The sequence below is a fragment of the Aphis gossypii genome, chromosome X, assembly GCF_020184175.1.
Source record: "Aphis gossypii isolate Hap1 chromosome X, ASM2018417v2, whole genome shotgun sequence".
Lineage (NCBI taxonomy): Eukaryota > Metazoa > Arthropoda > Insecta > Hemiptera > Aphididae > Aphis > Aphis gossypii.
In genome coordinates, this window is record NC_065533.1 from 29,316,795 (window position 1) to 29,388,883 (window position 72,089).

Genomic DNA, 72,089 nt, shown 5'->3' on the forward strand with positions numbered 1-72,089 from the left:
TAAATTTTTTTAAAACAATTTTAATAGGTACAGTAATGATCATTTTTATTTTTTAAATAGTATATTAATACATCAAGTCTTTAACATTAATATTTTACGTAGGTGAAAGGTATAATACCTACTTATTCAAGATTAAAAAAAAACCAAAGATCCTTTATATATTTAATAAAGATAAGAAAACATAAAAAATAAGTCTTAAAAATCAACCAAATACTGATAAAATATAATTCATTCTTTTATTTATTATGTACAATTTATACATATTATCATAGGTAATAAATACCGAATACCATTAAGATATGTACGTATTACTCATTTGATCCATAAAAAATGCATCATTAACTTTCAAAAATGATCAAATATTATATTATAATTATTAATTATGTATTGTTTTATTTAGGTGCCTCATTGTATAATATATTTAAATTAAAATCTATTATCTATTATCTATATTAGTACAATAATACCCATCGAAACGCTGAATTTCAACTTCAATTTAAATTATGGTAATAGTAAGTCAAAGATTGTAATAGGATACCCTAAAATGAGTCTGTGCAACACGATATCCTATAAATTAAATAAAATAAAGGTGGAAATAATGTTTCTATGCCAGGTAGTGTAGCTGAGAAGTAGCTGAGGAAAGGTGAAGGGAGAATCATTCGGGCTGCCAGGAGTTCCATATGTGAGCTTCCGGCGGCTAAGCCGGAGATCGCAGAAGTGGGAATTTTAAAAGGGGAGATGAGTAAGTACTACATATATTTGTACTTTGTTTTATAGTATAAAATATACTAGGCGCTCCGCAGTTTGTTATAGGTAGGTACTATTAACTTTCAAGAAAATCGTTTCTAATTGGAAAATATAAATTTTTGTTTGAAATATTATTTTGAGTTCCATATAAAACGACTGTTTAATGATGTTTTTATAATATGAAAGTATATATTGATTTGTTAAATCCTGAAAAGTCATCAATACTTTCTAATACAACATAATATTATATAGCTTTATATAAAAGCCCTTAAATGTTAGATTAGGTATTCAAATGCCGAAATAATAGACGTTCTTACAAAAATTATACAAATATTCCAATGAATAAGTAGACATTTACATTTATATGACTAACATTGAAACATATTTCTATAGATGCATCTATCTATTATATAGTCACTTAAATGTATTATACTTTTACAAAAAAAAAATATATATATTTGAATACTTAATTATATCTATTTAATATTTTTTTCACGAGTACCTATCTATATTCTATTCTTAAAAAATACCTACTCAGTACTCAAATAACATATAGGTATGAGTTTATAATGTATATAAGTAGGACGTTAAGCTAACGTCGTTAACTAATAACTAATGTATAGGTATTTTTTCTTTAGCTTTTCCTAAAATTTAATATTTTGCACCATAAAAAGTACCTACACCTATAAATGACCACTTAATAAATTTTAAATTGACAAAATATGGATCCTTTACATATCATTTAGAGTCTAAATAGTAAATGATCTAAATTTTAGACCTTGAGGACGTGCACACCCCTTAATTTTATTTAGTTTTAATTTTAACCCCCTGTTTATATTAAGCGCGCAATTAAGTATTTTATCATACAGGTACATATTTAGTTGCCATGTAAAATTTTGGAGCCTTCAATGTTTTGTTATATGGTATAATATATAGTAATACAACAAATAATATAATATGTTTAAATCATTTTAAAGACCATGCAAATAATAGTTTGTGACTAAAACGCTTTTTTTTTATCCCTTATCGAATGGAAACAATATCAAATATCAACATTTTCAATTTTCAATTTTTATTATTATACGAATAATTTTTTTTTTATCATTATTAATCTATCAATTGAAAATTAATGTTAAAATGTAACAATTACAAAAAAAACAAATATCCGGAAATATTAAAATATTTAAAATATAAAAATTTTATTGGATTAATCGTATAAACGTATTCTATAGGTTATAAATTATTATAGCTGTCCATCAAGCAAGTTCTGTATTTCCGTCATCACTACCTATATACGTAACTGTGACTCAATACGGTATCTAATCGGTGTTATCAATTTTAACAAATATTTATCATAAGATATGCAAAATACAAATATTTAACCCGATTATCTATAATCTATATTGTAAATTAATTTTTTTTTGTGTTCTAATAATGAAAAAACTTTTAAAATGAAATTGTGACGATTAATGTTCAGAATATTTTACTATAGATTTTTTAGGTTAATAATTTAGATTACTTAGGTATTTACATAGGTACCTACGTAAATATATATATTCCGTAGACCATAAGGAAAATTAGTTATTTTGCAATGAGCCTGAAAAGCAGCGGGCTGTTTAGAAAAATAATAAGTAGTTCGCAAACGGGCTACCCCATCGCAAAGAGCCTTTCGCAAAAAACTAATTTTACGATATGTATATAATATACATAGGTACATAAATTTTATTTTTCGGTTATCACCTTATTGACTCATTCGGTTATGGAGCCATATTCAAATTCAAAATTAATGTAATAAATGAATTTTTTTTTTTTACAATTTTATGATTTTTGTAATAGGTACCTATATCTTTATATTCAATATTCAATAAAAGTGGTAAGAAATAAGAATTAATAATTATAAAATTGTATCTACGCTACTGTACAATATACAGCATCTTATTATTGATCTGTAAACTGGCTGTGATCCATAAGAAGTTTCCGTTGCTCCGTTTAGAACCTAAAGTTTAAATTGTTTAAAACATATAGGTAATATGATATCCTAAAATTTCTATTTAGTAATAAAAATTATTAATGAGTACGAAACAATTTTGATGCCGGTTTTGTTTCCATTTTGTTGTTAACATGACTCTTGTTGGTACCCACTTATAAATAAAACACGGTGTGTGTGTGTATTTATATTTTGATATTCATCCTATATAACAAAAAGTAAAAAAATCATAACCATACCTTTTTTATTATGACAATAATTGAATAATTACATAATATGTATAAAAAATACCTAGTTGACATAAACTAAACATTTAAGTATGTTAATAATGATTAATGTATGCGTAATGTGTAAGTAAGTAATAATAACAACTATTATTAATATTAAATCGTTTGTATTATTCAAATATTAGTAATATTTATAGATTAATATATTTATACTATAGAATCTACCCTTAGCTTTTTTTCGGGAATAATTATTATTAATGTATCATTCGTATATATTTAGTTGTCAGACCTGCGTGTTTTAAATGAAAATAATCGATAAACCACGGTACTTTAACCGTTCTCCTTTCATTGTGTTTCTTAAAAACAGTTTTAGATTCTAAGAAAATATATAGCAAATAATGTATATTGTACATAATGGTTTTATAATGTTGTTTTTATTTTTATTTTTACTGTGGTGTAGTGGTGTAGATTGTGGAGAGTACTTCAAATACAAAACTGTCTGATAGATCTATAACCTAAAAACACCATTGGCATATTTTAATAAAAACAAATCCAGCTTTGTTTGTCAACCATTTTACTAACTTAAAATTAATAAGTACCTAGGGCTAGGATTTTAATGACCTAAAAATCTAAAAAAAAAATGACATAAAAAACCTAGAAATAATGATAAAAAAAAGACTCAATAGGAAAAAATGACATTATAAAATGTTTGTAAACAAATAATTATATTAACAAATTTAAATAATAAATAAATATAATTATAAATTGATGAAAATAACACGTAAGGTCGTAATCGAACATTATTATCGGCTGGTTTAATCCAACGAGTATATTTTATATTATACAAACGATTGGTATTTTGAAATATTAACTAATTTAGAAAATATATTTACAATTTTATTTTAATGTTGTATCATTAGATATTATTTATTAGATTGTATGATTTTATGTGTTGTATCTTTATATGATTTAACAATAATTTATAACGACCATTTAAAAATTTATAAAATTACTACCCAGATTTCAATGAAGTTAAGTTATCTTAAAAAAAGAAAAAGTTCGAAAATTTCAAATGTCTATAAATTATAGCTTAAAATGAGTAAATATTTTTAAATTTTTATTGTGTATAAATCATAATTTATGTAATAATGGAATAATCAAAGTTTCTAAGATTAACAATCGTTTATAATATTAAAAAAACTTAATTAGTGTTATAATAAATAATGATTTTATACGTGAATATCTAAGTTTGTTAAAATCTTAACTTTATACGCTCATAAATAATTGTCGGTATAATTATACTTAACTTATTTTTCATTATTCTAGTAAGGGAAAATTTTAAGAAACTGTTTATTCATTTCTAAACCTTAACAATTAATAATCAAATTTTTATGAATTTTTAACTAAAAAATAATTTACAAAGTTTTGTGATCTTAATTTTCGTAATTAAATCGTAATTTTAAATGCATATATATTATACAACACTAAAAGAATTAAAATATTTTGAAAATTATTTTAAGTTTATAAAATGCTATTACAAATGTTTAGTAAAAAGTTTAAGTTGAAAAAATACACATCATTGTAAAACAAATATATTTAGAACCTAACAGCACACATTATATTTAGCACATTATACTTTTATATATCTTATATATAATATATATTATATACTATGTACATAATGTATCTTTTAAATATAAAACTCAACAAATAATAATAATACAACTAAAATAGGTTAGGTTAGGTTCACCTATTATATTATTTTATTATATTTTTTCAACCAAAGTAAAAAAAAAATATTCCAAATTAATTTTTATACATCATAAAAATATAAAATTGCGCATCACTCAGTATATTCATATTGTATGCTGTAATACTTAGGTACGCAATATAGATTCGATCACATCGACGCCATCGTTGAGTTAAATATAATTAAGAGAACAGCCGAGCAGCATAGAAGTTAAATAATAATTAGAGTAATAAAGTACGAAACGCCATCTTATTCGTTGCAGCCAGCTATTCTCCGGTCCCATCTACATATAATAATAAAAAAAAACGTAAGCACAATAATAATATTATCATGTAAATGCGAACGTTGTTTCCTATTTCCATATCCCAATATACACTGCTGCAGGAATATATATATAAGGATTAATTATGTGCGCAGGTACTGTATAATATATGCAAGTTAATATGTCATACTATATAGATATATAATAGGTACGCTTACTATAGTAGCATATGTTTAATATGTAGGTATAAAAATAAATGAACGACGTCAGAGATAAGTCAATTTATAATTTTGTTCGGCAAAATGTCTTTTCCATTTAAAACACGAATTTAATCTGAAATAGACATTTTTACGTGGGTAGCAGAGCGTAAGTGTCTGTATATAATATATTAACATTATTAGTATACTATATATGTCTGTATGTATAATATGTAGGTACTAGGTATGTATTATACTAAACGACGTGAACAAATATTTTTTTTTTTTCGTTGAAGTGCGTATATTTATATGAGATGGAGGAAACATGTAAGCATATACAAACTAACTCGTTTTATAGATTGACTCGTTTGAGTAAAAATTGCTACATATTAGGTATTAAATATAAAATGAACAATATAGGAATCTTTAATATAAAAATAAGTAAAGTATATAAGTAATTTATAAAAATGTATAACAAGTTTATTAAAAGTTATTATAGAAGGTTTATATCGTTATTTTAATCTCACAATCATTAGATAATGGACAAACTAGTTTAAAAATTAACCAAAATATAAATATTAATGTACTTACTACTTAATTACATTTTTTTTTTTTTACTGAAATAATCAGAAAAAAATACTTAATAGCTTACAAGACATTATTGTTGATAAGGTTATATAATGTTAGTCTTATATGTCTTATTGTCTTATATATTTAATATTCTAATAGGATTAATAGGAGTTATACGTTATAATTAATATTATAGAATGGTTATTATTTTCTATTAAATCTTATATATCTTCTCACAAATATGTTTTTTAAATAGTAATACAAATTTTTCATTCAATTAAGATTTACTACCTAGAATATAGTTTTCGTTTGAAAATAGACTCATGTAAAAATTTTTTTTTTTTGTTTCAAAACCTTTATAATTAATATTAATAATAAACATACCTACTTATATAAATAGGCAATACAATACAATTAAAATATTACGTTATTCAAAAATGACTATTTCACATTACATTTCTAAATTAATTAATATAATATTATTTACGTAGAACCGTATTATTACATATCGTTGGCTTTTTAATTAAAATCCGGAAATAGTTGATGATTGCTTAACGAAGACACTGCTCTAAATGGTCATCAAAAAGTGATGTAGCGACTAGCGGTAACTTGGTATTCAAATTGTATAACTCTCACGAAATAAAATGCCATTTAATACAAACAGGTAAATTTGAATTATATACGCAACTACCTATATTATCTATTAAATGTATCTAACAAGGGAAATCGGTTGTTTTATCGCTCCTGATACACAATAATAATAATAATATACTCGTTAAAAAATCGGTAAATTTGTATTGAATATTTTTTCTTCCTGTCTTTTGAATTGTAGTTTCAAAACGCACACAAGTAAATGTACATTGAAGGAGAGGTCAAAACCGAATAGATATTCCAGAGAACCTTCAAATTTTAGCTTAAGGGCCTATAAATAGAACAAAATCGTATCTCGATGTATGATAACATAATAACAATAATAACATATTATATATTATATATTACATGTAAGAAAAGTAGCCCAACATTCTGTACACGTATGAAAGGTAAATTTCTTTTTCTAAATAAACTACTAAAATATATAAAGTATTAAAACATAAAACATTTTTTCGAGCATCTATATTCTATATAGATTATATTATAGACTACTGTTCTAAAAAGAAATTATGACCTACCTATCTATTTTCAAAAATTTCATTTTTGGAAAGATAACTATTTCAATAAAATTTCTTTGTTGTTTTTCTCCTGGAAAATTTTTTTTTTCTTTCTTGTTGAAAGAATCAAGTGACATTAATGTGGAAGAAATACAGTTATAAAAAATCATGCAGTGTGTTTGAGTCTTTTTTAGAGGAATAAAAGTCCTTAAGCTTATTTATTATCTACTCATTATTAATATTTTAAAAATATAATAAAATTTGCATTTATCCTTTTATATTTTTGAATGTATTTTTTATGAATTTTATTAATTATTCTTACCTTTTTTTTAGTAAATAAAAAAAACCTGTAGATTTCTGTAATATGATCCTACAGTATTAAACGAGATAACAATGTTAATTTATATTTTATTTACTAGTGTTGTAAACTAAATTATTGATTGATAAATAAATTAATATTACTAGATGAAAAATTATACTAATAATAATACAAAACTTTTAAGTTTGCAAACATATAATACTAACACCTGACAATCTTAACCCCTCTTAAGCTTGAAAAATTGTGAAAGAAACTTATAATAATCATAATAAATTATGTTACAGATTACAACAAATTTTTCCAATAAATTTTAAATATACGTCTTAGAGCTGGTGATGTATTAAGGTGAAATACGATAAGTGATAAATTATAAATGATTCAATTACATATAGATAATACTGTAAAAAACAAGTTTTAGACTTAAATGTGTATTTTTCACTAGTCAATGACTTTGTTTACCAAATGGTAAGTGATAACGAATCCCAAACAATTAATCGATTTTATTTTTACTTATCTTTCTTTTTTAAATACCTACATAAAACTGTTTTTATAATAAAAAACAAAATAACTATTTATTATTATATGTTATTACACATAAAATAATAATAATAATAAGTAATAACAATACAAAAAAATTAAAATTGAATTATTTATTATAATAATTTATTTTTTGTTTATAAACTATAGTAGGTACCTAAGTAAATAGTATTTAAAGTGTGACATACTATAACATATGCAATAAGTACTACACGGAATCTGTGAAAATTTATCTATAGCGACTCATGTGAAAATCACCTGTGAAATGTACGTGGTGGCTGGTACGTCGTAATCCTCGAAAAAAAGAGTGTTTATCTTATAGTAGGTATACGTTTCCTTGAACCGAAGCACAGAGGTGATTTAAGGGATCATCCAAGACTTGCTTTGTCGAAATTTCGTCGCACATCAGTTAACGGTATACAGCTAGTTTTTCAAATTCTGTGTGAAAAAAAATGGTGGGGTTTATGTCAGTCTTACGCGATTTCCATCATTTTTTTCACGAACAATTTAAAAGGTCTAGTATATTGTATATAACATAGTAATATTATAGGGTATATTTGCGAACCGTGACACGAAAACAGTTGGATCGAAAATAACAGTAAATTTCGACGAATGGCGATGATGACCAACGCAAAATACTTAGGTACCAGAAATTCCGCAATTAATCCGATTAATTAATTCAAATTTAATTGATTAAATTGATATAATATCTTTAATTTGTTGAACCCTATATTTTGGTACCATATGTATCAAATGGTAACATCACGTGATTTTTTTTTTATAACCAACCGTTGTAATTGATAATTAAATATTTGATAATATTATGATAATTGAAAATGGTAAGGACATATTACTGTCCAGTGTGATGGCTTTATCTACTAGTCCTCAGTATACTGTGCTTACTATGACATTCAAAATACAAAGCACTCTTGGTTTATAGAACGTAATACTATTAGTATTATTATTATTCATCATCGGACACGTACGGAAAATCAAAATATTAAAATTTATCAGCGAAATCCAGGGAAGTTCTATAAACCCGAGTGATTCGATTATCGTGATAAATATTGCTATAAATAACGACGCCGCGCATTGCCGACTAGGTATTGTTTACGGCGTTCGCGGTAAACGGGTAATCACGATATTTTCCGTCTGTTTATTTCGCGGAAGCAGCGGTTGTTTTCTCCGAGTTCCATTCTCAATCGAATAGTTTTCGCATATTTTTTTCGTTTTCACGTCTGAGAATGCATATTATATTGCATAATACATAGTGTGTTGTGGAATGCGACGGAATTCTGTCCACACATTTAAATTTATTAGGTATACCAACTGTTTTCGCGTCACGGTTTTTAAGTGCTTATTATTTAATACCAATATACTATAATATATAATAAAAGGTTTACGCATTACAAAACGTAGAATTATAATGTTGTGCAGTGTTTAAATGAGCCTTGATTGCATTTGGCTAAATGCGTTGCTTCCCTAGAAATACAAGCGGCAGCAAGGTAAGTTTTACTACGTAACTTATACATATTATTCAAAGATTTCTGGTTCATTAAAAATATAAACACATTTTTAATATTTCTGTATACTAGTACATACATTTTGATGATCGTCGTTTGTATTTACATATTATGTTATTTTTTAAATGGGTAAGTTACAAAAATCTAAAGAAAATTAGTAAAATAATAGCGTAAAACATAATAATATGTCGATTTTTTTCTATATAAAACATTATCGCATCATATAAACGAAAAGTAATAATAATACGTATTTAAACTATAATATAAATTAAATTATTTATGCAATTTATACAGTATGATAGTATAATATGCAACTATATTTTTTATAATAATACAATATAGCTTTAGTTTTCAATTGCCGTGCCTGTATTATAGTTCTATTATACATACAATAGCGGTATAATGTATTCTATATTGTGTCGATGGAGTTTACTCTGTTTTGTAGTTATAATAATATCAAACTGACGCTGACCCAAAAACGGATAGATCAACCCCTTCCTATAAAGCTCCCGTACGGGAAATGTCAACGCAGCGAGAGTGTTTTCACTACATAATGTATGTTTACACAGAAAATAATGTTTGTTTTCCACATCCAATAATACGATTTAGGAGAAGTACTGCACTATATACCGACCCTGCGCCTGTCGCACCGACACACCATTGGAAATAAACCACGCCGAACCGTCGACGACGACGATGCGCGACGGCGCGACGCCGCTCCGGCGGCGTGTTTCCTATAATGTTCAAACGAGGGTTTATATCGCGTGTATAATAAATAATAATATTATTTCGGTTGTTATACCGCCGTCACTCATTTCAAAACGTTTCAAATATTAACTTCCGATTACGATTGGTTGCCACTATACAAATACATTATTTTAATATCTTATATGGTATATGTATACTAGTATCTATGTTTATGCATTATATAGGACGTTTCGTTTGTATAATGTTTTAAACAAACACATAATAATGCAGGACTGTATTAGATGTACTTTTAAAAGAATAGAATATTGGCATTGGCATAGGTGTACATTATTTTCTAGATAATTAATAATGATTAATGATCGAATAAACGATAAAAAATTCAAAACACTTTTAAAAACTATGGTCAATAATCATTATTTTATATTTTAAATTTAATGTAAAAATTTATTTATTTATTTTTTTAATATGATAACAAATTAAAATTAAATTACACTTCGTTAATTTTCTAGTATATTTTATCTACATAATATTTATATAAAAAAATTTTGTGAGGAATTAAAAACTGTTTTCTAAATTATTATTGGAACGTTCCACCATTAGGATAAAATAATAATTTTTTGATTTAAAAACCGAAAGTCATGAGGACCCTTGTTTCATTAATATTCGCTTAATCAGGCAGTAAATTTACAATAGACTATAGTGTATGGTATACATAGCAATAAAACGGGAATTATATAAGTAGGAATTACTATCGCTAGGTGAAAGGAGATAAAAAAGGAATAGAAATACGATATTGAACGATATTGAACAATGAACGATTTAAATATAAACCATGTATATTGTAAATAGACAATAGCACATCATTTGTACAGTATTATGCGCAGTTCCTTAACTATAACGTTCATATTTAAATTATTTAATACACCTATGTACGCAATACGTATAATAATATACCTATATTATTATATTATAATATATCTTCGAAAATTTTATTGATATTTATCTTAGGTACTTGTTTTAAGTTAATACACTGCAAGAACAGATATAGTATTACAATACATTTTGTATTTATTACAGTTCAATACATTATAAAAAGTATTATATTTTATAAATCAAACAAGTATACATATATTGTTTATTATTTTATTTATAGTGATTAAGATTTTTACAATCGAATTCTTAGCTAAAACCTATAAATGTAAAATATTTATAGGTTATAGAATATCAACATTTAATTATATATTGTACATTAGAGTAAAACAAGATAGTATAATGGTTATAATATATATGGTTTATATATGGTTTTAACTTTTAATTTTTCGCTCAAAAAAGATTGATTTTTTTTTTGTTTAGTTAGTTCAGTGTCTAATGGTATCTAATAGAATGTTTTATTTCTTTTGTGTCATTAATTTGTAGTGTCCCAGTAGTCAAATTTTCATGTTTCATAGTTGAAAATAACTATTACCTACTTATTTCTTAGTCAAATTATAATTTTTAAGAACTATACACAACTGGTTTTTTACCACTCGATTAATTAGTTTCAGGTTATTTTTTAAACTTATCATACTTTTCTCTTGAACCCTATGTATATACTGCATAAGAATGCAAATTATAATGAGATTTTTTTATTATAATATAAATTAATTGAATGGCACAGATAATAAGATTAAAAAAAATATTGAAGTTCAAAACTTCTTAAGTTAAAATGTTTTGATTTGATAGATTTCATTTCATTAAATATTAAAAAATAAACATTTAAGTAAACAATTTATATTTTTAGAAAATATTTCATAAAATATCTAAATGTTTATATCTTTCTGGGTCACAAAAATAGTGTTGAAAACTCCTTAAATAATTGCTAAGTGCTCAGTGTAATAATAAAAATATTTGTTATCTTATTAAAAATTTATTATGTTTTTTTTTTTTTTTTAAAGGACTAACATTAATTGATTTTTAAGAAACTGCAATAATAAAGTTATAATGTATATTAAAATATGTATTTTGTAATTTAAATACGAAATGTATAGTACTGTAAAATATTTTGCCCACGTGTGATTATACAATTTATAAATGTAATACATAATATAGTGTATGTGTTCCATGCATAAGTTTACTTTATAAGTATATAAATATACAACTCAGACTTTCGAGTACCGACCAACCACCTTCACAGGACCTCTAGGGACGACTAAATACACGTTCATATGTATATATAATATATTATGGCGGTGGCGTCGACGGCGTTATAGTTGACCGAATCAATACTAGGTGTCGCTCCGGAGCATTCGACTTTTAATCAATGAAAGCGAACGGGGCGACCCACAAAAAGTAAAAAAAAAACAAAACAAAACAAAACTGAAACAAGGCGAAAAAAACAGAATGTTCTCTCGGAAAAAAGTATGTTCACATAATACATATCCATTCGTATACTGTCGCGTCAATAATTGTACTGTAATACTACCATTGTTATAGTCGTCGTCGCGAAAAACGAATACCTAATTTATACGTGATAGTTACAATTATTTATAAATGTCTAATTTATCCGAATCTATGTGTTTATATCTGTTTACTTTTTGTCGTTTTCACACGCGTTTTTTAAATAGAAAATTTTGCATGTAGACATATCTACAAGGCACAAGGTGAGTATTTGATCGGTATGATAATACTTACTGCTATGAAATAATAATAATAATAATTTGACGTCATATCGAGCGCCGCTTTTGTATGCAGTTCAAAATCGCGTTGTCACGTCGACATCGTTCATTTAAACATTGTAATATATATTATATTGTACGATCGAACGACTCGCGCGAAATCATCCCGTGTGTTTTATCGTGATTTTCACCGGCAACCGTACCGCGTGTGAAAACGTTTAATAGCGGCGGCGGCGGCTGCGGCGGCGGCTACAACGACGACGACGACGACAACGACGCGACAGGCGAGATCAGAACTCGGCGGCGTCACTCTTTCGCCGACTACACCCTGACAGACTGGCACCGTGTATCATGTCCTCCTTTTGCAACTACGTGAATCATTCTGTTTGGTGAGTATAATGATAAAATTTTTGATTACTCTAAATCTTTAAATATGCATTTGAAAAACAAAAAAAATATGACCCTAATTTTTTTCTATACTTTTGGATTGGGATGTTTTATATTTTTAAATTGTATTTAATATAAATTATTAATATAAGGTTTACTTTTCTTAACAACTGCAATCGGTTTATATAATAGATACGCAGCTGTATTAAAAAATAAAATTGGCTTCATATTTACAGTATTGATATTATTGGCAATGGTCATGAACTCATATGTCATGGCTACAATAGATTACGATTTAAAATCAATTTTTTTTTTTTTTAATCATATTATTATTTAAATTAGTAATAATTTTTAAATATGCATTAAAATTTTTTATAAATTAATTCGCACAAAACTATGTAATGAGTTAATCAAATAGTGAATCTAATAAGTAGGTAATAAACGAAACACAAAAATGTAACAAGTTTGAGATTTAATAACTACGAATAAGAAAATATAATAGTAAGCACATATGTTTGATGTGATGTTTTACATAGAAAATTGTAGTAGTACCAGTTTACTTATAAACTATATATCTATTTTTGTATTGTAGTAAAACTATATATTATATTTTCTAAAAAGATTTATTTTTAATTGAATAGGAAGACAAATTTAACTGACTATATGTATAAAAAATATTTTTATGAAATATAATATACAAAAATAAAATGAAAATATTAAAAATGTCAAACATTTTTTAGTACTTAGTTATACGTATATATGCGTACATTATATTATCATCGTGAGTTTCATTAGACTTTAATCTATTTAAATTTATAAATGTATAAAATTAAAAACCTTTTTTAAAAAAATTGACTTTATAACATCGTCATAAAATTAATTTTCATTTTCAAATCATTATACAGTAGGTAGTAAAAATGAATCATAGACTAGATAAGCATAAATTATCAGGATGTATAGTTAAAGAATTTAATTTTCATACAATTTCACTAACCACCTATCATATCTAATTAGTAATTACCTTTTTACATTTATGAGTTAAGTTTTAAAACAATAGCACCGATGGATACGAAATTAAACATATTTCATATACCTACGTGTTTTACATATTAATAAATAGTACAAAAATAATACATAGTTGTTTTTATTTATAAAATAGCTATAAATAATTAGAAAATATGGTTAAATTTTTAAAACAATACAAAATGTTTCATTTTTATTATTTGTCTGACTTGAAATAGACATTTAACTATAAGTGCCTAGGTGGATAGTGAAATTGCATAAATATTAAATTCTTTGACTTTATGCTTACGACTAATACAATTATAAGTTTTATAAAAATAATAAGACTATAAAATAAAATTATCAAAATTTTTTTAAGATCAATTTGTGTCTAAAATAAATAATGAAATATGATATTCAATATTTAGGTACTCAGTGAAAATTTAACATTAAGACTGTAACCTTTATAGTACTTATAGTACTCGTAATTTCAGCTTCAGTTCTTCAAAATTAAATATTTATACCAATATTAAAATAGTAATTAATTTAATATTGTAATTATTTCAAAACTATTAATAAATATTTTGTATATTCCTAAAAAAATCCTGAAAATATTGGTCTTAGTGTGGCTGTGATTATAGGTATAATCTACAGGGGGGGGGGGGGTAGATGTCACTGACGAAGATATATTTTTACTGAGAGGACGATAAAGTATTTCCGACTAATCGATTTTTTCTCTAAGTTACACTAATGACAGTGATTATATTTTTCTAAAGTATTTCTAATTTATATTTGTCTTCCGATCGAAAATTCACTTAAGAATAAAGTGACAAAAGTACCTTAACATATTGTTTTTCATCAGGGCATTTTCATATTAGTTATAATAAATAAATAGATTGTTTTTCATAAGTAACATATGAATATAAGAATATGTTTTAAAAATAAATAAAAAATTTAATTGAATTCTTCAAAGAATCATTTTCGTAATGAGATTATACATATATTTAAATGTTTAACAACAAATTATTGCTATTATTATAAGTACATTTTTAGAGCATAAAAGCATTTGATTTTTGGGCATAATTTTCATGGTTTTTTTTTTTTAAAGAATTACCTACATCCCCAACCCTAATAAGAATACATACACCATATTAACTTGTTTTGGATTAATAAAAATAGGCAAGTAACCAACCCAATCAAAATTATTGTTTAGTTATTCGTTATTCTCATTATTAAAACATCGTAGGTATGGCAATCTAAATCAGTGGTTCTTAACCTTTTTCGAATGACGGAACACTTAACGTTTTATGAGGTTTTCGCGGAACACAGCCGTAAAATAAAACAGTAATTATATTAATTTTTTAATTGTTTAATATATTAAACAATAAATGTATAGCATAAAACAGTTTGCAAATATGTTAGTAAAACTTCTTATTTATATTATTGTGTTTTGTTTTAAAAGTCAAAATGTTAAGAGAATGAAAATAGAAATACTAAATAAAATTATTTTTACTGATTTTAAAATTTTGTCGGAACACTTATATTAAGTCCACGGAACACCGGTTAAGAACCACTGATCTAAATTTTTAGAGATAAATAATTTTAAGCTTTTTGACAGGTTTTTATACAAATATTTTGTCATATTATGTATAGATGCCTACTAATATAAGTATATTCAAATATTAATTTAATTAATTGTCAGTAAATAATTGAACAAATTTAATATAATTTAATAAATCATTGTTTTATTTTTATTAAGCATGTATTAAATATTATTTATGATACATTCAGTGTATGATTTCAATTTATGCTTTTTAGATTTATAATATTGAGTTTATTTTTCGGTGCCTTTTAAGTCTTAGACGTCTGTTTTTTTATTATTATTAATTTCAATGATTAATCTAAAGATAAAATCTTGATCACACGGCGTCTTACATAGACTATTTAGCTACACCCCTGTCACGCATTATATTCAAGGTATCTCATTGAATGACTGATATATTATTTTAAAACGTTAAAATACCTAACATTAATACATTATGCACAGACGAACACTGTTGTTTGATGACATATGATTTTATTATATTGAAGTAATATTTGTAGTCCAACTAGACATTCGCATACCCAATTAAGCCAAGTAGCTTCACAAGTTTTACACCAAATTAAAAATACACCCGAGCTTATTTTTTGTATTTATTCTTTTATTAATTTGGTTATAATTTTTGTTTATTTATTTTTTAACAAATATATTATAAAACTATAAATGAATACCTATTATATAGTTGACATAAAAATAATTAGATATTTCTTCAAAACATCATACAGAATGGTTTTAGATGAGACATTTTTACTTATAAATGAATATATATATATATATATATGAATTTATTTATATATCTTTATACCAATTTATGATTGTAATATAATTAAGTTATATTATATTATTTACATTATAAATCATAAATATACAATACAGTCAATATTATTTATTACTAGGTATAAATTACATAATATCTTGATAACATTAAAAAATATACATATTTGTATGTATATGTATACAATTTTAAGTAGGCTTAAGTTTCATACACATTTACTACTAAAACCATCAATGTACCATTATTTATAATAAATTATAATTTAAATATAAATTTATATATTTTCTTAAATAATAAATTGTCACCATTATCAATTATTATTATTTTTTGTATTAATTAATTATTAATTATATTCGTATAATATTTTTATATTTCATTTAATTATTTTATAGAATCATAAGTATATGGAATACTATATCTGAGTACTTTATATTTTTCAAATGAGTATATTAATATAATAACTAATTTTGTTGATTGATTATATTATAAAAGCAATTAAAACTTAAGAACAAACGACGTATACTTATGTATAAAATATATATATATATATCTTATAAAATATTCGTACAGTATTTCAAGCCTTGAAATTTAAGGTTAGATGAGATTCCGATGATTGTATTTTGAATTGAATATTGTTTAAAAGGAATATAATAGAATTTAAGTTGAATAAATAAGAAATAAACTTTCTAATTAGTAAACAGTTATTACTTTATTAGTAACAAATATTTTCATTGTAATACTTTTAAATTTATAAATTTTTTAAGTGGATTTATTTAAATTTAATCTTTAAGTAATAAACTTATAAAGACACGTTATATTATCTAAAATATTTTTAACAAAGAATTTTAATGGCTTATATTTATAGAATTTTTGAGCAAATCACATTTTGTATAGGAGTTTTAAAATGTAAATATATTGTATAATATTTTTCGGAAAATGTCTAAATATTTCGTCAATTGTATTTTCAATTTTAATTTAATGGTACATCACATTTGAGTACCAGGTAAATAATAGATTTTTAAATGCATTAAAATTATATAAATTGTAAACAATTTAAATGTAAGTTCCAATCATAATTTATAATATATGTATTTATTAGTACTAATTATTTTATTTAAGCTTAAATATTTGTTCCTATACATTGTCACATTTAAATAAAAAATATTTTTAAAGTAAATAAAAATTGTTCTAGTCTTTCTTGTCTTTTTTCAATTAAGTATTAATAAAATTGAGGATATTTTTAGTTATTTTATTTTAGTGGTAGTTAACTGGCAGAATAAAATAATAAAAGGACATATTAATTTTATTATTATGTATTATATCTTTATTCGTGTAAACTAATTTATAAATGTTTTTTTCCCAACGTTATCTTCATTATGACTCATGACATATGGATATTAGTGATAATTTTATTACATATTACTTAAACATTTAGCCATGTAGGATTAATGTATGGTTTTATAGACTATAGAATATACTGTTATTATACTTTCACTTTTTTTATGTTATATCGGCTTTTAATTATCAATATAAATACCAATTACAGCTATGATTTTTGTTTGTTTAATTTAATGTGAAGTTAAATTTTTTTTACCAATTATTACATGGTCTAATGACAAGTGTGAAAACGTTAATTGATGACCGCTTGCTCATACATCACCTTTTCGTTATTAATCGTATGTTTAGTAACGCTGTGTGTACTTATATTGTTTAAGTACAAATATCATTAGACTGCACTAAATTAATTTGAGATTATTCTATAAAATCTTTACTATGATACATAAGACTGTCATCAGCTATCATAGCGTATTGAAACATTTAAAAATAATTTACCGGTGAATTTAGGAAATAGGAAAGTAGGTATACAAGTAGATAAAAAATAATGATCGGAAAAATTAAATTTTTATGTCTAAATTTTACTATTATTAACTATCTATATTAATCTATATTATATGTATATTCTATATTCTATAATATCCATATAAATGATAGATAGTGATATAATATATACAGTGGTTAAGTGTTGTATTGTTTACTGTAATAGCTTTTAAGGGGTGATATTCAATTAGGATGGATGTATAGATTAATTCATCAAGTTTGCTCATCTCAATTATTTAATTTAAATATAAATGTATTAAAATTCTTGAAATTTTCTTTAGTACTTATGAAGGTATCATGTAGCGATACAAACTTCTGCATTTTTTTTTTAAAATAAGTACCTATATTTCCACAGTAATTTTTTAAATAAGTTTTTTTTTTGAAATACTGTACTTAATTCTAAATTTGAACAAGATTTTTTTAGTTATTGAGATATGCATACTAAAGATAGTAGTCTTTAAAAATTGTTTTACAACAATATAAAATAGATTTAATATTGGATCTAGTTTTTATTATACTTGGAACATTTTTGAAATTATAAATATTGTCGATTTATATTATTTACTAACATTTTCAAATCAACATAGCTTCCATATCATCTAAACCTATAGCTATTATCTAAATACTTAATAATTTATAATGAAAAGTGAGAATTATAATTTGAAATATAGAAGTTTGTATCCTCACAAAACACAAAATACTCCTTAAGCAGAAAAAATCTGAAGAATGTGGAAGTATGGTCTTAAAATATGTTTTAAAATGTTGAACAACTGTATTATTGAAGTACCTAAAATTAGTGACGCTTAGTTGTATAATATTTTGTATTTTTTCAACATTTCAAATTTAATTTATTTTTAGGTATTTTGGCGTACCAATTAATATTGACAAGTGTTTTGTGTAATGGAAAAATGATGCTTGGAGGATGGGGTCGAAGTCCTGGGAGCAGTGGATCCGTTCCGCCGTCAGGACAACGTACCGGTCACCGACTATTGCCATTGCCGTTCAACAGAACAGGAGGCGGCAGTGGAAGCGGCGGAAGCGGTGGCAGAGCAGCCGAAGCTGAAGATGTCATGGGACATTATGGACGAAATAAAGGCGGTGTAAATAAAATACGAACTGGCCTGTATTATTCTCCACCAGGTACATCTTATACCATACTCGAAAAGCCCCCAGCCGCTTCACCACCACCACCGCCTCCTAGAGCAACATATCTAAGGGAGTCGTCAGCTGGCGTATCCGGACCAAATCACCCAGGTAATTATGATTATTTTTTGTTATATATATTTTGAACCTAAATTAAATCAAGAAATAAACTATAATGAATTTAAAACTATGATTTTTTTTTGGTAAACACATTTAGTTTTAGTTAATAATTTCTTATTTTCTTATATTTATTGAATTTAAGTTAAATACGAAATACACTTTACATTAGCCAACATCAAAAAATTTTTGATTGTTTTCAAAATCTATATAACAAAACATATAACCATTTTAGATAAAATAATACGTGAGCTTTGCATGCTTAAAAATACTCGAAGGGAAATAAAGTTAACATGTTTAATTACAATAGATTAGATATTTATTTTAAATTGCATGACAAATATTTTTAAAATTATTTTTATATTTTTAGTTATAGATTTATGATGTTGTAAAAATGTTATAACTTTTAACGATTTATTATTTATTATTTAATGTTTAGACCATGAATCTAACATGTACCGTTGCATGAATATGAAAATACAAATTATGATTTTAGAGTAATTGTTTATGAGTCAATATAATGGTCCAAGTACTTTTTTATTCATTTCTTATTTTCTTATACGTATTATTAAAGATTATATCAGTAATATAAAATATAAATTAGTTAAGATGTTATTACAAAACAATTTATACAAAGTTCATTTTTATATTTAGTTATAATTATGATATTAAATTACTATACATTAAACTAATATAAACTAAAACTACACAATATTAACTGCAGATACTATGAAATATAACCAAATCAGCTAGTTGTCTTACATTTAAACACATTAAAATATTGGAAAACAAATATTATTACTATTCCAGAAGAATACGATTAATACAATTTGTCTTACCGTCAATAATAAAAATATTCTACGAATAATAATTCGATACTAACTATCTAAGTTTTTAATCTTTTAGTTGCTGTAAAGAACTAATAAAAAAAAAAAAATAGTTTAATTAAACGTATTATTATTAATAATAATAATTCATCAAAACTTTAATTGTGAATGATTTTTTTTTATCATTAATAATATGATTGGTTTAATTACACGATCAGGAGAAACGGTACTTCGGTTATATGAGCCTATCTTATGACAGTAATATTAGTATCTCATATTCATTTATCTAATGCGAAGAATATTGTGTTAACTGTTAAGAATGATATAAATGATAAACTATTGACTGACTAATTAAATAAATATAATAATAATGATTGAAATCTATTTTATGTATTTATATACTTATAAATAATGTGATATTTCAATGAAAAATGGAAGTGAAGGCCATGTGAGATTCCCATGTTTTTGGATATTCCACTGATAGGAGCCTAAATTTCTCAAAGTAACATAGAATTTATATTTAGACTAATTTTTAAAGTACTTTCCAGTTGTAACTATATTTTATATTATTTAATATAACTTATACAGCCCTGATCAGAGTTTAAGTAGTATTATTATAATTAAAATGGTATTACATTTTAAAAGTTGTAAGTCCTAACATACATAGCGAGCTAAATTAAAATATCCAATTGAAGTAAATCTAAAATATCAGTACCTATTTAGTAATATACGAGTACATGAAGTATAAATTAACATTTATAGTTCATTGAAATATATTGAATTGTAATTTATTTTAAATTGCTAATAATTATTATATTTTTTATTTAGATTAGTATTTTGTATAATTTATTTAACAAGCGATATATATGAAATTTAAAATAAGTTTTCTATGGACCATAATATAGAATATAACATTTATAATAGATAGATGCATGAAGCATGACTGTTCGCCGTTTGGGTTGTGCACTAATAATAGTAAAAAAAGTTTCTGTAAATAAAATAACAAGTAATAATAATAAATAATCAATTATCTTAGATAATGGTTATATACTTATATAAAGCCAATAAAAATTGTTACTTAATTTATTTTATTGGTGTACGCAGATAAATACATATTATTTATTAGTATTACAATTTACAAGTACAGTAGTAGCCGCTTATTGAACTTATTGTGGGGTGAGAGTATTTGAGTCCATTAATCCAATTAGTCAATTAGGTGAGATAGGCAAGAATAAAAATATATACATTTTAAATATTCATTTTAATATAAAAATTACATTTATATTAATTACTTTTTATTATTATATATGTATAATATATGTTGTTATTTATAAAGAAAAAACATGAATATAATTGATAATGATAAAAACATAATTTTTTAAAAATTCTATTTTGTAATGACTTCGTATCGCATAAAAAATATTTTCAAGAACTCTAATACTTTTTGATGTGATGTGTCGAAGAAAATATAATTTTACTAGTATTAATGTTGCCAAAATATAGGTGAAAAATGGTCTTAAACATTTGAAATACATTCTTAAAATCACATTGACCTTATTAACCATTGAAGTGAGTTCAAAGACAAAATTGTTTTCCAAAGTGTTATAGTATACTTGTAAATCAAGATCCGCTAGTTTGTGTCTAATAGGCGAATGAGTTTATTAACTGTAAGTCTAACAAGAGGAAACTATTGTATAATAAATTAAAATTATATAATTCAATTTTATTGAAGACAAGGTCTAAATTAATTTTCTATTTAATTTGTATATTTTTATAATTTCATATTAGAGTTGACTTTATAAAAATAAATATACAAAATATATATATAATGCTTTATTCATATACATTGTGATTGTTAGTATTGTTATTTACCTAGTTGTTCTGTCCTACAAATGTACGTCACGCGTTTGTTTTGTCACACAGGCACTGGTAGCAATAGTAATCGTTCTAATAATGCCAGTTCACGTGGAAGTTCTGGGAAAAAGAGGCCTATTTCTCCGGAACAAGTTCTTAAAATGTTTGCAGCACCAAATTACAATGCATCTTCTTCGTATCATGTGTCTAGCGCTAAACCACAATCACCTCCACCTCATGGTTCAAACACATCGCAATCGCACAACAACACATCATCCACAATACATAATGATAATCTTACAGTACGTACGATATCGATGTCAAGGCCAAATGCAACATCAGGAAGCCCATCCAATCAAGGATTTGGTATTTGTGTTAAAGGTGGTGCTGACGAATCAAGTAAGTAAAATTAATTTTAACTTGTTTAATTTTCTTTTGAAAATTAATATATCAGAATGTTTATTATCTGTGATAGCTGCTGAAAAGTTGGAATAAATTTAAATTTTAAATTATTTCTGGCAGTTTAAAATATTATACCTACACAAAGTATTTATTCATTTATTTTATTCAAGAAGATGGCCATGAGGCTAATCTTTAGCACTGAAGTTAGTTTCTGATGAAAAATATATCTATGTTATTATGTCAGGAGGGGGATGTATAGTGATGTTTATGTATGAATCTTTTACAAATTATTATTATTTCGAGAATATTTTTGTTGAATATTATAGTATACATATATGCCATTATTGAAACATTTTATGTACTAGATCATTCATCTATTTATACCTATATTGTGTTTGACATCAAAATGTATATGATTCTCAATTTCTAGGTATCAATTTCTTCTATATATTTTGTTCATACTCCACGAAATATCTCCGGATTATTCACACTCATTTCATAAAATATACGGCTGTGTATAGTAATTTCACAAAAATGTGTTACCATAATGAACGCAAATTTTAATGGCTAATATCAGATAGTGCTAGACCAATTTGAATCAAATTTATATGAATAAATTTATTGAGACTTAATAGTGGTTTTTAATTTTCAACCTTTATATTTGTATAAGTATGAATATTGTTTAGGGTCACGAAAATCGAATATTTTTTTTATTTATATAAAATGGTTGCCATTTGTTACAGATTATATTATTATTACAACTATTAAAAACCTAGCATAGTTTTTGGTTTTTTTTTTTTAACAATATATAATCCGTTTCACTCGAAAGCATTTAGATGTTAAGACGTTAAATACTGACTGTCTTATAAATATTATAACAATTCTTAAAATGGTTTTTTAAACTCTTACTTTTTATTGTGTATCTTAACTTTGGGACCGGGAAAATTGTTAAATTTAACAAATGTTATTCCTTTGTTTATTTATTTTCTACTAACTATCTTTATTGTACTTACCAATAAGTTCAAAGTATGATACATTTTCATTGGTTATTAGATAAATCAATCATTGATTTTTAGAGATATCAATGCTGTATTTTTATATGGTTCTAATTTATTTATGAGGTATGTATATGTATACCTATTATTTATTATTAAAATATTTTGTAAATAATATTAAAGTAAAATTGTTTATGCATATCATTCTTCATAATCGACAAATATATAGAATCAAAAATTAGCTACATAGTTTTGTGCAAATTACTAAAAAATATTTTATTAATTGTACATTATATTTGATTTAATTTAAGTAATTTAATAGATATTTAATGATATCATATATTGGATATTGATAAGATGCCATACAATATGTATGGCATACACAATAAAGTTATAAGTTATATCAGAAGATTTTATACTGAAGACTTTGACCAACAGATCATGATTTTTTTAAATTGTATTATCAGGAAATTTCATTTTTTTAAACTTATTGCGTATTATTTTTTTCAAAAATAAACTTTTTTATGCTGCAGATCATTCAACAGTAAAGCATTCAGCTACATTTGATATTTTATCATAATATATTAATATACTATGCTATCTTAATATCTTAATTAATAGTACTTAAGAAATAAATAATTATTATTATAATATGTATTTTATTATGATAGTTGGTCGAATTTCATAATACTAGAATAGTATATTGTATTTTCACGATGTTAATAAATGAATATGTTGTAATAAATAAACTTAATTGTTAGATGTTGGGGTGTATATATCACGGGTAGAAGAAGGAAGTATAGCCGAAAGTGTTGGTCTTAAGCCTGGAGATTCAATTTTAGAAGTAAATGGCAGGCCATTTTCAACTATATCACACGAAGAGGCATTAAAAGTATGATGACTAGAACTGTTGATAAATATTTTACTTCATTCACTTATTTTTTTCTTCAGATTTTTAAAACATATCGTCAAATTACAATGACTGTAAAATGTCCATCGCCACCTCAATCAATACCCACCATGCACAAAAAGGACGACGATGAGAACACTAATCAAGACGATGCGTGGGGATTGACCAGGACGTATTCATGGATTAATCGTAAGGGTCAACCAGTCTCGCCTCCTTTAGAATATGCCAAACCCATTTCTCCATATTCAAAATGGTCCTATACTCGTTCATCCAAAGATAAAATAAGAAAAGTAAGCATAATTTTATAAATTTAAAATTAATTTACATATATTTTTCACAACAATAATGATTTAAGGTCGAATTGGTGATTGAGCCAGGACAAAGTCTTGGTTTGATGATTAGGGGCGGAACTGAGTATAATTTAGGTATTTTTATAACTGGTATCGATAAAGAGTCTGTTGCAGATCGATCTGGACTTATGGTAATGAATCAATTTATTATTTAGATAAAACCATATTGTTCTAACTTATATTTTAAATATTTATTTTTAGATTGGTGATCAAATTTTGGAAGTAAATGGTCAATCTTTTTTGAATTTATCGCATGACGAAGCAGTAAATCAATTAAAATTTCAAAAGCAAATGACACTTACCGTAAGAGACGTAGGTAAAGTTCCTCATTCATGCACAACATACAATCCAGATACAAATTGGAACCATTCCATAGACAAGTAAGACCATTATTATAATATTAATTATATTTTAATTGCAATACTCATATAATGTATAATCTATTATGTAATTTGTGTAGTTTTAAATTTTTTTTATGTATTTTAGGAATAACTTTTATTATACTTCTTCACATAAAAGCTTCAATTTATATTGAATAGATGGCTATTAAAAAGTTTTATTAGACATATTTAATTAGGTAGTTAAAAACAGTTTGTAATACTCGTTAGCTTACATATTTTAACAATAGATATTTCTAACTTTTATATTAGTTTGTAATGAGTTAATATAGTAATTCTTAAATATTGAATAGAAATTTTTATATTCATGTTGATACATATTATATTTTTAACGATGTATACAGATATATAATTTGAATTACATAATAAAACATAATATTATTGAAAAATAATCCTGCCGTTGAATAAATTAACAATGTTTATTTTAAAGATGTTTGATAAAACTAAATTGTTACTGAAATATCTATAGACGTACCTATTATTTCTTTTAAATCAATATAAATATAAACATTAGACAAATGCAAATAATCATACTTAATAAATAAATAAGTTACTTAAATAATTACATAATTCATTTTTTTGGTCATCAGTGGCGGCTTGAACTGTTTGAATCTTTGAACTTTGAAGCAAATCGTATACATTTTTAATATTATTTTTCCATCAACAATTCCCTTTATTATACCAAAATGATTATATAATGATATAAAAGACTAGATTAATTGATTATAATATTTTTCAAGACAGTTGTGGTGTTGAGGTGTTACAATTATACCACTCACCTATATTAGACATGAAACAATTGCTTCAAATTGTTTTATATTCCGCAGCCACTGGTCATTTGTGATATCAGTAGGTATTACACATTTCTTGATGTTAAATGATAAAAATATAAGATTTAAACAATAATAAAAATGACAGCTATATGTCAGAATTAAAAACATTGATTATTTTAAAAAAATAATTGAAAGTAGTTAAATTAAATAATTTTTATCAATGCAAACTTTATAATATGTGTAGTAAAATAAGGCTCATGCCACTAAAAGAATGTGAAGAGTCAAAGTGCTGGTCTTATTATAGATTTTATATAAAATTAATTAAAATTAATAAGACACGTATTATATATTAAATATATAAATAATCAGGTGTTTTATTACATTTAAGTATATCCTACTTACATAATATTTAATAGTTCATCAATAAATAAATTATAAAAATATATTATTTTAATTGTATGAAAGTTACGATTAAAAACACTAAAAAATTATCACCGGACACGTTTTTAAAAACACATTTAAATTGTAATATTAATAAAACTTTTAACTATAAATAATTTAGGTTTAAATATGCTCCAGCACATTAGAAAAGATAATTATTTTATAAATTCACGATCATTATCAATTCGAAAACTGTATGGATTTTTAATTTCATTTCTAGAAAATATCATATTATACATTATTATAAGGTTCGGATTTTTATGTAATAAAAAAGTCAAAAAATTCAAAATATTATATAAATATTTATGTTCTTATTTTTGGCAAAATATGTATTAAAAACGTGAAATATTTAAAAATAATAATTACAAATTCACAAAAAATCGGTATTTTACATTTATTTAATTTATATAATTCCATTTAATTCATCATATCATCTTCATCATTATTTTTTTGAAACAATTGGATATAACATACATTTGGAGATGATCATGGCTACATTAAAAATAGTAATCTCGCGCTAACAGCTTTATCAGTTAGCTATCTCTTTTTTACTACGACTCCGTATATAAATAGAAGCTGATAGTACAACATTTCTAAATTCCAATACAATAATTTTAATACAAATAAAAACTGTATACCTAGGTATGAAAAAGCGAAATATATTAATATTGGTGAAATATTTAAAAATATGTATTTACATTAAAATATGTGAAAATATGTAAACAAAAAAGTCTCATTTTATTCGGGGTGTAATAAAACGTGTTTATTTTAAATCAGAATAGATAAGTTTGCATTCAATAAATTACGTGTTTACATAAAAATCTGCGCCCTATACATGAATAATAAAAAATAAAATTAACTCAAGCAAAATATATCCTAACTTGGCAATATTAATTTTAGTGCAGACGGTGCTTTGAAGTTAGGGACATCTGCTGCATCTCAAATGGTAGAGGAAAAAGCTCGAATTTTGCTGACGAAAAATGAATTTAATACTTTGCGGTATTATTTGGATGAGTATTCGTGTTCTCGAATGTCTATTGACGCATTTATAACTATACTTTTCGAATTGCTCAATACAACTGATAAGGTGAACAAAAATTAATGATTTTCATTATTATAAAAAACACACTTCTATAATAGAAAAATATTATAAATAGATTAATATAACAAAGTGAAATGAAACAATTTAAACACACACAGATATGACTGGTTCATGATTTTAAATTTCAATCGTATTTGTACTACTATATGTGTTTAAATTGGTCTCTACTACACGCGCTGTTGCATAATAAAGTGGTCATGATTGCATTAATAACGGTCTGGTTTTTTAGTTTACGCTGTTGACGGAATTGCGTGAACTAATAGGTCCCTCAGATCGAGACCGTTTTGATCAATTGGTATATAGAAGAGGACGGGAATCCAGAAAAACACACTCCCGAGTAAGAATGTTATTTCAAATTATAATAAGATTAACTTAAAGGGAAAATGCCTATTCTATTGCATACTTATATATTTCAGAAACTTGATGGTTTTAATACAAATATACCTGGAGGTCAAACTAAAGGATTTGATTTTCCTAATGAAAATTCTGGGATGGATATTGGGACTACCGAGTACTCAAATTCAAATTATAGGACTAGGTAATAGTTATTACGTGAAAAATTCTTATACTCTATATTAAGTTGATTGCACCTTTTTTAAAAAGAGTTATTAAATATTATAATTTATTTTATAAAATATGCGAAGCAAATTGTTTTGTGGCTTATGTTAAACGGTTGAACATACCTCTACCAAGTTTCTATAAAAGTATAACATGATTGACGATTGTACCTATTGAAAATGTCTAAAAATTGTGTTTGAGAAGTATTATGATCGATATTTTGATTAAATCAAAAATATTAAACATCACAAGACCATAATATATTTCTTTGATAGAAAATAATATAATGTAGGTACATAGCTCACATAACATAATATAACAATCAAAACGTATTAATGTATTTTAATTTTGAATTAGTTTATTTTTAAAGATCATATTATAGTATTATATCACTTTTGTATTTCATTTTGTATTTGTATAACTAGGTACCTCATTCATGATCATCTTACAATACAGTAGTATTTTTAAATTGAAAATATTTTTTAGACTTCATTATTTTTTATTTACATTTATCTAAAACATTCATGCCATTTACTTTTTATATTTTTAAATTCAAAAGATTTCAGTTTTTTTATTTACAAGATTGAACTCGTGTTAGATTTATTATATTATTGTACAACTATTTTAATACTTTATAAGAAATAACTATTAAAAAACAATTTAGAAAAATTTATTAATAGGTACTACTCGTACATAGGTAACTTTAAAACTAAATAAAACTTGTAGAACCTTTTATTATGCTTATGTTATGCAAAATTCATTTACCCATCATTCTATGTATGTTACATTTACAAATAAATATATTCGTTCATTTTCATGTCTTATAGTAGCTTTTACATCAACGATAAATTATTGTATAGTAATCAATACAAAAACTTATAAGTATTTGAATATCAGTATTTATTTTGTTAAAATATTGTAACTTTGCTATTGTTTCATTTTTAGTAATGATAGAAAATCTGAAGGAAAACATTCTCCAATGAAAACTGACGAACAATCTCATAGAGATATGGAAGTCGAAGAATTTGAATTTAGCCATCAAGTAAGTAACAATATTATGTTTAATGACTACTGTTATAGATTCCTTTGATCCTTATAATTATTTATTTAGGATTACGGTGACTTGGAAACTGAGCTTTTACCAAGAAAATATCATAACGATTTGATTGATGTTGGTTATACGCATCGAAATTCAGGCATTTATGATGAATCTAATATGACTAGGTCATCGGTAAAGTACAAAATCATAAAATTATTAATTTATTAACATTAGAAATTCAATCGTCGATAATTTATATACCTATACATTTCATTAATGTCCGAATGTTAAAATTTTACCCACAGAATAACTTGAATACATAATTTAAATAGTCGCGCAAAATAGTTTTTAACCTTTTAACTTTAAATAAAATTTTAGATTTTGGTGTTACACTGCAATAAAAGTTACATTTTAAATAATAGATAGATATCGTTTATTGTATTTATAGTAATACTAAACCACTTATGAGTCATCTTTCTAAAACCTTTATCATAGGTACCTGGTACATATTATTATAAAGTCAAAGTGATGCATATAATTTAGAATATAGAAATAATTTAACTTTTATGTTTCATACAATATAAGATTAAGATTATAATATCAATCTATTTATTTTGGTTAAAATATACCTATGTTGTTTTAATCTTGAAAACATAGTAGTTTTAATTTAACAGTGCCTTAGAAAATAATTAATGTTTAAAATTTAAAATAAAAGCATGTTATTAGTTTTATAAAATTATATTAACCTAACCTAATCCATGTACCCTATTGTAATATTAATAAAAAAAAGTAGTATTTTCTTCGTTTTCCATCATGGAACCATCAAAACATTCCAACTACAAATAAAAAAATATCACAGGGTTGGGTTTGCGATAAAAAAAATTATTCACTTCTTTAAAAAAAACCCTAAAAATACATTACTTTACTTACGCTATTATAATATATTTAAGTGATGATGTATTTTTTGTTATTACCATAACCCTTAAATTACTATTTATGATTGTCATAAATCTTTTTAATATGCATGGAAAACAAAATTTAATACAAATTTATACACACTTTATGTATTATTTTTAATTATATATTAAAGATAAATTAGTTTGTTTACTTAGAAAATTCTATACTAAAAAATAACAATATTTCATTTAGAACATAACTATTTTTCGATTATCATTTATCATATTATATTATTATACTTGCATATGCATTGATATACTTATTAGTTATTACCTATACTTTATTAGCAAATAACCATATTATAAATATTAAAACTTTTTTAAATTAATAATAATTAATTTTATGAATAGATAGTTTTTAGATTTATTTTGATTAATATATATATATACAGTATTTTCAAGCATAAATTGTTGAGAATTCATTCATGTCTGGTAATTATTCATCATTTATATTCATCAGCTCGTTTAGTATGCCTTCATTAAAAACAAAATATATTAGTGTGTAACTAATATTTTATTAATATAGTATAATAATAAAAAAAAATAGATTAGATATGCACAGTAAAAAAATGTAAATTTTTAAGACAAAAAACATGATTATAATTTGATAGGTAGTTAATTTAAACGATTTAAGTATTTAAAATGTTTAATTAGTACCTATGTTTTAAATAATGTGACTGCGTTAGTTTTGTGATAGTAAGAATGATTTATATGTATTTATATATTTATAATATTATTTATAGTAATAGAAAAGCCTTCCATTAAGGTTTTTTTCTAGATTCTTAAAGGAGCATTGAATGTATTGATTCAAATGGTTTGATTTGAAAATGATATTTTTCTTTCATCGCTTATCAAGGCAGTAAAAAAATGCTTTGATTAACTTTGCGGTAGGTTTTTGATAGTAAATTGGATCTAGATGGTATTTTTCAAAATAATCGTGAAAAATAAACAAAAATTAAGGAAAATTGGGAATTTTTACGAGAAACCATTTTATTAATTCAGAAACGAATTAACTCTCTGTTGTGATATGTGTGTTTCTGTGTTTGATTAACAAAACAAAATAGGCAGTCAAGGATTGTGAAAATGTATGAATTCCTATTCTACGCTAAAACAAACACCATAGAAACTGTTTATTAGAAATATAGAACTTCAACAAATATTAAGTTTCTTCTCTATCAGATGTTATCTCAGAGGAGATCGATTCTAACTCCGAAAGTAATAATGTAATAGGTAGTCGAAATTACGGTTAATGTTTATAATGATACAGGGCCTACTATCTCTCACCGACGAGATCGTAGAGCAAATATGTCTCATTATTTATGAAAGAGACATAAATTTAATATTTACACTTATTCAAATTAAAAGAAATTAAAAAGATACAATAATTCATTCAAACCAATGAAAAGTGTATGATAGTTAGTTGACTTAGGTTTTGAGCACAAAACGGTAAATCAAGTGAATATTTTTTATTGATCCAACAGTAAGTGATGCACATTTACAAATAATTTAAATGTTATGGAGATAAACTGACAAAAGTATGGGATTCGAGTTAAAGATGTAAATGTATTTTTGAAAGACAATTAAAGTGGTGGTAATCAATGAATGCACAGGATATGTCATCTAAATAACATATTTCGACATGACGTAAAATTGACCCATTTTAAATTTTTAAATTATTGTATTGAATAAGTAATGAACTAATGTGAAAATATAAGGTAAGATATTATTGTTATTGAATTTATTAATAATACATTTAATTTAATTTCGAGTTTATAGCTTTTTGATGAAAGTTACATACTAAACGAGTAGGTTCTATAATTTCTGTTACATGTACCTCCTTAATCAATTCAAAACAACCAAATAAAAACACCAAAAAAATTATATTTAAAACTTAGTTTATTAAATTCTTAGTAATAGAATATTGTTACGGCCGCGGCGTATAAAAACTAATAATACCTATGTGAAATAATTTGAAAAAAAGTTGAAAAAATGAAAGTACTTACATAAAAAAAATGTATAGGTACCTAAATTAATAATATTTCTATAAATTATAAAACGTAAAAAATTAACTTGGTATCTATTAATTTTTATCTAAGTGTTGATTGTATTTAATCAAAATAGTATTTACATACAATATAAATGAACTTATATATATATATATATTATATGTATATGTATACTATATATTCTATAGGTAATAGCATAATAAATCTATCAATAACATTTAGTCATATTGATATTTACGTAGGTACTTACACCTTTTAAAAAATATTAATTTTTAGTTTTCATTGTTATCTTTTTATAGTGCATATAAACTCAAGTATATATTTTGGGTAGTTAGTTTATATAAAAAAAAACAAAATTGATTAGCTTTAATTAAGTAAATATTATACAGTATATTGTGTGGAAGTGCACTTGTCAGTACCTTAAGTATCCCTAATTTCCTATCAACATTAAGAACTTACACAAAGTACATATCATTATTTACATCAGTTAGATTCATATTTTATCACTTAAAATTAATGAAAAGTATATTTGACATTCAGTTATATGATAAAAAAAAAGCAATTATTCATAACCCATAGGTATATATTCACACTAACCTACTTTATTAAAATAAAACAGTTGTTATTTTTATAATTTCACTGATTAAATTGGTCTTGAGTAGCACATTCGTTTTTATTTATTGCAGTACAATTTGATAGAAAATATATTTTTAATTAGTATACAAATTCGACAAAAAAAAATATTTGAATAAATTATAAAACATGTAAATTAATTACATACAGTTGTATTGCTACTTAATTATAGGTATTTTTAAAATTTTACGCAAATAACGTTGCTGATGCTTTCAGAGTGGATACTTGGAGGGACTGCGATCCCACTTAGGGGGATGGACCCAAAAATTGAAATCCTGGTACTATGGAAGTTCTCTAGTAAGTTTCAGTTGATGTTTCAGTTCCATTTAGTTTTTGTATGTGAACCAAGTAGTTAGATATGTTTTCTTTAGTTTTGGAACACCGTCTTCTATTTTCATCTTTAACTAGAATTTTACCTTATATTATCTTATTTACTGCTCTGTGTTTATATGTTTTATTTAGTTGATCTATAATTCATTTTAGAGCTTCTAAAGAACCGTAGTTTCAATTTATACTCCTTATCTATCTATACCTAACAAACTTTTCATATTATAATAAACCTTCAAATTCAAATTTCGGCATGTCTTATAATCCTTTAGTGTTTCAGCTACTTAAGACCATATTCCAAAATTACATAGGAAAATCATTTATGTAAATACCCTGTAAGTGCACTTCAGAGTTAAAATACTTAAATTGCTTTTATTAATTTACTCACTTTATCACGAATATATATTTTTCTTAATTATCGATATATTTATTTTGTAATTAATAAAATATGGCTTTTTTAAACTTCATATATTAATTTGGTTTTTATTTTAAATAAGCAGGGTCCGTGAAGTAAGTATTATTTTTCTATAACATAGGTCTACGATAAAAATAATAATACTTATTTTTTATTACAGCCTTTATAAATAGAAGCTCAAATCAAATCCCTACTTTTACGCATCATACCTATTTCAAAAGTTACAAACAATTAAAAATATCATATAAGTAAAAATATATAATTACATAATCCTTTAACGAGCAGAGTAATTTTAAATTAATGATGAATAATTAAGATAACTGTGGCGTGTATAGTAGCCACTTATTTATTAGTGAAAAAAACGTAGATAAATAATTTATAATTTGATTATAGTTAATAATTATTAATAAAGATCTTACAATCTTCCTTAAATGGTGTTAAAATAACTACTACTTTTATAAAATAGCAGTATAAGATTAAATATTTTTTTTGATAAGTAGTATGTTTGATAAAATAGCCAATAAATTTAACAAATTAATTCTTTTAGTCAAGTTTTAAAATTGTCGAAACTTTTTTAGCGATATCGATCAATTAATTCTTACATAATAACATGTATATTTTTATCACTTTTAACCAATTGTATTGTTTTTACATGGGTGTTACACAAAATAAATGTAAAACTATTTTTTTTAAGTGTTCATTTTTATATTTTTAAATTAAATATCTTTAACGAAATAATATGATATATAAATATAACCCTTATGATCTGTAGTTTTAAACGATAAACTATTTACCTATCATAATTATACTATTATATTCATTAGATTATTATAATTTCTTCTAATTTTTATAAACTCAATTTTAGGTTTTTGTAGCGTCTGGATAAAAAAATTTTGAAATTAAAGTATGAAATTAGTATTTATTTCTATATTTATTCTAAGTTAGGTTAGCGGCATCTATTTCAGCTACCATCTGCAGGGCTAGGTTTTAATATTACAATAGTAATTATGAAAACAAAAATTGTATAAACTAGTAGAACAGGTAGAACCTGAGGTATTTAGATAAAAACAGCTTTGCTCATCTACCATCATTTGATAAGTGGCTTCTATAAATGTCACAGTTGAAATTTTATTTGATTTATAAATTAATATCTACCCACTTATAGCAATATCGATAAACACTAGTGGATTATACACCCGCCACTAACATTTAAAGGGTAAAATTGTATATAACCGTAATATCACGTAGTAGGTAGTAAGTAAATAAATAAATTTAATACTTTAAAGTTATTTATTTAGTTTTTAAAATATCAGAATTATTTTCAGTATTCCTTTTGCTTAGTAAACCTTCAAAATTAACAAACATGATAGTGCTTATATTAAGCATGAGTAGTTGTTGCTATAATTGTATAGTCTTACACAAATACTATCAAACTTGATTCATAGATTCATTACTTATTAATTTTTATTCACATTTATACATTTACACATCACATTTTTAGCTATATCATCACTCATCTCATGTCAAAAATATGTATAACCACTAAATACTAAAATATATTAAGTACTTACCTAGAATATGTACAATTATAAAAATATTCTATTCAATCTTAACCAACTAATAATAATAATAATATATTTACCTAGTAATTACTAAAACTTGGCAAAAAACAAATATCCTATAATAAAAAAGAGCGAATGAACTTATATTCCAATATACATAGACTTTTTTATTACTTTATGATAAAATTATAGATAATGTGTATAATTAAACATGGGTATCTTTTAACTCAAAACAATTAAAATAATAATGTATAGATAAATGTAAATACCTTAAATAATAAAGAACTTTTCAAATATTAAGTAATAACACAAATAATCCTCAAACTTAAATGTTTATATTGGAGTGTAACAAAAACATAAAAAAACACCAAGTTGATAAGAAAAATCAAGAACGTAAAAGAAAAAAATTAGTATTGCCAAATTGTTTTAATAATATCATTTTTCAAAGATATTATGATACAACATTTCGCTGTAATAACGGCAACTAAAAATAAAAATCTAAGGAAGACTACCAGTCACCAATAGTGTAATTGTATGTTTTTTGTTTTAATATCGAGCAAACAAAAAGTGGCGTAAAAAAATTAAGTGTGATTGACCCGATGTATAAACATTATGAAGGCTAGTCAATCATATCTTTATAAATTATAATTATTAATGAAACAAAAACATTTTTTAAAGCAATTATCAAACAAACACGGACGATCATATGATGGTAAAAATGAACTACTGGATGAGGATGGAAGCTATCGAAGAGAAAGTGGTTTTATAGAATCATCGTGTTCCAATAATATACAAAACGAATCTCAGGTAATTTTAGTATATATTGTAATTGCTATTACTCAGTTCTCACTGTATAAAATATAAATTATTACGATTTATATAAAACATATTTTATATTATATAATATTTTAAAGATATTTAGACCTAAGACCTTGAACAACTAAAATCTATACAAGCTATGTATTTTTATTATTTTTAAATTGCTATAAGAACAGACTAATAAGTGGAATCTTGTAACATTTTAAAGCTTGTTAACCACTTTTATCAACATTAAAAATAAGAAAAACGGTAGCAAATAGGAGTGGTAGGTGTCAAGTGGGTCACTGTAATGGATGTGTTAAATTTGAATTCAATGGTATATCATTGAATACCTACGAAAAACGATTCTGAGTGAAAACAGTCAAATAATAGCCTATATTAAAAAATATATTTTATATTGTGGTTTTTCGATATTGCTATTAGGCAATATTTCACAGTGACTAGAATAACATAATTTTTTCCGAAAAACAAATTTGAAAATATCGTTGTGTATATAAAATATAATAATACACATAAAAATTTCAAATTTTTACAAATAATATTTTTGTATTACCTACAACAAAAAAAAAACGAAAATATTGTTATTCTTTATTCGAATACTTAATTTTATCCAAATTTGAACTTTTAAATGTTTCAAAAAAATTATAGATATCATTAGATATAATTATAGATATATAAGGTATGATATAATTCATTAAATTGTTTTCGTTAATGTTAACAGAAATATTTTAATAAAAAATATTTTTATTTATTCTATTCCATATCTACTTAGACACAAGTGAACATTACATCAAAAAATAGGCAAGAAGATGTATTGTTATGTAATATACCTAAATATTTAAACAAAATGAAAATTATATTTTCATCCGATTTTAAGAGCTTGTTATAAATACAACGTTAATAATATTTACAAGATAGATTGTTGTTTGAAAATACATAGCTTATATTGAAAAATTGTTTAACCAATGAAAATTATGGTAAACAAAATGAAAATATTATAATTTAAAATATTTCCTTGAATAAAGTATCTTAGAATATTCAATAAAATCTATTGGAAAAACTTAATAATTAGTGTTCTTTATAACAATAATCACATGGTCTGATGGTCTATAAATATTATAAGAAGATTAATATTACTGACATGAGAAATTTAATCAGAGTTTCGATAAGTGTATGAATCTTACTTATGTAGAATTAAATATTCGTTGTTACTTATTAGTTACCTATCATATAAAAATGAATAAAGTACCTATCTAAAAGTATTTACCAAATTACAGATCTACACGCATGATAATAGGTATATAGGTATATATAATATACTATTTCTATTTACCAATTAAATGCACTTATATTACATATTTTTTAATATTCATATTTCCACAGCTATACTTTTAAACTCATTTTAGATTCTGAACGAAGTAATAAATGTATTGATTTTACAATGATGTGTGTTTTTTTTTTGTTGTTTTTGTATCTGTGTACAGCATAACTTAAGGATCTCCAAACTTTTTTATTCAAGGGCCACAAGAAATATCATTGCTCTTAGCGGGCCAAAAGTGTATACATATATTATAACACATACAATTTTTAATTTTTAAATGTTAGATATCTCCTCATATATTTACTATCCTATAGGGGCCGTGGGCTGGTTAAAATTTGTTCGAGAGCCGTATTCGGCCTGCGGGCTGGAATTTGGAGACCCCTGGCATAACTTGTCGAAATAATGTTACAATTTCAATTTTCAGAGGTGGTATCTGACAGCAAAGTGCATATCCTTAGTGCATTATATATTTTCTAAAAGTTTTCAAAAAAAATGACTGAAAAACGGGAATTTTTACACAAATCCAGTTCTCGACAAAATCTATTTTTTTTATATAGCTGTAACTCAAAAACGAATTACTGTAAATATTTGAAATTTTTATCAAATGTTTATATTAATATTATCTATACACAGTCAAATTTTCAAAATATTTCGATTTTTTTTTAACTATTTATAAACCACTAAAATTTTTGATTTTTCTAAGAATTTTTTTTTGAAATGTCGATAAAAAATGTTGGATGACCAAAAAAACTTGAAAATTCAATACAGAGTTCCTTATGAGTTGTTCTTATTTTAGTTGAAAAATAATCAAAAATCATAAGTGACAATTTCATTTTATAAGCGTTTATAGTTCAAATTTTTACGAAATATGTCAAAATCGCAAAAATTTGCAAGTAATTTTGAAGTTGAAAAATCATCAAATTTTTTGTGTTTATATCTAAGAATTTAAAATACAACACTAAGTTTTCCATAAGTTTTTCTTCAAGTAGCTATAAAGAAAACTCAAAGCATCATTATAAGAAAAATTTTAAGTGCGTTTGAATTTTAAATTTTTACGTAATAGCGTAACGATAACGATTCATCCTCAAACGATTTTAAATATTTGTTATAATTCAAAAAGTATAAGTCATAGATACTTGAAAATTTCATCAGTTATTTATATTGGCATTTTCTTTATATGATTTAATTTTCAAAATATTTTGAATTTTTTTGAGCTACTTATAGACAACTTAATTTTTCAATTTTTCTGATAATTTTTTTTTGAAGTGTCGATAAAATTTTTTTGGCGGAGTCAAAATACTTGAAAAAGTAATACAGAGTTCCTCATAAGTTATTCTTATAGTGATTAAAAAATTATAAGAATAGGTACATAGGCACAATTTTTTTTATTAGCATTTGAAGTTCAAATATTGACAACAGTTCAAAATCATGAATATTTGCAAATTATTTTGTAGTTAAAATGTATAAACAATTTTGTATAAGTAGCTAAGAGTTGAAAATTTAATACAAGATTTTCTATAAGTTTGACTTACAGTAATTATAAAAGAACTTGAAAGTAGTCTAATTAAAAACATTTTATCTTCAGTAGTTCAGTTTAAATTTTTACCAAGTCCAAAATTCACTCATAAAACAACGATTTTCTACCAAATAATTTTAGATTTTTGTTATAGTTAAAAATGAATAGCCTTAGAAACTTGAAACATGCACCATTTGTTTAAATTAGCCTTTTCTGTACAAGATTTAATTTTAGGGTATTCATGTCTTTAAAACATAAACCACCTTTTCACAACCCAATTTAAAATATAATATATTTTATTTATTATATCTTAGGCTGACAAATCCTCTTCGTTCAAAATCGTTTTTCGTATGCAACGATGATACCTATCATTAGATTCAAATTTAATACTCCTATAATATATAATAGTGACCCATACAGCACCTAATCTATATAGTAGAGTGGTACTCACTTGACAACGTTTTTCTTAATTTATTATTTTTTTCAATTTTAAGATAATGTTGGATCAACAAGGAATCTTCGAATAATTGTTAAAAAAATCAAACCATTGCTCGGAATTGCAATTGAAGGTGGAATCAATACAAAGCATCTACTTCCTAGGATAATAAATATACATGTAAGTATAATAGGTAACAAGTCTAGAACTAAATACAAATTTTAGATTTGAAAAAAGAGAGGAAGTCAAAATAGATACGTAGTTACGTGGTCTTACAATTCAAATGTTTAGTTTAGTCAGCTAAAAGTAATAAAAATCTGTTTAATCATTAAAAAGTATCAAGTATTTAATTTATGTCAATGTAGGTGGTTATAATTTATTATATTCATTTAAATTTTAACTGATCATAAATATTTAAGTATTGATATTTTAATACTATATTTGAATATTAAATATTTTAAAAATTTCAAGGATAACCTTTATTCGTAGTTTTGGTTTTATGTAAATACTACTAAAAATAAAAAACAACAAAAAATAAGTTATCAATAAAGGTACCTACTAATAATCTGGCATTTATAGGTAAAGATTATTTTTAAAATGTCTGATACAATAATTTATTATTGCTTCCAATTTAAATCAATAAAAAGTATCATTCAGATGAACAAATCTATCGACTATTATAATATATTCTCATTTCTCTCAATTCTCTCATCAATAATTTTCTAGTGGTTATAGTTGCTGTTAATTATGTTAATTATGCTGTTGACATAATGACAAATGTTGTAATATTATTTGTACGTATATAATTATTATTTTTTGTTAACTCTAATTTTATCAGGAACCATCACTTTTTTTATATTTTTTAATCAAATACATATTATTATATAATTATTTAAGTCCCAAATTTTCCCAATTCATTTATAACTTTTATAATTTAGTTAGATTACATTTTCCAGTTGGCCATCAGACCAAAGGCACGGTTATTCATTACAATTATCACGGTATTTACGATTCTTATAATTTGTTGAGTTATTGTTTCCAAGGCCTTTATAATAAAATTTATCAAATAATCATAATAATCATGGTTAAATTATCAGTATTACAACTTATAAAACTGGTATGTTTATCAGTAATTAATTATTTGTAACAATAACAACATGCAGTAATAGGTCAAATATGAATTTAAAATTAGATTATATAGTAACAATTGAGTACCTTATCCATCCTAATATTATTATAAATTATTAAAATAATTTTTGATGGATTTCAGTGAATTAATGATATTAATTATCGTTAACAATATTTTCAATCGGTTCTTAAGTATTTATTATGGCTTTAATATTTGCCTGTATACTATATTATTATTACATATTCGTAGTTATGAAACATGACACATAAATACATTATTTTGAAACTTTCAAATTTTCGAAGTATATAAATTCATTATAAATACACTTTTCATAAGATAATTTGTTAAGTACCTATTTAAGAACATAATATTGTTATTTTAATTATTTTATGGCTAAGGACTAAAACTTAAACGCAAATATATATATATTAGTATATTACAGTGAAGATGTTTTCAATTTTCAAATATTCGGATTTAAATTATTTTCGTTATCTTAATTAATATTATATTACATTTTTGTAAATTAAATTATTGTAACCAAAGTATCAAATTGTAATATAATATTCACTTATACCATTAAATTATAATTTTAGGAAAATGGGGCTGCATACGAAGCTGGTGGTCTTGAAGTCGGCCAATTGATTTTAGAAGTCGACGGTCAAAAAGTAGAAGGTGAGTATACTTACTTTGGTAAATTCCAAGATATATATTATGTGATAAGTGTATAAAATTTAAATAAACAATAAAATTTAGCATCACTATTCACATAAAATGTTTTCATTTATTTTTCAGGAATGCCTCATCAAGAAGTAGCTAGGCTTATCGCAGAATCTTTTGCACAAACTGATAAATCCGAAATCGAGTTTCTTGTAGTTGAAGCAAAGAAATCAAATTTGGAACCAAAACCTACCGCACTAATATTTTTGGAAAGTTAACCGGTTAAAAAAACAACTATTGGTGATATAAATTTCTGTTTATTAAGTACAGCGATGGACTCCAATAACATGACGACTAGGTATTAATAAACTAGTTGGAAACATACAAACGTTTGTTTGAATAAATTTATACGGTTAATTTTATTTATCTATTAAACATTACAAGATGGCATGTTATTGATTCAATTTAAAAAAATAAAATTTCATGTTTAAGTATTTTTACCGAATCATATTATTTTTATTAATTCTCATTTTTATTCTTTAATAATTCATTTTCTATCAATTTCATTACAAATATCTAATTTTATATTACTCTTGTTCAAATTTATATCCAGTAAAACGATAAAATTATAAATTATATTACATCATTTTATTATTATTATTATTTAATAATACCATACAATTATTTTTGAATAACTGGCCTTATAAATTATTATATTTTGTAGTTATATCATAAGATGTACTTACCTACATATTATTAAAACGTACAAACATTATTCATACATATAATACAGCATAGTACACGTCTCTTACAGACCATACTACAGCAGTTAGATGCAGTACACAATAAAACAATATAGTATATTTTAGTTTATTATTTTAAGTACTTTCAGAAAAAACTGTGTGTAACGAGGAATGATATAATGCATTGATTTGTATAATTATTTAATCCGTCATGCGAGGGAACTTAATATAATATATACAATATATACATTATGTATTGATATGTAAAATTAGTAATCGATATAAGTAGCAGTTAAAATAATAGTAATAATAATAATAACTGTGGCCTTAACTTTGATACTCTGAAAAGCCTACAAAACATATTTTTTTTAAAAACGTTATTTACATTAAATTATGAAAAGATAGAACTTTTTGAAATCATGAGTGCAGACACTTGAATCCTCCCCCGAACAGCATTTTATTTAAGAGAAAACACCGTCTCCTATATTCGGTTTCTGTATACAATAGATACGCCGTAGTCATATAGTCAAATCAGGCATTTAACTAGGTAAATGGCTAGGAATATATTCAAAGAATTTGATTTTCATGCAATTTCACTAGGTATCCATCTAACCATTTAGTTAAATGCCTATTTCAAGTAAGCCAAATAATAAAAATAAAACATTTTGTATTATTTTAATAATTAACTATATTTTTTATTAATTATTTATTGTTATTTTATTAAAAAAAAAAACTATATATTATTTATTAATATGTAAAACACGTAAATACCTTTATGAAATATGTTTAATTTCGTGTCCATCGGTAGGTACTATTGTTTTAAAACTTAAAACATAAATATATATACATATATATATATAAAGGTAATTACTAATTAGGTGTTTAATTTCATATACTTATGTGTTTTACTTATTAATAAATAATTTATTGTTTTTTTCTAATATGTATATACATAATAATAATAATTAATTAATAGAAAATATAGTTAAATTTTTAAAATAATACATAATGTTTCATTTTTATTATTTGCCTGACTTGAAATAAGCATTTAGTTAAATGCCTAGTAATTTAATTTAATTTAATTTAACTAAATGTCTAGGTGAATAGTGAAATAGTAAAATAAAAATCAAATTCTTTGGCTATATATTTAGGCATTTAGTAAGATGCCTGATTTAACTATATGCCTACGACAGATATATCTACTATATATAAGTCATAGGTATATTTATAATAGGTATGTGTACATGCCCCTAATATTCTAAGTACTTCAACAACTAACCATGGGTACCTATGTTTATATATATTTTATACTTCCTTTTTACGATGTAATGGCAAGACGGTAACGGTATACTATAATATCCCAACTATGTGGCAAGTAATTTTTTTCTACGAACATAACCGTCGCCTATATTATATTATTATCCTTAATATTTTGATATTTTGCATTATTAAATGGAACTCCATTATGTACGTTCAAATTTCACTCAGATTATTAATTTCATCATATTTAAAATTTAATAACATATTAAACATTTTATTAAATAGTTACATAGAATTATAGAAACACTATAATATTTTATGTACGTGTCGTGTAGGTGTTTATTGCGTTCACTCGCATATTTAATTGTTTTTTTTATCTTTCTCTCTCACTTTCAATTTTTTTTTTTTTTTTAATTGAATTAGGCGACATACATGTAGTCGTGATCATACATTATTGTCATTTTTATCGATTTCAATATTTTTTTGTATACGTATCGCACTATCGCGTATTAGAGTACTAATAATAATATTACAATAGTCCGGTGCTGTGTTATTGTGCCACCCGGGGGAAGATTTTATGGTGCCACTCTTTATTATTATTCATTCATCTACATGACAAAATAATTGAATAATACAAGTACATTGTTGTAAATTAAATTTATTTATTTATAAAGAGCATAATTAACTTGTGCATAATTATTGACGATGAAATAGTATTTATGTTTAGGTACACAATACTATAATATAATACCCGAGCTATGTTTTGAATAAATATTGTAAGATGTGAAAATATTTTTTTTTCTGAACCTAGTGGATTTCATCATTTTAAAAAACATAAAAAGTATTACTAAAATAAAAATTAATTGATCATTTTTCTGCTCACAAAATTTGCAACCTTGATCCTTAGGAAACTTCCTCCCCTATTTAACACGGCACCGTAGTTAACATTCGTCATAGTGAAATTAAACTCAAGACTAAACTTCGAGTGTTATCATTTCGTTTTTTAAACATTATAAGGATTAAGAGCACTGGGGATTTGGCTAATGTATTACAGGCGTATAATTTTATTATAAACCTATAAACTGCAGCAATAGGTATAATAGCTATACATATTATAATTGGCTTCGCCCGTTACATTATTTTAGCTCAATCGGAAAAAAAAATTGATGATAATAAATAATAGGCATACTTAGACCACATAGCTATATAGTATTATTCATTGTGGTATGCCGTAAAACATTAATAACCGCGATATTATATTATTAATATATATATATATATATAGAACTCGACTCGATATTTTATTTTAGATACATAACTATTGTTTTTATTTGTACAAATTAATTAATAAATATTTGTTGTTTGTTGGACATATTATAATTTAAAAATATATTATATCATACACTTGTATATAAATATATATATATATTTATTTATACAGTATTATACGGAGTGTCCAATGATATTCTTGATATTTTCAAGTGACACATTGTGTCTGATATATCTAGGACCCCCTGTTAAATACATGTATATTGTATACATTATACACGCGTACACACGTATATATAAAAATATGCGTGTATGTATGTATTATATGATAGATATATTATATATTTATATATTGATTAAATGTGTATTTTAATTTACGATGACAAGTAATACTTGAGCCTGTATTTTTGGTACGTTGTAAAACACGCACTATATATTATTATATTGCATGTTCATTATTTGTAGTCGTAATTAAATTGTTATTAAAAAATATATATTAATGATAACTGAAAAATGTAGTATTTTTTAAATGTTTTTTATTGTTATGATACTATAATAATATGTATTATCCTTTGTATTCAACCAGTTCATCCTCTTCCGGTTGCCTTTTTTGTGTCTAGGCCATTAACAACTATTGGTTTTATTGAACTATTTAAAGAAAGTTTACTTCTGCAAGACTCCTTAATTATAATGTATGATTGGAGAATTATAAATACCATTTCATACGCCCAAAATATTAATATAAATATAATACAAATTCATAATTTTTATTATAATACCTACACAATTATAATTAATGACCTCGGTTATGACTTATATTTTCGTTTATCAGTTTATTTACGATTATATATTTAATGCGTAATTAAAATTACTATATGACGTATATTACCTATTGTACCTTTCTTTCTCCAATAGATATCTGTTGGAATAATATATAAACCTATACTTGTCCCGCGCATCGCTTTAATTCTTAGCTGGACGCGTATGTCGCGATTTACTTCCAGAGGAAAAAATTATTGAAGAAAATAAGATCATTTGAAAAATATCAATAGTATTAATTTTAGAATAATTATGGCTTTTGTTAATTATTTTACTTAATTAAAGGTAATATAGGTATCTATAATCTTTTTATAATTTATTCATTTATTTATTTTTTTATAATATTATATTTAAAAAAGTTATGTGTCCTGCGGGTTAATATACGGGTGTTTTTTTTTTTTTTTGGTATGGTTACAATTTTTAATACATTTTACATTTTATTATTGCGTACCTATTTGAGTACTATGATTCATTTCTAACACATTATACCTAAATCAGTTTATACTTTCAAATCGTTCAATTCATTTAAATAATTTATAGCATTTGCAATTTTTTTCTTTATTACCGATACTGCAAATATTACATACCTACATAACTGTATGCAATCGAAACATTTTCAAAATTTAACCCTGGATATACATTCTTAATATAATGAGTTACTTTATTAATTTACTAAATTTATCTTTTAAAAACATTGTTTAACTTATACATTTTCTTCTTTGTCAAAAACCATACATTTTCGATACTTTTAGCTGTTATTTAAATTAAAATTAAATATCTTGGACTATTTTGTTGACAAATATCACGTTTAGTTCACCATTACTAATTATAATTAAAACTTTTTTTTCTTTTTTATTTGGTATAAACAATCTATATACAGTTTAGTACAATGAGCTTATGTGATAAAAGTAAAAAAAAAAAACATTACGTGATAGGTATAATTTAAGCAGCCACCCATTAATGGCTCTTGACTTAATGTTTACAATTTTTCTTTTTTATTACATTTTTTTGTTTCTAGTTTAAATTTATCGTATGAAAAAGTTAAACATTAAAGTTTTGTAATCGATCGCGACACCACTTCCTTTTTAACCTTCAGGTAGGATTACCTGGTAATGTGAGGACGGAAAGGTCTTTTATGAGAAGATTAAGATGAGATTGAAGTCGTTTATGGAAACGAGTGTAAAAAATACGTGCTTCCTCTTCTATAGTTCTAATATTGGTAATTAAAACTAATATTTGTTTGATGCGAGGCAGCTGTTCGTATATTTAATATTACCTAATCACTAAACAAGTAGAATCACAATACATTTGAAAAGTTTAATATAAATACTCAATACTCATACATTACATATAAATTATATGATAATTTTAAAAATATACATAAATATTATTTTCAATAATCATATGCGCTCCCAATTTCTAATGAAATACAACTTAAAATACAAGGTTTCATAACAGCATACAAACATTAAAACTACGAATTTTAGAGAAATGTACAACACGAATGGAACGAAACTCTATCTAACAAAAGAAACAAATTTGGTTCGTAAATAAAATAATTGTCAAAAAAAAAAAAAAACAAATTAAATTTTAAATGACGCAAAATAAGTAACAGTGATAATGGACGGCGCAAACAAGTAAGTTACAAAAAAAAATATATCACAGAATATAACAATATGACTGTATGCCAACTCGGGTATCACGATTTCTGGCATATTTATTAAATTTCATACTGATCATGTCACCATGAATGAATTTTAAAAATATATGGGGCGTTCTTGGACGATGATGACGATAGACGACAATAATTTAAAAAAATAATATTACATATACCTATTATCATCATCAATATTATCATAGCAGAATGATGTGGCGATAGAGATGGTCCGTTATTATCACATTTCCAGAGTCGTAACTTAATCAATCGGTAATGCGCATTAACATCAGGTATTATTATTATTAATATTATCATGAATTCATGATTCATTGTTATCGCCGATTTTCGTAATATGTTTTAGAGAAACGTTTTATAATTTCAATTATAATGAAATGTATGATTCAATTAATGCACCAAACGCGAATGGTGCCCTTGATCGGCCTATACGCTTTTCCGACGTCGTTTCGTTTAAATCCGATGTTCTATGCGTTTATTCAAAAGTGATTATCATAACATTAGTATCTTCGAATTGTAATAATAATTATCATAAAATGAAAAGAAAATAGAATGGTCAATGTTCACATTGCAAGATTGATTAGTCAGAGTTAGTTTTTCACATTAATTGTTAGGAACACTTTTACAACAATCACGCCTGTGCACTTCTAGTACTTTTTGTTTCCGTCCACATGAGTAGCAGTGATGTCCACGGAAGAAAAGTTTTTGGCTGCCATAAACGTCATTAGGAGTTTACCAAAAAATGGTGAGTGTTATACAAACAGGCGCTTTTAGATATTAGATTGTATATTATATTCAAGAATGTAAACCAGGCTTTATGGTTATGTTAATATGCTATATGTATTAATGAAAATATTTCAAGGTAGGTACCTATCTATTAATTAATTTAGTATTAGTATTAACCCAGTTTTCAAGTAATTCATAAATCATAGGATAGCTGCCACTGGTAGGCAGGTAATTCCATTAGTTATAAAAGTAAAATTAGAGGCTTGGTCACTCAAACCTTTAATTATAAATGTTATTTAAATATCTAGTTAAAAACATTATTAAACTGTCTGCAATAGCAGCTAGGGTTTTCTTAATATTCTTTTTTCATGGTGGGAGGGATTTAAATATTTACTTAATGCTTTAGATATAGTGCAGCGGCCACGTCAATAAGTTATGTGCATGAAATCTAGAATTTATCGATTTCCCAACGGCCCAATTCGTCTCTGGTTGTATACAAATTTGACCATAGTGATGGGGTTCCAAAAGTAAATTTAATTTATATGCTATAAAATTCAGGAAATGTTTTTGAACTCATTTGATTGGCTTGCATTTCAGATTAAAATTAAGGGCTCCGAAGAATTGGCCTACTCAAAAATAAATCTAACATAGTATCCCTTTAAAATGTAAGAGCCTTTAAAAGATTTAAAGTTACTTAATTCCTTGCTTAATTCAGTTAAGTGGCAAGTAAAAGAAATATAAAATATAACATTTAATAATTTGTAATAATAAATTTAGTAATTGTAGACAATATTATGGTAAAATTATATACATAATATAATAGTGAATATTATCTTATGACATTTTTGTTTTCTTGTTAAAAAAATAGTTTAATTTTTTTATTTATTGTTTGACTATTACATTATACCTATTAAAAATGTATTCAATTCTATTGTTAATTAATTATTTAAGTTAAGAACAGCTTATTGTAATTTCGGTTTATTTACATTCACCTTTGACCAATTGGTAGTATGTAAATTTTTTAATTACTGCTGACTTGTTTAAAATATTTTTATTATTTGATTTAAAGTGAGACACCGTCTATAGCCACTGTAAAAGAATGTTACCTATGGTTGTGTTGTTTCCGTCTTGTAAATTTACGGCATATCAAATTAATATTCATCAGAATTCAATTGTGTGTTCTTAGTGAATTGACTTATTTTTAAATTAGAAGATAAGAACATTATCTGCTCTTGAGCTTCAGCATTTTTCAATATTTTAATTTTTAAGCAAAATATGAATATGTAAAATATTACCAATTAAAAATTATCATGTCTAGCTTAAAGTCTTACACATTAGAAAAATTCACAAAAATGTTCTTACCTTTAACTTTAATAAATAATAATATGTTTATACATTGGTATATTTAAATTTACAATATACAATCGATTCTAATGAACACAAATTTGTTGTGTTATATGTTTATAAATCCAGGGATAACTATGTTCTTATATTTTTTTACTATCAAACAAACACACTGCAAACTTATGTGTAATTATTTGCAACTTTATAAATAAATAGAGTGTAATATAATATTATATAAATATTTTTCCAATATTATCGAGTGAGCTCAATATTGACATTTTTTAGTGGTATAAAATGTTCATTGTATAGCTTACCACTGATACATTAAAATAAAAAAATTCTACCCATTTGTCAGATGTTATGACACATTTAATGTCTTTTCCTTTAAAACTTTGATTCTTGTAAGAGTTAATCATTATTCATTTCATAGTATCATTAAAATAGAATTACTTTATCACAAGTACCTAAAATTACATTATTTAGAGTTTTATAACTTGTGAATAATTATTTTAGTGATTCACAGTTGTTAATGGTTGTTATATGCTCAATACTCATATTATGTTAATTATGATAATGAATTTTGTGTTTTTGATGTTGACATTAAATTATTTGTAAATAAATGTATTGATAATACATTTATTAGAGTTGTTGTTTCATATTTTTTCTTTTGAGATAATAATGTTTATTTTATTTATGATTTGTGACCATAGATTGCAACATTGTTACTTTAATATTTCCATCCCATTTTTATGCTACTTTTAAATTACTTTTTTTTTTAAAAATTCTAGTTAATCTATATTAATTTTTAACATCTTTGCTTTAATAAATATTAAGTGCAACTTAATTGGTCAATATTTGTTTCGCACTGTCAAATATTTATTTGAGCGATTTTCATAACTACTTTGGTATAATCTACATTATTAACATTAAATGATAACAAACCATTTTTTTTTCAGGTACATACCAACCATCCAAGGATCTCCTACTTCGTTTTTATGCATATTTCAAGCAAGCAACAATAGGACCAAACAATCAGCCCAAACCTAGTTTTTGGGATGTTGTTAATCGAGCAAAATGGCAAGCTTGGTATAATTTAGGAGACATGTCTAAAGAGAATGCAATGCAAAAATATGTCGATGAGTTAAAAAAGGTAGCTATGAAAATTAATTAAATAACTAATATACAAATATGTATCTGTAATACAGTTTACTTAATATTATTGTTCTATTTTAGGTATCTATTGTATATATTATCTAATGATATATTTTATATGTACCATACTTATAATCTATACTATCTTAAATTGTAACCCTGTTTCCATGTACTCATTGCTTTATATTTATTATAGTTAAAAATTATATTAACAACTTAAGGATTTTAACTGTTATTTCTAATAAGTATAATTGACAATTGCATAATATTGTACTGGCTTCACAGAAAATGTGTGTTGTTAACTGTTTGTTTAATTTACTGTGTTATATTTAAATTTGCAGATTGTAGAAACTATGGCTTATACAAATCCTGTGGCCGATTTTGTGTCTAGTTTGGATTCGTTTTATGAATCAGTTTCCATTGATGACTTAGAAATGGTGGTTGGTCCAATTGAACGAGGCAATTTAATAGGTATATTAATTTTATGTTCATTTAAAATTTATGAAAATAGAAAATAATAATGATTGTCAAAGTAGGTTAATACCAAAAATATTAATTTAAATAAGGGAATGCATCATTTATTATATGTTATTGCCACATTATATAATACTGTTTTGATTATCAAATGCTCGAAGTTATCATGATTTCATAATTTTCAGTATAATTAAATATGAGTACTTTATTAAATTTAAAACTTAAAACTAAATATACTGTTTGTTTATATAATATTAGCCAAATTAATCTTTTCAAATATTATAAAACATTATAATTCATTTACTGTAAAACATTAATATACAATTAAATGTCTTATGTAACTTTAAAAATTCTGTCAAAATGTTGACATTTTTGATTGATAAAAATTTAATTTTAGTAATGATTAATGAACCTTTATGATCTTTTAATATTTTTTCTTGTAAAATTGTTATAAGTATTTACTACTAATTGTTTACAGAACGAAATAGTTGCAGCATAGTTTCATCAGTAAATGAACATCAAGATATAGCAGACACAGAAATAGATGAAGAATGTTTTCACGATGTATTAGAAGTAAACAATTTGGTCAGCATCACATAAGTACTTTTTTTTTTTAAGTCAAATACAATTTTACATTATAAACATGATATAATAATCTAAACAAGAGTAACCTGTTGGTTCAAGTCAACAAAACCTAATCCACTTGAATCAATCATTCTCATTCTTAAATATATCATTGTAATACATCTTAAACATAATTGTAGATAAACTTTAATAATTATCAAAGCTTTTATCATTAATAGATATTAAGTCAATACAATTTTAAACTAATTGAATTAATTGTATAAATTAAAAACATAATTTTGTTGATTAAATCATCATACTAATTAATTTTGTTCTGAAAATTTTTACTTTTTTAATGTAAAAATTATTATAATTGTTAACCTATTTTATAAATATTTATTGAATATACTATTCAGAATAATCTATTACTTTTTGTTTTAAAATATGTTCTATTTTTTTTCCATTTAGAAGTTATTTTAGTCGAGACCAATATTAAGACTAACTATTTATTATTACTAACAAGATTTACATTAATACATACCATAAAATATGATAAATTATGTTTTTATGTTTATGTTTATGTTTATGTTTATATGTTTATTGTAATATTTCATAACAGTAAAATTTACACTCTTAAAACATTTTCAGCCAAATTTAATCTAAATATTTTAAGATCTCCAAATAAATTTAGTTCATTATGTTTAATTGAATTTATTTTTAACATGTTTAGTTTTATATGCAGAATAATTTAAATTTTCTTAATGTAAACAACTAAATTAATGAACTCCATTTTTAAATATTTTAACTTTAAAATAAACTGGCAATTCTAATCTTTTTTTTTCAAATTTATTGTATACTATTTAATTGTTTGAAACAAAATATAAATATAGAGTTCAATGCAAATTGATAAAAGTTACCAAAAACCCTTCCATAAATAAGTATTGATCAGTAGATTAGCAGAACATTTTTATAAATTATAGTTAAGATATTAACTAAAATATAAAATATAATTTTCAAATTGGTATTGAACCTCTTATTGATAAAATAGTTTTAATTATTAATATATAGGTTAAATATGTACTATTGTATTTGATTTTTTAAATTTAATGTTTATTATTAATTTAATATTTTTATTACATATTGTGTTTATTTTAATTTCTTTAACTTCTAAGTCCTATAATAATTACTAATGAAACATTATTAATTTCAGGCAAATGGAGAACATTTCATCAATGTTCAAAATATTAATCAATATTTAAGTTCCAATGACTATATTGAAAATTTTGAATCCGAAAACTGCATTCCAGTATCTCAACAAAATGGAGATAGTATGGTAGAGTTCAAATGTGCAAATGACTGTTAGTATATTGCATTGAATTATAATTGTATAGTACCACTTATCTTATATTGTTTACTTTTTATAGTTTTAGATGAATTTAAATTACAAATAAGAAATACAGTGTCCTCTATGAAGTATGATCTGGATGTTATAACAAATAGAGTTGTTAAACTAGAACTGAAATTAGATGAGGTAATATAAAAATGCATTGCAATTTTGTATTGTATAATTTAATTCACTTAAACAGTGTTGAGCAATAATTAAAAATTAAAACTTAATTTCAGATAAAAAAAAGAGAACAAAATCATTATCAAGCCCCATACTATAATTTATGCCAGATGGTGATCCTAATTGGATGGCCCATTATTGTTCAGTTAATATTCAATTGGTTCAAAAGGCGAAATAGACAAAAAGCCTTAAACGTAAAAACTATGTGATATTATATTAGAATTGAAATTTATTTTGATTGGTTCATTGTATCAATTTCAGTTTGAAATGATACAATCTTAGCGATACAAACCATTAAATTATTGTTAACATTATGTAGTTGTATGCTCTTAGGTATTAAATAATATATTTTATCTAAAAGCAACAATTTCCTGTGTATAGAAAACATAGAAAATTGTTGACAATTTTACCATATTTTTTTACCAATGTATTAACTTAAGCTACACATATTATATACTTTTAAAAATATTTTTTTTTTAATACACTCATAATCACATTAGATATTTATAGATATTATTTAATTTTTATAAAAATCATAGAACATTTTAATACAACATTATTAGAATACAGATTGGTGAGGTCTTACAACTTTTTTATTTTTTTATTGTTTAACCATATTTTTCTTATTCAAATGTTATGAATCATTTCTAAATAGTTTTTCCTAATTTTTAACTACTTTATTAATATTAAAAAGTATATATCTCATATATTTTTTATTATAATAAAATTATTATTATTTGCTCAATATTGTTTTATAGAAAGCAATAAAATCTAATATTTTTAATTGTTTGAGTTTTATTTATATACAATAATATACAGATAAAATAAATATGTTTTTGATCAGAATAAAGTATAAGGTAAAATTATTTTTATTGAAAAAAGTATCTCCATGAAAATATTTATTTCTAATGTTTAACTATAAAAATGTTTCTATTTAAACAAAAATAATGTATAGGTAAATCTAATAATTATTTTTAAATATTTTTGTTTGTAATTATATAGTATATAAAAAAAGGTAAACCTAATTGTTTAATATGACATACAATATAATATTTAATTAGTTATAAAACATAAGTATATTATATCGTTATTTAATTATACATTTCATTTAAAGCAACATATTCCATAAATATAAAATGTACAATAAATTGAAATAGCATAAAATATACTTTTGTAGGTTCATTGGTTTAATTAATAATTATTTTACTTTTAAACATCACTTTAGTTAATATTATTGTTAAATTTTCAGTTTCTTAGATTATTTTTATTCTTCAAAAAATATGTAGAACTTTTTAGTTATTTTAATCATATAAAAAAAAAATATAATGTATACAAGAAATATTCAATTTCATATTTATTTTATCAACTAACAGCAGTTAAATAATGTATAATAGTTGTACAATATATTGTAATGTATATTTTAAAATACTGATTCATAACTTGTATATTAAAATACAGTTAAATAATTGGAAAATATTAATGTGTATAGTCCGACACAGTTGTGATTTATGTGAACTATAAATAATTTAAATTATCCTTCATAATAACTCAAATTATTTTTATTTTTTTATCAATTATTCTAATATTATACTCAAATATTTTTTTGGTATATAATATGTAATATGTATAATTGTTTAGAATGTAATATGTGATGACTGATCCAACTATTAGAAAAAAAACTATTTTAATAAGTAGTATCAAACTAAGTAAAATTGTTATTATTATTATTTTTTTTTTTTATTCAATATCTTAGAAGATCTTATCATGTTAGTTTTTGTTACGTAGTATGAAATATTTTGTAAAAATGTTCAGATTTTTATTTAACTAATATTTGTGTGTACATCACAAAATTTTATTTTATTTGTAGATGACATTTTAATATTTACATTTAATTTTGTATATTTATTTTTAATTTCATTGTGGCAGTGGTATATATACTTGAATCAAAACCTACCATCAAATTGTTGCAAAAGAAAAATCTACATTGAAAAATATGTGTTTTGCTCAAATTCGAATTTGCAAAAGTAGTATGAAAATGTATTTAAAATTAATAATACAATTTTGCATTATTTAAATGTATTGAAATAATATTTTTTTTTATGTTTATGAAGCAATAATTATTGATAAATGGTGTTTTTGTATCAGCTACTAATTTATATTATTATTATTATTATTATTGTTATGTAATGTATAATGTTAATTATATTTTTTATGGAGACGGTTATGAAATTGGTTATTATTCTAGAACTTTTTCATACAATGGTAATATGCATTTAATAAATATTACACTTTTTAATTTATGACTCAACTTGTTCAGAATTAAAATTAATCTATCACTTACTCTCTAGTTGAAATTAGGAAATTTTCTTCAAATGAGTCTATAAAATAATTTTAAATTAAAAGAAATAATAATATTAAAAACCATAACATTATGAAATTTATTCAAAACTAATGACAATTTTTAAATTATTTCCATATAAACCATAATATCCATATTCTATAGTTAATTACGTTTGAATAATTATTTAAAAAGATGCAATTTGTAGAAATTTGTGATGTATAGTAAAAACTTAGAAACCCTTTGAAAAAATAAGTTTTTCCAGTTAATCCAAAAATGGTAAAAATTATGTGAGAAATAATTATCACCAAGCCTCTGCCAAATTATATTTTTGTATATTATTCTACTATTATATTTTATTTTGTGATTTTTTATTGTTTTGTTTAATCAATATAAAAAAGTTTTATAAAAAAAAATATGTTAACCATATATTCAATTCTGAGGGGATGAATATTTTACAATGGTGTGTGTATTTTTTATGCCTGAGTGATTATATTCTAGATCTGTAAAAATGCGTTTATTTTTACTTAGCTAGTACTGATCAAAATAATTAATTAAATTAATGGAATAACTTAAAAAAGACTTTAATTTTAATCATTTTTTTTTTTTTTTTGTTGAATACTGTATAGATTTGAACAATAATAACTCCCGTTTAAATTTTAATACCATTATCATAAAACTTAATTGTTGTCATTGCAATTAAAATAGTGCATTCAACATTAACTAACAGTTGACAATTTATAGTAGGTATTTATAATAAATACATACTATGAAATTATAAAAAAATTATACTTCCATTTTCACTTATTTCTATAAATTCATTGTTCCTATAACACAAAATAAATTTTAAATCCATAAAAAGTAACTGATTATTAACAGTATAATTTCATAAAAAATAATTTAACTCGTTATAAAACCAGAACCACTATTCCTGATTTCAAGTTCGTGTGTTTTATCGTTTTTTAAGAAGTAGTGATCAGTGAACAAATTAGTATAGTATTTGAGTTATATATATATATATATATCTTTTATAATATGGTGTATATATTATATAAATATAAATTTTTCTTGTAAACTTCGTTGTTTGTTAAAAATGACACCTCTTATATAATTTCTAAGTGAGGTATATCGATATAGATTAGCCCGTGAACTGTTATATCAACACTGAAACCAAGATCGGTATGTATTTTTTTTTCCTGATCAAAGTCGGGCCATATAGTTAGTTTATATATATATACAGTACCTATACATATTACATATAGAACAGTACAAATATGTGAAGTATGTACTAAATGTACTTAGATACTAAGTATCTAACAAAATCTAAATTGTTATGTATTACGTATGTATATTGAATCAATAAAAATCAAAAAATATTATTATTTACAAAACTGGAAAGTTCTTTACAACTTTCGCTTACACTTTACAACTTACACTTTCGCTAATAATATGCCTTCAATTTTTTTACAACCTAAAACACATATATTAATGTTAGTAATGAAAATAGTACTCAATGAAATCTATGATATTATATAGGTATAGGTAATGGTAAAAATACATAACTAAAAATATTTCAACTATATTTTTTTTTAATCACGAGAAAATAAGAATAATTGTATGTATTTTTTGAAAAATGTTATAGTGAGGTAAGGCGTAGAGACGTATTCCTCAACGGGCAACGAGTTCAAAAAATATTTTAAACATCAAGATCGCACTAATCAAAATTTCACTATACTCTGCATTACTCTACAAATTGTTTCCCAATTGAAGCATCGCGACACTACTAATATACCAGTAAGTAGGTATTTATACAGTATACTACAGTGTAAACAGTTACAGTAAACACTACACAGTTCACTACGAATAGGCGCAAGCAGTATCGGAATAAAACGTTTTGACATTAAATAGCCATTAGACACAGTAAAAAGAAATAGGTCATACGACTAAAATAACCATACATCTCGCTATAGGTATACCGTACCACGAAAATATAATTTACAAGAGTTGTAGGTACCTACTTAATAGTCTTTAGACGAAATCTATAAAAAAAAAAAAAAAAAATAGGTACCTATTAGTTTATTCTGCAATTCTAATTGTGAAATTTAGGTACTATAGGTGAGTTATTGCTTAAATAATCAAAATTATTATTATTATTACCTATATTGTACTATTTGTACTGTTTTATAAATATTTTAATTATTGACTTATGCTAATTATCTATATTGCTGATCGCCAGGCGCACTAATTGGGTAGGTATATTTATTGAACACAATAACCACCTGTTATAAAATAAGTACCTATATCAAATTAAAATTATAGATAGGTATCATATTTACCTGTTGAACTATACAAGCATTAGATGACTTTGTGTTTAAAAATAAATGACGTATAAATAACAATTCATAGAAACTAACTAAAGATTGACAATTTCTCTATACATTTCTAGTGTGAGTGTCTACTATAATGTTCCAACTATCGTTTAATTCAGTCTTGTTCGCGCATTATAATATTGCATAGATAGGAACTTAATACTTATTTTATATTTTGAATAAAATAACTAATACGTAAATGAAAATAAATAATCATTGAGTTTAAAGAACTGATAATCAATTTTTTAAACCGATATAGCACTAGTAATAGTTATCTACTCATTATTTTCATTTTATAGAATGAATCACTATAAATTAACTACCGTGGTCCGCGGGTCATTAACGAATAGCATCAATCACAGGTATTTAGACTAATCGTTATATCTATATCAAAACTCAAAAATTAGCATACTATTTATTTTATTTTTTATTAGGAAGTTTGCGAGGTTATACAGTTATACAACTGCACCACGTACCGCAAATGTGATTGGAAATTAAAATTTCATAGACGAACAGAATTGCAGCCAAATTAACCAATTAAAAAAAAAAAAAACAACAATTTATAATACACGAAGAAATTATCCAACGATTTCAAATACTTTTTTTTATGGCTTTTAAACTATTCAAAAAAAAAAAAATGAATACTAAATTCAATACCTAGGTACTTACTACGTAGCTACTATTTTATTGAGATAATTTTAATAATATATCGTCAATATTTTTAGCTTAAATTAATACGTGAGCACTTAATATCACCAAGTTTTAATTATTGTGAGCTGACTGAGCAGTGAGTTGGAAAAATTTTTAAATTGGATATTGCATCGATGTAGGTAATTAATGATTTAAATATAAATAATGTAATATTGATTCGTATATTAATGTTTATAAACTTTTAACAATCACGTTGACATATCGTGAAGCAAGAAAAAAGTCGTTTTCATTATTTTTCAATTTTAAAAAGAACTAAAAATTGCTTCTGAAACTCGATGATATTAACATATATAATTTAAATGGTTTTGCAGCTTTGAAAATATCTATTACCGGAAAATTACCGCAGTAGATTATATCAAAGACGAATTAGCTGAAAATAACTACGATTGGATTTTATTGACTATGAGAAATATAAAAATATATTTTATTAAACTGCATGAATATCATTAAGCCTTCAATAACATATTATTTTGTTAATCGTAAATAACATGGTTAAGTATAACGATTTGAAACAAATAGAATTTCAACGAAATTTATATTTTCTTCGCGTTTTTCATCTGAATTTACTTAAAACGTATGAATAATAAAGCTCGGAAAGATTAATTTTGGAACGAGGATTATAATTTTTAGGTACTTATATAGGTAGGTACACGACATTTTGTAACAATTTTAAGTAAATACCTTCACAATTATTATTTTTTTTTTTTACACAGTTGCACCTATATTATGTTACTCGTTCTTTAGTTTACTGAAAACAACCACTTCAAAAAATCCTGATTGCGCCACTGGACGTGCTTGTTTAGTCTGTTTAGGTGTACCTATACTACACAAAGCCGGCCGCTGTGCGTATAATTCGAAATGGACACGGCAATGGCGCTCGACATTGTGTAGTCGATATTTTGTCAGTATAATAATAGTCAATAGAGATAGATATAAGTGGTATTATAACGTTTATAGGCTGTAATAATAGCGCTATACACGTTACACGAATCGAATAAAACAATGGCCTGTACGGTTGATCACCTAGTGCTATAGTGTCCGGTAATTTACGACAATTAACTGGTAGGTACCACTATACGGTTATCTGCAGATAACCGTGGTAGTCGGATACTTAATACCTATTATAATATTCTATTAGTCAGCGATTTTGTTACCGGCGGGCAACGTTACAATATTCGATCATAGTCGCGTAAACTGTATAGCCAGATTTCATTAATTTCAACCGTAACGACTATAATTTCCAGTGCTCGAAGTAGGAACTAATTTATTTATTTTTTTTTTTAATGAGAGACTCCGTTTCCTAGCGCCTACTTCGATTCAAGCACATTTGGTTCATTGCAACAATAACATATACCCACTTCCGATTTGTTATAACGTGATTATGAATTATGAAATTTTTATTTTTTAAACTTTTAGTAATTAGAATATAAGATACATGAAAAATACTATAATATTATTTTTAAATACTTGAATTTTTGATAATACTATATTATTATAGTTTAATTTAAACTTTTTTTCAAACAGTTCCGCCCTTTTTTATTGTACACTATTAAGCAGATGATTTTGTTTAAATTTTCTATCTATTTATATAAGTTTAAATTCAAACAAGTGCTGTCTAATAAAAAAAAAACATTTTCACAGTTATTTAACACATTAATAATAGTTAGTTCATTTTAAACTTTTCTTGTGAATATTCGCATGCATTTTGGCGTTGGTTAGCACAATATATTAAATGTTTAATTAAGCATATACTTACAATCCTGCATAGTATAATTATACGTATAATAGAATCTGCTCGCTCGAACTAGATTGCCTATACAATACGCCTACATAATAATAAATAATCACAGCTGTTGTAACATTTAAAACTATTATACTGCGTATTTTTATAATTTTTTTTTATTATTATTTAGATTATTATTGATTCGCGTAAAATCGGTTTTCAATGTGCTCATACTTTCCATTTTTATTAATTCTACATACCTACTTTCAAACGTTGATTAAAATTAGATACCTACCTATTATTAGGTATATATTATGTGAAAATGTTTAATTTTTTTGTACATAATTATTTAAAAAATATTTCTTATTTTAAGAGAAGCCAGCAATATACGTATAATATATTGATTTTATAACGATGCACAATATTTTTAGATTTAAGTAAGTACTTATGTGTATTTAAAAATATTCTCTTAAATCGTCTAATGAACAAAATAAAATAAAATTTTATAAAAAAAAAAACGTTGATTCCAAGTTAAAAACTTAACGATTAATAACTATTTTAAAATTTCATGCTAATATTTTTTTCATTCTAAGTATTAGGTTTGGTACATAAACTAAGTATATAATATTATATGGTATACAAATCTTATTCATCGTAATGTCACTATATTTTATTTTTATCGATTTTATCGAAAAGTACTTTTATTAAATTATATTTGCGTTTATATTTAATTTTCAATCATGTTCATTTTTAAGTCTTGTGTGCTGCTCTTCCATATGATGAAAATAAACCATAGCGAACCACGCAACAAAATGAAATAAATATGTTACTCATCGCTGTGAAAGTTTAACACCAACACAACTCCCGAATAAAATTAAGAGAAAATTTATAGGCATTTATAACAAACTAAAAACAATTAGAGCCAAATTTGTTTAAATCTATTTACCTAACGATAATTTCTCTATGATATGAATTTTACGGATATTATTTTATTGCCTGTCGAGACTTCGTATTATAGAAGTTACGCTGTTTTAACTTGTTGTATTAATTGTTTCTAAAAACTGCTTTTATAGAAATTTAGCCCAGCTAAAAAGAATAAAAACCAGATAAATTATAGAATCTATCTGGGTGCATAGATGATGAAGATGTTGAAAATTGTAATTTAATTATTTATCTACTTTTGAGCGTTCTCTGATTAAAAAAAAAATTAACCAAAAGTAATGGATGGAGATGAAAGTGACGATGAGCAGACTGACGAGGAAATATTTGACACTGAAAAAGAAACTAGAATCGTAATAAAAAAAAAGTAAAAGTGACTATTCAAAAGTATAATGGTAGTACCGAAAGCTTTCAATTGGTTTCACTATAAACTAAAATTGCCTCACTAATTATAGTCTTATTTTGTATTTATTATACATGCAAATTGAAATAGATTACAAATAATAGCATGTTGGTTTTTAAATTTTGCAAATTAATATCTAGTGTTATCATTTATATAATTATTTTCATAGTAGTATCTTAATTTTCAATACCTATCTAAAAAAAAGCAAACATTTGCAATTAATTTACAATTATTGGAAGATTTTTCGATCGATCGGACAGTGTCGAAAACAACGAACTTCATATACATTATATTGCTTATAAGTTATAACAAAAATATAACTATTCAAATTTAATAATATTTATAAACTATTGTTTAATTAACCCAAGTTCATCGGTGTTATCTTTTTTAAATTCGTTATAATGCATAATAAATATTACTAAACATTATAGTTACTTTTAAATATGTATAGTAAATAGGTACACCTACACATAAATATTTTATTGAGATATGAAAAAAAAATTACTCAAGTCGGAGAGCATTAAAACTAAAAGGGTACACCATAATAATATTATACCACTTGGCATAATATACATTGTATATAATATAAACATATACCTACATATTTTAATAATACATTATATCGGTAGGTGGGTACCTATTATAGTGTCAATCATTTGATTGCTACTTGCTGGACAGACGGGTGTTCAACTAATATAATTTTTTTATTTTATTTTTACACTCTAAAATAAACTACTGTTTTCATTCAAATTTTTTTAATAATTTTAAAATTAAAAACAATAGTATATTACAAATATTTAAGTACTCTAACTTGTTACTTTGGAATTTTAATCTCTCATTTGTTTTTTCAAATTATCAAAATATTAGCTTATATTTTATTTTGCTATTTATAATCATAGGTCACATAATCAAAACATAATAATCCATCATTACGAATGCAAAAAATTTAAAAATATCGAAAATTATATAAATGTTTTAGGTTCAAATTTTGATAGAATTAATTAAAGTCACAAACATTTGCAAACAATTTTGTAGTATATAGTTATATAGAAAAATTAAAATCTCACAAAAAATATATACATAACTATATAGGTTGACTATTTTTTACAATAGATATTTGAAAATTTCATGCTTAAATTTTGATAAAATTGGGTATGATTTGAAAATAGTCATTGACCAAAATAATGCAACGGTATAAGATTACAAAAAAAAATGTTTCATTGAGTGTATAATCCTTACTGGCCGTGGAGCTGAGGAAACGATCTTGGTTCCTAGAATACCAATGATACCAATCAATTTACCATTCCAGTTTAGACGGCTACAATTTCCCGTGAAATTTGCAATGATTTTTAATAAGGCACAGGGTCAAACATTAAATGTTGCAGGTTTAGCGTTTAGGCTTAACCGTCCAGTGTTTTTCCCATGGTCATTGTACGTAGTTATGTCACGTATCACATGTAAACAAAATCTATTTTTGTTGGCCCCAGAAGGAGAGGCAATTGTTGTTGTTAATTGTTTTGATAATATGTACACAAATTATGTAAATATATTTTTTGGATTTCACGAGAAAACGCATATTGTTCTGTGTAAAATAACCACCTTATAACGTGCGGATTTAATGCATTTTTATTATCCCGGGAATTCCTTACAGCGGTCGACGAGTGGACTAGAGTGAACTAGACACATAATTAATTATAGGAAATAACCTTTCTCAAATCCGGTGTCGGTATAAACGCGTGGTATATAATAAATAAGTAGTATATAAACGAGAATGGGTAATAATGTAATATGTCGTTTATACTCGTTTACATATAGAGATATTATACATAATAATATAATATAATATACTAATACTTGATTATATCATGATGTAATGCAAAAACCCATAAACTGGTACGACTTGCACCATGCATATGGTAAGTATACTTGTACAATTTGAAGCGTTAAATATTACAGATTGCACTAATTTATTATTTAGTAAGTCAATTTTTGTTTTTATTTATTTTTTAAATTATACAATTTATACAGCTATAATTTTTTAATACGTTTAACATTATTCAAATATCATAGTTTTCATGGAAATAAAATCTAATTTTATAATATTGCAATGCTTTACAAAATTTAAGTTATTTTAATTACTTTTCTTATGTCAACCTATATTTTTAATTTCATTGTCAGGAAAATATTTGGTGTAACGTGAGTATCAGATTAGATGTTTATTAGTTTATATGAACGGATAGTAAAATAGCTAAACTAATACTCCGCTCAACTAATTAATGTTAGTAGCTTATTAAATAAAAACGATGTATGTTTTATTCAATATCCAATATTAGTAAGTACTTTCATCGACATTTTATTAAAAAGCAAAAAAAAAACTTACAGTTAAAAAGTAGTATTTACTATTTAATAAATCAATTATTTATTTAAGCACATTTGTTCCAATGTTAATATTACATTTACCTACATCAAACAGTTTAAACTAAGTAAAAAATTGTTTTCAGGTAGGTATAATAAACTAAGAAAGTACATCATTTTATACTATAATATTAATATAAATAATATAATATGCAGTAGATACTATACAAATTCATAGATGATTGGACGAAACTATTGATGCTTATATTTTAATAGAATTAACAAAATACACGCCTACAAGACATTATGAACAAAAATCATATGAAAATGTGATGTAGGTAGTATTAAGAGAAATTCGATTGTCAACTAAAAAGTAGTTAATAAACATTGTTCATAGTTAATATTTTTTAGGTGACAGGGGGATAGCACACGTGAAAGTGCAGAAAAGAAAGAGACAAAATATTTTATTTGACCCTGAAATAATAGAAATTATACTGTTTACAGCTACCTCTATTGCTCCTGTTATAACTATTCCAGTGACGATTAAAACTATTTTTTTCAACTTCCCGATCATCCTGTAAAATTGTTTTTAATGTGTACATGACTATATTATTGGCACATATTTATTTTTTAAGCTTTGGTCACAACGTTTTAGCAAGTGACCCGAAAAAATGTCATCGTCTCTGACCAATAGTCTGTTTATACTTATGTAATGTGTATGGTATAAATATAAACTTATTTAACATTTGCTGTAATGCATTAAAATGCAATAATAATATACTTTACATGAATACATGTATATATATATACAATAATATAATATAATATAATATATATATACATCAATAATATATACTTATATACTTGTAATGTGCAGGTCAATATAATCGACCACTGTGGATTTTTGATTGTCATCATTATGGCTGTAAATAAGCAAAACTGATGACGTTGATGATATAAGAGTATAGGTAAATATAGTTAGCACTTATAATAAAGACGACAGACAGTAAATATGTAAGTAAAGTATAGTCAAATATTTCATACTTTTTATGTATTAATACACACATTATGCGTCATAAAATATTTGTTGAATTCTTTGTAAATTTTTTTTATTACATTTTTTACCACACCCTAAAAAAACTTAATAAAAAGGAAATTTTAGCGAAAACCAATTGGTTAATTTTGGATGAAAAAAACTATACACAACCCAAAATAGTAAATACACCCCTATATAGGCTTAAGTATAGATTGCAGGCTATAATACAATTCCATTTGATGCACAATACACAACATTGTAGTAATACAATACACACTGTAAAATGAAATTTAAATCAAGCTCTCTAGTTCTCTGTTTCAAGTTTCAAGTAAATAAACAAATAATTACGCTATAAGTAACAAAATGAGTAAGTTTCAAAACTATTTTAAATTCAATTTTTTTAATGCTTAGCCAACATAAGAGGAGTGTCGTTAAAATACATATCTGATACCTAACAAAATCTAGAGTTTTCGATACAAAATTACAGAGAGTGAGAACTGGGGATGTCCCTTACTCCTTTCTCATTGCTGACTGGGCTTTTTGGGTTATAGGTTGTACTTTAAATAGCTGTAACGTGTTGTTAATCTGTATTTATGGGTATTAAATGTGGATTTAATATTATGTCATAAATGTCAAATGGTAATGTATACGTATCATTACGTAGAGTAGGTAATAGGTAGGAATAATTAACATAAATCGCAGGCAATGTTTTATAATATGTGTTAACAATTATAAATTATAGACACACACACACACACACACACTTATTTATGTATAATATACACAACCGGTTAATCTATATGGATACGATTACACGAAATACAGTTTTGTCGATTACAATACATAACTATTATTATTTTTAATCGTTTACGCGTCGATGTAGAAAGTCCTATGCAATAATATCTAACTATAAACTATTATAGGATTATAAGAAGCATAAAATAATATATTGTAGTCGTGATTTTATTATGTTTATAATGTAATATTATGTAATGGACAAAATGCGTACTGATGTAGTGATGTGTAATCCGGATTCATTAAACATTTTGCGTTTAGTCGAAACGCCGGGTTTCTCATAATAAAAATACGCCTTATCTAATCAATGAAAATTAAAACACAAAATATAATATTATGCAATTATAAGTTTTTATCAGAAACGTTATTTCCCAATCTCAACAAATTATGTTAAAATTAAAAATATATTATAAAAAAAAAAGGATATTTAAATGAAGAATAATGAAAACATTCATTATTTATTAGTGTTTATGCGCCCTAGTGAAAAATTGAATTGATACATAGTAGATGACCTAGTACCTTAAGTACCGTACTACGATGAATCTCTTAGTATTTAAATATATTATTAATAATAATTTATTGCTACTACGTACTTATTTTAAATTATAGGGAATTTAATGACTAGGTATAGCTGTATATGTGGCATACTTGTTAAGTATTTATTTATATTGTTTATATTTTTTACGTCTGTTACATTTAGAGAAAATTATTTAACTATTATAATTATTGTAATTTTAAAATATAAATTTAGTCTATACAATGTACAATAATATACATATGATTATAGTATGTAAGGTATAACATATCGTATTTAAGGTGGGAGGGGAGGGGGGTGAATGGGCTGCATCCCACACTCTTGTAATTTTAATTTACAAATATTTAAATGTATTTATAATAATATATACCTTACTTCTTTTCTACGAAAATTAAATAATAGGTATTTTTTTATTAACGTATATAATATATGCGTTCAAATAAATGATAGATTGTAGAATTAAGAGGTTTTTGTGCCGTCCATCATCATCGTGCACAATCGACAATATTATTGTCGAATATCGTGTCCAACTATACACATACGTGGGCAGGGACTAATACCAAAAATGATACGTAAAAAATCATAGCAATAATAATATGACGGTCAACTACGAATTCTACGTCAAAACCAATTATAGATAATATCTACCATCATTATTATGTTTAGTATCTACAGCGACAAGGGAGTGTTTACACGTTACACTATACAAAGTTAAAACTACACAAGGTTTTATAAGACGATATAAATGTCATTATTGTATTTTATTAATAACGAAAATATATTGCTCTGTTCAAGTATTTGGGGCCCTCGCAATAAATTCCGCCCGAGAGCCTTCACGTTGCTAAATCCGCCCCTGTATCGGCCATAGATACACCACAATTAAATAAAATTTCCACTACATACTTAAATTATGGTTCAACAATTTCTACCATTAGTTCTTACTTTTTCATTATGATAAAAGCGATTTTAAGTAAGAAAATGCACAAAAATTAGAAAAATGTGTACTTGCCTAAGACTTTATAAAATTTGAATTTATTTAAGCTATTACAAACTGTCATAAATCATAAGTTCAGTCAGTTTAGCTATCATTTATAGATGCGACTTTTCTACAATGATACATATTTGGCTCAATGGGTCAAAACCGTTTCAATACTCTTTCAATCTTAAATTAAAAACATAATGCACCTATCTAACCAATAAGTATATTAAATTGAGTCCTAAACAGTTATGTATGTATATTTTTTTTAAAGTGATAAACCGGGAATAGCAAAAAATATGAACTAATTACCTATGTCCTATATTATATTGCATTTATATTAAATAATAAATATTACGGTTTTGAAATAATTCACATGCCAAATTTAAATTATTGAATCATCGAATTACCTCATACGTAAAGACGATAAGTTAAAAACAATATTATATAAGTTGTGTATTTGTGTAGTCATAGTTAAACGGACATGACTCCTTCACTAAAAAGTAAAAACGATAAAGATTAGATTCTTGTTTCCACTAAAATGTGATTTTTCTGTTTTAAAGATTTTTGTACTGGATATTAACACTTACGATTAATAGCAATTATATATACATTTTAAACTTTCAAAGCACTGTACATTCTAACATATTATAGGTATCATCATTTAGGTACTACTGAATAATTGTATTATTTGGAACATAATTAATACATTGCTTGAAAATTAAAACCGTTCATTTCCAAACTTATTTTGCGGAAACAGGAAATCTAACCTTTTCAATTTTTGTCAAAAAAAAAAAAAACAGATCGAGACGAAAATGATCATTATTATATTGGCGGAAACGGATAGGTATCTCCCGCTGACCTGCAATATATATATCTTATCAAATTACTTCAATAATTATTTCATTAAAAATATATTATATCTAAAATGACAACGTTAAATTGTTCACGGATTTTATTTTATGCGACATACATTATCATAGCAGACATATTTCCACCTCGTAATATAAATGTTATGCCAACAATAAGTCGGTTAACAATGGTTAACTTTTCAATCGTTAACTGTAATTTTGATAATAGGTCAAATCACTCTCACACTAAGCTATAACAACACAAGGTTGGTTCTGCTGAACGCAAATTAACTGTGTTGCATGTGGGTGAGAGAGAGAATACAAGTAGAGTGCTCTGACAGCATCTCAAAACTGTTAAATTACCATAAAAATAAATAAACAGATAGCTGCTACCACCTACTATAATAATTTTGACAGAGTTTGTTTTTTTACTCGTGGCCTTTGAGGTGTGAAGGTAAAATCACCCACGGCTTAACTTTTCGTTGAAAATGTTCGCCCCTTCCCGTACTCAAACGACATCCGTTTGTACTTTCTATACCACGATGAACGCATGTGACATATACATTTAGATGAGAATGACGATTTTTCGTACTAGAGCCATACATACATCGCGTATATAGTTTTAATTATACATATAGTGGGTTTGAATTTAAAATAAATATACAATGTGCTATACATACTACAATGTATAAATATATATACATCATACGTGTGTATTGCATGTCTATTATTCGTTTCGAACAGTTTTGATCATTTGCAACATTTGTACGCACATACAATAGGCGTTTGCACAACAAAATTTCGTATAGAAATAGTATACCTATATCGTACAGGTATAATATTATTTTATATTATTAAACCATGTTATACAACTACGTAGAAGGTTTGTCGGCGGTATAATGTTTAATTTATTTTTGTCAAAAAACAAGTGAAATTTAAAATGATAATAATTATAAATAAAAAGAATAGTAACATAATAATATTGTTACGTGATTGAAATGTGACCGGTTGCGCGGCCACCGTGGTCGGCGATGATGACGGTGATGATGGTTTTCCTTTTGTCGAATTGTGGAACGGAAAACAACCAGAAATCTGTTGGACCATTCGCCACACACACACACACCACACACACAGATGCAGAATCTTTTTTTGTTGTTTTATATTATCCCCACGTGATTATGCTATATAGGTTGGGTACGTATAATATATACATATATACATTATGCGCAACCGCCCGGTTTGAATTATAAACACTTTCACTACAACATTCAACTTTTCTTTGAAATAATAATTATTAATCGTCGTGTTTAGGAAGTAGTTTTAGAGTTTGGCCGGTGCGGTGGATTATTTACGTAAATAATACAACCGTGGTGCGGTTCCTTTTAGTCGAAAGTTATGTCGACCGCTACACAACAGGTGCGTACGGTGAAGCGGTAGAGCGTCTACGGGAGGGTATATTTTTAGCGACGTTTTTTTTTTTCTTCATTATTTGACACTCGAGTCCGTATCGCGTTCTATATAGCGCCTAGCCCGTTATGGCCTGTTGAGAGCTTTGTACATATCATTATAACGAGTACCTTGTATGGAATTTAGATATTTAGATTGTAAGCGGATTGATGAATGTAGGTACATATTGATCTATACCTATGTGTTTTTTTTTAATTTTTCTTAATTTAATAATTATTCAAATCATACTTACATATTATGTAACTACAAGAGTTTAATAGTTTTTGATAATTGTATTTTTCAATACACTAATTTTAATAAAAACACAGAAAATATACGTTCTTAAAATTCTAATGTAATATATTATTTTAACGAAAAAATAATATTCTTCACAACAATGCTCGCATCCAAGTTTATTGTTATAATATATATATATATGTGTGTGTGTATGTGAATGTGTGTTTGTTCTGAATACCTGTTACTCACTTCATCATAAATTATTTTTCAAATTAGTTTATTTTCAGTTTGATCCAAAATTAACGAAACGATACAATTTTATTGAGCACACTGTATGTCTATATAAAATATAATGTGTAGGTATACATATTTTGTAGGTAGTTTTCCTCTGCAAAAGACCTTAAGTCTTAACACGCCATCATTACTTAAATACCGGCTATAAATATATACACGTTACTATTTAAATAGGTATTTATATTATTTATTGTATATATATAATATATAGTTACAAATAGCCTTGTCAAAGCGAAGAAAGCGAGAACGGTCGATCACCGTTTAAAAAATTAAAACTGTTCGTCTGTACCTATACAATAGTCCACTGCACACACAAATTTGAACACGCACACTAAATACAGCATACGTTAGGTACTTAGTACTTACTTATGTCACAAATACAAATTCTGTAAATACTACACAATGGTATTTATCAAGTGGGCACAGAAAGTAGTTAAATATGATCTTTTTTTTATTATAAATTCGAAATTGTGAATATTTTACATAATAATACACCTTATAATTTACCATTTATTTAACACGAAATAGGTATTTTATAAAACGTCTAGTCAATTTCATTAAATTAGCAAAAGAATTTTGAATTTTCCTTGGCCTTTGACTTTGGGATAACATACAATTTGCATATTATTTTTTATTTTTATTTATTATTTTATATTTTTATTTAGTTCTTACTTATAAATAGTCAAATACAAGTAGATATTAAAAATTATATCCTTCTTTTCCGTCTCTTGCTATTTTAATCTATGATTATAAGTATATTGCTTTAGAGTATCTTGATATATAAGCTATATGATACCAAGTTTGACCATACTTTTGTTATTCATTACATATATCATATAAATTATTATTAAAATAATCTGAATTTTTTCACCACCGTCTTATAACAACGATATAAAAAATTTTTATTTTTAATTTAATTTTTTTTTATCTATTTATAGACTCAAAACGAAATTTCACTAGTGTATGGTATTAAATTCATCTATTAAGATGTGTAATATCTATCTAATAGATAATAATATTGTGTTTAAAAAAAATCGTAACTATAAATCTAAATTATTAGAGTCTATTGAATTTTGTGTTGTAATAGTAAAAATATTAATTCAAATTCAATATAATAATAATTATTAATAAATTTGAGATTAAGAAATATAAATAATAAATAATTTATTATATTACAGTAAGCCAAGATTGTGCATTGTGCAATATTAGGTTTTTGATAAATAGTATTTTCCAAAACACATAATTAAAGACAAAACTCAGTTAAGTTAAAAACTAAATTATAAGGAATTTTAAACACATGAATTAAATTAACAAAATAAATGCCATCCACTTTAACTTAAATTAATAAGTTAAATAAATTTAAAAAAAAACTGCATTAAATATTAAAATATTAAAATATGTGATAATCACAAAGTAATTTATATAATATTATGTATGTACTTCATGTACTAGTAGTATTTATAGTTCTCTATTTATATTTTAGACTCAAGGATTATTTGAATTTAAATTCGAGACTCGAGTATAAGTATCTATAATAAGTATCTATTATATTCTTTATAATTTATAATTTACAAAATAAATTACTAAAATATTAAGAAATAGTATGAAAAAACTTCCTTATTTACTACTTAAAAACAAATATGTAATATTTTGTACGATGAAATAATATTTCTTTTATAATTTATACAATCATATTATATGACGTGATCTATTTAGTTTATATATTTTATATAATGTCTACAGAAAATTTTTAAATAAAAACAACGGCTAAGTTATTCAAATTAACTAAATAGATTAACCGATCATAGTAAGCAGTAAGTGCTATGGAGTGAATATTACATAGTACTACAGCTGTGTAATGAGTGGATAATTAAAATACTATGAACATATATGATGTATCATTATAGGTATTCTTCAGGCCGAAGCTACAAATATTGGCTCTATGGTCGAAATCATGTCTTGTCCTCCTTTCCACTCTCCTAATGATCGATTAAAATTTTTTTTAGGTATAATATTTTTTTTAAATAAAATAAAAATTGTAAGAACTTTAATAACTAGTCTAATTATATACAAAAATCCTATAGCATGACCCACATAGAGGTAATAAATTATTAATATAAATAACTAAAAATTATATATTTAAATATTTTTAATAAATAAGTAGGTATATTAAAAAAAAAAAGATTTTTTTTTTGATTTTCAATTTAAAACTATTAGGTAGGAATCTATATTTATAACCTAACCTTGAGATGCTCTTTTTATAACAGAAGCCCTAGACGTACACCCTAGTATACCTTCATGATAAGTATAAATCAAAACTGCCATAATTCATGATAATCATAAAAAATCTTAATAAGTACTGTTATTCGTTTTTTAATTTACTTATAATAAGATAAATGAACCGATATTATCAAATAGCTTTTGTAAAAATAAGTGTTACTTTTTCAATTATTTAAAGGTGCTGAGAATTTTTAATTTTGATATTCTAAAAATACCAACTATACCTATATTTACTTATTACCATAAATAAATAA

General features: G+C 24.4%; 2 protein-coding genes and 2 long non-coding RNA genes across 9 annotated transcripts; 3 read left to right on the plus strand and 1 right to left on the minus strand.

Annotated features, from left to right (window-relative positions):
* Positions 1-4,238: 4,238 nt before the first annotated feature.
* On the minus strand, positions 4,239-12,790 carry LOC126551655 (uncharacterized). Its single transcript, XR_007605551.1, has 3 exons — positions 12,646-12,790; positions 8,003-8,182; positions 4,239-4,994 (listed from the first exon to the last, which is right to left on the minus strand). It is a non-coding gene; the product is annotated as an uncharacterized LOC126551655 (long non-coding RNA).
* Positions 11,906-44,743, plus strand: LOC114120609 (whirlin). The gene is given in 18 exon segments (XM_027982569.2): positions 11,906-13,018; positions 19,130-19,525; positions 22,282-22,611; positions 24,371-24,501; positions 24,561-24,809; positions 24,875-25,000; positions 25,071-25,249; positions 27,382-27,568; positions 27,813-27,920; positions 28,000-28,121; positions 29,087-29,183; positions 29,253-29,372; positions 32,992-33,072; positions 35,758-35,886; positions 39,230-39,245; positions 39,248-39,351; positions 40,894-40,972; positions 41,093-44,743. Coding segments are annotated over 17 exon segments (2,547 nt in total). The 5' UTR covers positions 11,906-13,018; positions 19,130-19,179; the 3' UTR covers positions 41,236-44,743.
* A 2,245-nt stretch (positions 44,744-46,988) lies between these two features.
* Positions 46,989-57,908, plus strand: LOC114120619 (acyl-CoA-binding domain-containing protein 5). Of its 6 annotated transcripts, XM_050206736.1 has the most exons (13): positions 46,989-47,465; positions 47,853-47,973; positions 48,044-48,111; positions 49,747-49,940; positions 50,284-50,413; positions 50,895-51,001; positions 52,191-52,338; positions 52,405-52,511; positions 52,604-52,741; positions 54,474-54,574; positions 56,528-56,679; positions 57,554-57,616; positions 57,689-57,908. In XM_050206736.1, the coding sequence occupies exons 4-11, from the start codon at positions 49,893-49,895 to the stop codon at positions 56,583-56,585; spliced, it is 837 nt and encodes a 278-aa protein (XP_050062693.1). In that variant the 5' UTR covers positions 46,989-47,465; positions 47,853-47,973; positions 48,044-48,111; positions 49,747-49,892; the 3' UTR covers positions 56,586-56,679; positions 57,554-57,616; positions 57,689-57,908. The 6 variants fall into 6 exon arrangements, with proteins under 6 accessions (XP_050062693.1, XP_050062689.1, XP_050062690.1 ...); XM_050206732.1 differs by lacking the exons at positions 47,853-47,973; positions 48,044-48,111 and having other exon boundaries at positions 46,990-47,465; XM_050206733.1 differs by lacking the exons at positions 47,853-47,973; positions 48,044-48,111 and having other exon boundaries at positions 46,990-47,465; positions 54,474-54,571.
* A 71-nt stretch (positions 57,909-57,979) lies between these two features.
* LOC126552142 (uncharacterized) lies at positions 57,980-58,397 on the plus strand. Its single transcript, XR_007605982.1, has 2 exons — positions 57,980-58,084; positions 58,277-58,397. It is a non-coding gene; the product is annotated as an uncharacterized LOC126552142 (long non-coding RNA).
* The last annotated feature ends 13,692 nt before the right edge of the window (positions 58,398-72,089 follow it).

What these genes read in the sequence shown, in the direction of transcription:
- LOC114120619 (XM_050206732.1), top strand. Translation starts at nt 47,405, where the DNA reads ATGTCCACGGAAGAAAAGTTTTTGGCTGCCATAAACGTCATTAGGAGT. An exon ending in TGAACGAGGCAATTTAATAG is followed by an intron (nt 50,414 to 50,894) that starts GTATATTAATTT and finishes AATTGTTTACAG; the next exon opens with AACGAAATAGTTGCAGCATA. An exon ending in ATAGACAAAAAGCCTTAAAC is followed by an intron (nt 52,742 to 54,473) that starts GTAAAAACTATG and finishes TCATTGTGGCAG; the next exon opens with TGGTATATATACTTGAATCA.